Genomic DNA, 72,089 nt, shown 5'->3' on the forward strand with positions numbered 1-72,089 from the left:
ATTGGAAAGAGCAGTGCTTAAGCTTATGATTAACTGATCTTATGATGCCCAATCCAGGATTTGTATGAAGCCAAATAATTTGCAGTTTAACACAGATTCTGTGGCACAGGTCTCAGCTTAGGGACCATTTTGTAAATCAAGGGCATTTCAAGTGCAAAATATATGAAGTGTCGAAATTAACAGCTATAGAAGTGAAAAATATCAGTGAAATGCACTTTGTTTATTGAGAAACTATTCATTATGTGTGGAATTTGTGGTTAATGATTAAATATACTTAAGACATAACTGAAACACATGTGATTAGCCAGCTGTATTCCTTAACAGAGCGTAATATATTGCTAGTTAATACCACTGAGCAATATGTTTTATCCATTTAATTTCATTTAGTATTTTATAAAGTGTTGTTCCTTCAACAACGTCTCTATTTTCTCAACCATTCGACGGTAATAATGCAGTCTGTCAAGCTACTGAGAAACCAGAAAACACGAAGACCTCAAATCCTGTTATACAAAATTCCGACGAATCAGAATAAAGAATTCAGGAGCACTGTGATATATAATTTTATTTAATTTTATTGATGCGCTGTTTATCTTTTTTAACCTTTGTGTGGTCGTTTGGATCGAATCGACTCGTTTTTATATTGTTACTAAAAGTCTTCTGCATTTGTTGTAAATCATCCACATTTGCAGATGAGAGCTGTGTTTCAGAGCCAGTGACTGCAATAAGCTTTTGTTTCTCGTGCTTCTATTGTTGTTCCTCACCTGTATGTGATAAATCAGTTCAAAATAATGAACATTAATTAAAACCGTGTTACTTTTTAGTTTTTTCTAGACTTATGCCACCAAGGTCTTTAATATAGTATATTTACACAAATTATCATTTTATCATGAAAACAGAGACACTTTCAATAATAAATGTGATCCAGTAATTGCAAACATTCATCACAAATCTTAGCTATATTGTTTGGAATGGAGATAAAGACATAGCATAGTATTTTATGTAGGATTTTTATGTATTTTTTTTTTATTTCTGTATCACTTGTTTTACTGCCTTTAAAACACTAATAATGACCTGAGTCAGTTTGACCTGAACAGTACCAAAGGGTCCAACGAGCCTTGCATGCGAACCTGTCACTTTATAAAGATTTTATTCTCTAACTAGTATCTTCTTCTTCTTTTTCTTTTGGCTTTTCCCTTCAGGGGTTGCCACAGCGAATCATCTCTCTCCACCTATCCCTATCTTCTGCATCCTCAACACTTACACCCACTAGCTTCATATCCTCATTTATTCCATCCATATACCTCCTCTTTGGCCTTCCTCTTTGCCTCCTTCCTGGCAGCTCCATGTCTAACATTCTCCTACCAATATACTCACTCTCCCTCCTCTGAACATGTCCAAACCATCTTAATCTGGCCTTGCATGTGTGCCATTTACTTAGCTGTTATCGTTAAGAAACAAATTTAATGCAAATAAAAAAATTATTGCGCACGCATATGATCATTTTCTGTTTTCAGAAAAATATCTCTTGAAAAAGTCGCCACAAAATTATCAATATCGTTTAATATTGTGAAATTACCTTTTTAAAGAAAATGAGAAAGATAATAATAAATCTTAATAAATCTTAATAAAGTTGTATAAATATAAATATTAATATATGTTGTTATGAATGTGTATAGTGGTCAGTTACCAGGCTGTTGCCATGGTAACCAGTTTAAGAGCTGAGAAGCTAATTGACTGACAAAAAGAAATGTAAGAGTAAAGTTTCGAATAGGTTTTTCAGCTTTTTCGGGTTTTTCAGCTACTTCAGTTTGTGTGTTAAAGAAATAACCTAGAATTGGCGACGAGATATGATGGAGAGAGAAGTTTATTTGGTGAAGCTGCCAGACTGCCTACACTATCCGGTTGATGCTAATCTTCTCTGGACTCAAGAAGAAATTACGGTAAAACGGTAAAAAAGAAAAAAATTGGTGATATTTTAATGAAAAGTAAACCATGTGGTTTTAAAGGAAACTCAAAGAGAAATGGCTAATTTATAAAACAGGAGTGTTTGGAGAGTTTGAAGAAACAGTGGAGCCGGAGCTGTCGCTGAGACGTAGTGAGCTATTATTCATCTGCCTCTTATCACAAAGATGCTAAATGCTGAAAGTAGGAAAACGTTAAAAGACCCTGTACACGTAAGGAAGTAAACGCAAAACAAACTTGACACGACTGATTACACAGAAGTAAAAATCTGCATTCTGTAAACAAAGACTTATCACAAGAGACACTGAGTCTGAAGAGGAGCTCCCAGTTGGTTAAAATGAGAAGCCCATGACGATGGAGGTAGATACTGGAGCAGCTGTCACTGATGTCAGAAGAAATGTCTAGATCATCTCTCATTGCTAACATAATGCTGAAAAAAAACATGCACTGCCCATACTCTGCAAAATGGATATACAAGCAGAACTAAATGGTGTAGCTAAGGGCAGTTTTCCATCACCGATGGGGTGGCCATGGCTAGAAAACTTGGACTAGACAAAGTTGCACTCCATTTCAGTGGAAGGACCAGGGTTAGCTGTTATTCTTTAAAAAAGCATTCTGCTGGCTTTGATGAAACATTAGGAAGCATGAAGGGAATCATTGTGCAGCTCAAGATGAAACATAGGAACACCACCCAAATTCATGAAAGTGAAAATGCACTGAAACCTATGTTTGATGCCGACATTAAAAGGCTGGTCAAGATGGGTGTACTTTATCCAGTACCTCACAGTGTGTGGGCAACTCCAGTGATGCCGGACATGAAGCACGATGGCTCTGTACGACTATGTGGCAATTTCAAAGCACCAAGACCACGTCATTCAGCAAACTAAGAATAGAAAGTTGTCTCTGTCCTCTCTGTGTCCTGTGTCTTACAAGGTTTCAACTCACCACAAACAGATATGGCTCCAGCATCTTGATCAGTTACTCCATAGAGAGACTCCTGCCAGGGCTCATGATAGCCACAAGGGGGTGTCCGAATTTATTCGTCCAGGAGACGTCAGCATTGACCTACCTGGGGTAATGACTTCAGATCACGCTTCTCCATTGTGCAACAGGAAACCACCTGGACATTTTAGTTTGCAGAACTAACCCCTAAGGACAGCGAGGCAGAATAATCCCCCAGGGTTAGTGGGAAGATGAGGCAGTCTACTGTAGAGTCTTTTTCTAGAGTAGGATGATTTAAGTTTTGTTTAATTCTTGCCTAATAAAGTGTTTGTATATGTTATGTATTTGTGTATTTATATAGTTTCTTGTTACTCTGAGGCCACCATATTCAGGCTTAACCAGGCTGTTGCCGAGGTAACCAGTTGAGAAGGTTGACGAGTGACGTAATGGCCAAATGTACTTGTGTACTGTGATTGCACTTGCATATCTTATATATACCTGTGTGTGTGTGTGTGTGTGTGTAGGTGTGTCTATAATTATATACATCCATCAGGCATAACATTATGACCACTTGCCTAAAATTGTGTTGGTCACCCTTTTGCTGCCAAAACAGCCCTGACCCATATGTATTCTGACACCTTTCTATCAGAACCAGCATAAACTTCTTCAGAAAACTGAGCAACAGTAGCTCGTCTGTTGGATCGGATCACACGGGCCAGCCTTTGCTCCTCACGTGCATCAGTGAGCCTTGGCCGTCCATGACCCTGTCTCCGGTTCACCACTGTTCCTTCCTTGGACCACTTTTGATAGATACTGACCACTGCAGACCGGGAACAGCCCGCAAGAGCTGCAGTTCTGGAGATGCTCTGATCCAGTGGTCTAGCCATCGCAATTTGGCCCTTCGTCAAACTCGCTCAAATCCTTACTCTTACCCATTTTTCCTGCTTCTAACACATCAACTTTGAGGACAGAATGTTGACTTGCTGCCTAATATATCCCACCCACTAACATGTTGCCATGATGAGGAGATCATCAGTGTTATTCACTTCACCTCTCAAATCCTTACTCTTAAGGAGTAACACATCAACTTCGAGGACAGAATGTTCACTTGCTGCCTAATACACCCCACCCACCAACAGGTGCCATGATGAAGTAATAATCAGTGTTATTCAGTCAGTGGTCATAATGTTATGCCTGATCGGTGTATATAGAAAGTTTTGTTTTGTTTATTTATTTTTCGCAATACTCCCTAAAGGTCTCCATATTCACAATGAAATACAAGAATTATTATTGCCGTAGTGTAAGACGTTTAGAAATGACGTCAATGCTCCCAAACTCGCCGTGCTTCTGGCCCGTTTGGCCTTCCATACTGATGTCTGCGTCCTCACGCGGGGAGGAAAGGAGGGGGGGTGAACGCAGAGTGACGCGCGCTACGACAGCAAGCCCACTTAAAGCTGCGAGCGCCTGCGGACACGGCCAGAGACAGCCAGAGAGACAGCGAGGAGAGGCAGCACCGCCCATAGACTTACACACCGCACCGTTACACCTGTTATTTCTGTAGTCGCGGAGGATCACAGAAAGGGACGATGGTGTAGGCGAAGGCAGATTTCTGTCCGCGTGAATTGGTGAATGTAATTCCTTTACATTGGCCGGTTGGTGAGCGCGCGAGCGGCGCCCGGTTTTTTCCGTCCCCGACAGCCGCCTCCTCTTCGAGAGATACGTGCCGATGCGATTCTTCAGACTCACCTTCAAGTGTTTCGTGGATTGTTTTTGAAGGTGCCCTTTCAATTCGGTGATAATTTTTTTGTTTCCTTTTTACGCGCGATCCTCTTCCACATCTTATTCACGGTTATTTCTGCGGACGAAATTTTTTTATTTATTTATTTATTTTTATCTGACAAACACCTCCCCAAGAAGCCTGACTGAGAAATTATAAACGATTGAAAAAAAGAAAAGAAAAGAAAAAATATGCCCATATTTTAAATAAAAACAATCCTTTTTTAAAAAGAAGCCTTTATTAAAAGAACAGACAGAGAGGACCAGATCCTGTTAACCCTTTAACAGGTTTGAACAGAGAAGAAGAACAGAAGGACATTTTTTTGGTGTCAATAAAGGAAATTGGCACGAGCCGAACAGATACAGAGAAAAAAAAGGAACAAAGAGATTTGGGATTATTTCCAATCCCAGAGGCATTGACTGATTTTTTTTTTTTAATTTTTTGGGGGTTTTTTTTCCTTTATTTTATTAGGGCTCTGTGGGTGTCTGAGTGAGTGTGTGAACGTGTTGTGTTTAGGATGGAGAAGAGCGAGAAGAGCGCACTCGGCACGGACTGCAGCGTGGTGGACATGGGGACGGAATGCTGCGTGCTGGCCATGTCGGAGGAGAAGAAAGGCCACCTCATTCCCAACGGGAACCACCAGGCCGCGAACGGCTCTCTGATCAGCGCAAACGGCAAGAAGAAGCGCGTCCAGCCGGAGAGAGAGACATGGACCCGGCAGATGGACTTCATCATGTCCTGCGTGGGCTTCGCCGTCGGTCTGGGGAACGTGTGGCGCTTCCCGTACCTCTGCTACAAAAATGGTGGAGGTGAGTTAAAAAAAAAACGAAAGAGAGAGAGAGAAATCAATACATTTCCCTGAAGCGTAATGTCCAAGCAGTGATCCCAGTCTACGTCACATCCTGTCAGGGGAATCCTCTTACATGAGGTTCATTCATGCCTGAAGACAGTTTAGGACATGTGGGTCCTGCTCCTTCAGTCCGTCTGTGTATGTCCAGTTTTAACCTCATGAAGGGCTGATGACTTGGGTCAGGTGTGTCAGAGCAGGGGAATATCCAGCTGCCCTTTTAACTTCCACTTCATTTTCCAGCTGTCACTGAATCTGCTGTTGGAGAACAGGTGTAGAGCTAACGCTTATGCAGGAAACGCAGTTGTCCAAAATGAAGATGCTGGTAGCAGTGTGTAGAGCAAGCGGTCATTTATTCACATTCATGTTCGTTGAAGTCAAACCACACACTCAGAGATTCCCAAAGACACATCCAGAGATGCCAAGAGAAAGCCGGGAGAATCAGTGTGGGTCTTCAAGACTTGTTTTATTTTGAAGTATCATTTACAGCCCATGATCTTAAGCCTAGTCCTGGACAACACACTGTGCTTCTCATTTTATAAATTTTCCTTTCTGATCCAAATTAGAAAAGGATGTTAATTAGCTTATAAGTTGATGTAGATCCAGTGATCGGGGTAGAGATTGTATAACCATTCACACTTGCAGAAAATGTACCATTACTAGTGTATATATTACTTCGAAAGGTGTCTATAGATTCAGTCTAAAAGTTATTTACAGTCCAATTAAGTACCTTCGGTCACTTTTAACACAGGTGCCAGGAAGAACCAAAAATGGGTTTTTGCAGTGATGCCATAGAAGAGCCATTATTGGTTCCCTGATGAACATTTCTTGTAAAGAACCCTGGTTTTTCTTAGTGCTGTAAACAGTATTTTTATAGTCTAAAGTATGCTTTTCCACTACGGAGAACCTTTTGTTCAGTAGAAATGCTCTATTGACGTTAAAGTCTCCTTATAGAACCACACACCCTGACAAACCGTTTAAGAAACTTTATATTTTATAGTGAAAGGTAAGGCATGTACCTGTTTCCAGGTGAATGATAATTATATCAAAGCTATAAAAGATAACAGTTCCATAGCAGCATCAAGGAAAGGAAAGGTTACCCTCAATTTAGTACTTTTTTTGACATAGCCGTGTTCAGGTTTTGGTATGGTGCTTTCTTTAAAGGTATTGTTAAAGCTAGTGAAAATAGTAAAAGTTAGTGAAAGGATCTTAGCTCCTTAAACTGGCTCTACACTTTGATAGGGAGCCACTTTTCTATGGTATGAGTTTACATAGAGTAGACTTAAAAAGATAAATCATTAAAGGTACCGGATTTATTTATGTATGTGGACATGATGCAACACAAACCATTAGTTTAAAACAAACCTCGTTAAAAAGTGAAACGTTGTCAATTGCGCGACATTTCTAAGATGACGTCTCACTTTTCAATGCAGATCACATCCCGCTGATGAGTTCAAGGCGTTAATGGCTAATCGGTAATTACATCAACAACACAAAAAAAGCCTAATCAGTTACTACATCAAGGCTGCTGACATGTTTAACCCTCCTGTTATCTTCGGGTCAGTTTGACCTGGTGTAAAAGTACAAGCTGACTAAAAAGGTGAAACAAAAAAAAAAAATGCTGATCATACATACCTCATTTTTTATAAGCGGTCAAAACAGACACGGTCAATTTGGCACGCGGAGAGAATAAGTGTATAATAAATGGGAGGTAAATACAAGGGTTAAGGAGTTAACAACTGACCAGTAATGCTACACATTTTGTATGAAACGTTATAAAAAGCCATATTTGCTTTTAATCTGTTGGGAATCAACAGCACTAATCCTGTTTTTTATGTAAGTGTGTTAGCTTGTAGTTAGATAAGCAGTATCAACATCAGCCTCTTAGGGGTTACGATGAAGGACGTTACAGAAGCTAAAGGTCGGTTTGGAAATTTTTTCGCACAAAGCAGGGGTTTTAAAACCACATCGAAAGATAATTTACAGTTTTAGACTCATCTGAACTGAATATATAAAAGTTTCAAACGTGTCAGATGGATATTTGTTAGAATTTGATCTTATTGATCTGATTGATTTTATTTTCCTCCTTCATAAAAAACAGCAACCATATCATGTTCCTCGTATTCCGGTTTACTTTTACTTCATCAGTGGAGTTCTGCTATGTTGTGTTCCTCCTACAGGAGAGACGCACATGTGTAACGACAGGTTTATATTAATGCGCTTGTTATGTGTTACTCTTTCTAAAGTAACTCATTCACACTGACTTGTATGGCAGACCCTCAAACATTATCTATAGCTAATAAAAAATGGTTGAAAAAAGGCATGTTGTTATTTAAGAAATGACAACATACTGTATAACTGTTCATACAGTGAAACGTTTTGTAAGCTTGAGTGATTTATGGAAGGAGTGTCCAATATCTGTGTTTCATAACAATAAGATTGCACCCACGGGAAAATCTTCAGGTTGTGTGAGTTTATACTTTTGCGGCTTCTCATTAACTTGAAAAGCTGTACTTCTGTTCACTCTTAAGAAAAAGGAAAAAGCCCAGCGGCTGTTTATAACTGTAATAACAATTGATGAAATGAAATAACTTTTCATAGTTACATAAGTATAAATGTGCATCATTAATTTATTTGGCTCTGAATTAGATGTTGGATCCTTTTCCTTTAACAGCATGCCCTGTCATGTTTCACCAGCGCAACCCAAATCCTTATCTATGAGTCAGTGTCATGTGAAAAAGGCTGAATCAAAAGGCAACATTTGGTACATTGATATCATGGTTACACACATCCATCACAAATAACTTGTGCAACCAGGTTATGAGAATGATGCAAAAACACCCTAATCAAACGAACCTACATAAACCAACCCCTCATAGCTTATATACGAGATCTAATGCCTAGGCGATAAAAAATTTAGCTGCGCTAAAAGGATTTCATTTTATATGTCTATATGAGGTAATGAGGTACATGGTGCACTGCTAATGTGGAATTGTTCAGTCCTGATTAGCAGAGATTTATTCAGCGGTAGAAAGGACAGGTGGTAATGTTTTCTGGCTGTAAAAAGCCATTTATGAAAGCCATTTTCTAAAGATAGCATCAGATATACAGTCCCCTCCAAAAGTATTGGAACAGCAAGGCGCATCAGTCCTCACTGCATCACCAAACTGTTGCATTCTTCTTTTTTGATGCTTTTCCGAGCTCTTTGCCACAGATTCTTACAGTGGTTTGTTTTGAAAGATGAAACTGTGATCGATCGTCTCATGTTGGTCTTTTGATCTCGAACCCAACTGACCTCAGTGTATAGCAAAAACAAAAGAATTGGCTTTGCCGTTCCAATACTTTCAGATGGGGCTCTACATTAGACCATGTGGTTTAAACTTAAACAAAAAGCAGATATGTTTCAGTGCACTGTTTAGTGAGTGATTAGAGCTTAGATTTTTACCTCCTCAGCATGGAATTAGATTATAATCCAGTCCTGGAGCATTACAACATTGAACCGTTTTATTTGATTGAATTTATTAGCTAATTTGCTGTGTTAGGATAGGGAATTTCATGTACCAGAAAAGGGAAATCTCTGGATCTCGGAGTCCCTGTCACTGCAATTTCATCCTTTTAAAGGTAACAAAGGTTCAAACGTGCATTAATGTGTGCCATGGCTTTAATTAATCCTAAAAAACGTATACCACTAGTCTCTCTAAAACATTTTCTCTCTTCTATCACACATTCATACATTTATTCTAATCTCTGGAAACGCTTGTTAAATGGCTATTGAGTTAAATCAGGCGTGTAAACAAGGAAAATATTTAAATGTGCACTACAGGCCAGGATTGGGTGTAGAGCTAGACTAGAAGAAGCCATGTGGTCAGTATGCTGGGCAGTGGCTGATTTCCCTACACCACATCATTAGCCTGGGATATGATTTTCCTACTCACATATGTTTTTTTTTTTTTTTTTAGTTTTTGACTACCAAATTCATCCTTACTGAAAGGAGTTTGAGTCCATTATTAAAAGCTCAGCTCCAGTAACATGAGTGACAATAGTCCAAATATTGTTTTCCTGTATTAAATTTGTAACCTTTAGTCTAACTGCTTGTTGTTTTGCTCCATGATTTGATTATACAGTACTACTTTACATAGACCTTGAAAAATGATATCTTGACCCCATAGACATTTTTGTACCAAATGTCACAGGATCCTGCGCTGGCTTACTTATTAGACCTCTGTATACTCGGTTGGCGCTATCCCGCAGTGACTGAAAGGTCAAGGCACCGAATGTTGTCCTAGTACTCAGGTTTCCATTCCTTTTAGCACGGAATGGGACGATTTGCTTTCGTTGCCTTCGGGCACTTTGGATAGATGGGAAGCGATCTGGCTTGGTTTGCCCCCTACAGCGGGCACAAAGGGCACAGAATGCAAGCTGGTGGGAAAATAGCATGGAGAGCATCAATTCTCCCAAAACAATAAGTGATTCAACAGGGACCTGCCAGATAGAGAAAAGCGAGATGCTTGATAACGTGTACTGAGAATTGTCCGATTTCGCTGAAATGTCTCTCCACAAATACTTGCTTTACCCCCAAGGAGGAGCGCTAAGGTTACCTCAGTGTGTTTGTCCTTTGATGTACTGTACATTCCAGTCAGGCTTTTTAATCCTTCCTGCCATCCCAAATGAAGTCTCCCAGGTAGCCTCTAAGTTTAAATAAGACACTCGTCATGTTCGGCCTGATGAAGCTTGTACAGTTTGCTTTGAGTGTACCTTGTTTGCCAGTAGGATTTAAATGCATTACCAGATCAGCCAACAGTTTTGTTTGTTTTACGTACAATTGTGAACAGTTCTCAAGAGATAGTTTGTTGCTGCTAAATTGTTTACGGATACAAGTAATTTCTATCACTGACTCAATTCCAGTTTGATTAATGGAGCCGGAAGATTAACGGCAGCATTAACTGTTCAGAAGTAATGTCCTTCTCCCTAATTCCTATAACATTCCCAATGGGGGACAGTGTCAGTTGGGCAGCCATTGTGTTTTCAGGAATGTTCAGCTTTCAGCTTTCAGTTATGACCTTTCATAAAATATTTTCCCTACCTAGTGCACTATACATAGTGACTATGGAGTCGGATTTGTTCATTATTACTGTAATGCTAATATTCAGAAGGGTGACATTAAAGGATGCTAGTGAAATTTAGGGTGTTTATTTGTTTATTTTTTGTTAGCATGCTTTAATTCGACCTGGTGTTAGCTGCAATCAATCCTGAATTCTTTTGACTCTGTCAATCACGAAACTTTTCCATCCTGAAGCGACCTGGTCTCTTTCAGGATGATCCTCACCCCTGCCCAGGCTCACTGAATCATCTGATGAGTTTAAAAATGACGTCAATCCTATCCTATGGCCTTCACAGTCAGCAGATCTCACCCCAATTAACACCATAACACCAGCTGAGTGAACATCTTTGGGAAAAACAGTGTCTGACACTCCAGCATAGTTCCTGAGACTTCAGCGAATCAGTGCTGAAGAGGACTGGAGTCGTTCTGGACTGAAAACTTACTTTATGTTAGACTTTGCTTTAATTTGGCACTTATATACATATATGTAGCAACATTCACCAAAAAACATGGATGGTTTAAACCAAGTAAGGACACAATAAGCATGTTGTAAGGAAAAGCAGACAAGGATTTAAGCTTTAGCAGAAAACCCAGACCTGAATTTGCAACTTCTTTCAAATCCTTCATCCTGCTCAGGGTCATGGTGGATCTGGGGTGAATCCCAGTAACACATGCCACAAAGTAGAGAATTCACCCAAGATAGGAGGTAGTAATATTTACAGTTATTGTTCTCTTGAGATAGATCAGTTTTCCAGTCACGATGTTGCTCATTTCTTGGTCCTCATGTGTCTTTCTTTGAGTTTAATTGAATTCTTCGGCTCCTCAGAGATGCACCGTTGCCACCTATAGCCATAAGCAGTTCTCTGTAGCCCTTTAGTGAACTCAGCTGTATTAACTGAGGATATAAAAGGGCTTAATAACAGCTAATTCACCTTAATGAATCCATCGTAGTGTCAACCTGCTGGATGTAAAAACCAGATTTGGCTTTTACATTTCGTCATGTCTCCCTCACGGCACTTCTCTCTCACGCTCGGATGTGTTCCGATTCCATGTCCATGTTCATGTCTAGCTCTTGTGGCTACACCATGTTGGCCAAGTCGATTTGCAAATCTACAGGTGTTTTCACGAATGTCTGCAGCTGTCTTGAGAAGATGAATGAGAATGAGGAGATTTTTATTTACATCGTAAATTTTCAGCAGATTTTTGACGTCTGTATACATCATCTCAGAACTTTCTTGTTAATACTTTATGAAGTATTAAAGAGGTTTAACCTGAGTCAAGTACACACTTTAAAAGGTTGCAGTCTTTAATATTTATAGGGTTGTCCCGCTAAGGAAATGTAGAAAGAGTACCGCTCTGAAATGAAAAAGGGTTCAATCTGGGACCCTAAAAGATTTTTTTCAATTTCTGTTTCTCTGTATACTGCAGCAAACAAGCATCTTAAAGGGATTTGTGCTAAATATATATATATATATATATATATATATATATATATATATATATATATATGTATATATATATATATATATATATATATATATATATATATATATATATATATTGGGTAATAAGGGTTTCCTAGAACCATGACAGGTTTCCAGATTAGACACTAGATCTGAGAGTTATCGTATTAGACAGGGTTCTGAGTTGGACATTAAACTATAAAAGTTCTGAATACTGTAGGTCTCCTTTAGGACAAAAAGAAATATGTGGTTTCTTTGCTTTGTCCATCTGTTTGTAGGATTGAGTTGAACTAATGAATGTAGAAATGAGTTCCCTTTATCAAAGGCAATCCATTTGGAAATGGCAGCTTTTTAGAAAAGCGTACTACAAGTACCAAATAAAACCTCTAAATAGAGCTTAGATCAAACTAGTCTGAGATCCAGGTGGGTGTGGCTTAATATGCTAATGAGCACTCTTGACTGACAGCTCTCTATCCAGGCTGCTTTTCCACTATGAGAAGCAGAAAAAAGGGCTTTTGACTTTTTTTAAAAAAATGATGGGTTTTTTGTTTTTTTAGTAGATATAGTTAGACACAAGATGGGGTCAGCACAGTGTCCTGCCCTCTGCAGGCGGTCAAGCAACCTCAGGTGGTTGTCAGGCCACCCGCTGTAGGCGACGTTGTTCTTTAGTGTGTACTGAAATCTAATATGCACATTTAATTAATAAGAAGTGCATTAGGGTCAGGACGAGGGCCTGTAAATGCTACTTACTTCACCGCAAAGACATTAGAGTGCCTGGTCCAGCCAGCATCCTTATCATTACACTGAAAAGCAGACTTTATACTCGATCGGCTTTAGTCCTAAGTTTTGTTGCGCATCAACCCGTCCCTGTTCTTCACTTATATAACAATCCCATAAATCTCCCAGCCCCACTGTTGAAAGTTCCATCTCACTGCGAGGTCATCTGTGAAATTCAGTCAGCCTCACACTACCCCTTTAGCCTTGAGGAAGACTGTTCGCTCTTCATCCTGCGCATCAGTAAATTTACAGTCCCTGCAGAGAAAACCATCCGAGTGTCCCCAGATTAGACGCATTTTGTTCAATACACACATTCAGAGCTGTGTTTTTTGCAATCCGCAGCCTTACAGTCCACGACACACGACTAACTCCGGGCGGCTCAGAGCTCGTCTCTCTCATTATTACTGCAGATTTCATGATAACAGATTATATTAAGTACTACGTTCCAGTAGGTCGCTGTTACTATAGTAACAGCTCATTCACAGGAACCTGAATGTGATAAGCAGATTAAAAAAAAAAGAAAAAAGGTATATTATGAAATGTACTGTATAGTTGATGTGAAGAGGTTTTTACTGTGAGGACGTGTTTATGTAGCGCACATGAAAGGAGTCAGTGGTAAACATTACGTTTTCTTTCAACGATGGAGGCCTTCTGTTTTCTCCGTAACCAGCTGCATTGTTAACTTGAAGGGAAAAAAGCAAAGGAAGAAAGTTTTATAACTGCTATAACAGGATGTATTTTATTAGTATCTCATTTATGTAAAGCCTGATATCATCCTGCGTGATACAGAGATAAAGAGTATATCTGTAATTATCAGTATGGCCATTAAAATCAACAGGTAAACTTTGGCATTTGCAGACAAAACAGAAAAAAAAACACTACCAATTTTGCGATATTGTTTGTGCTGACCGCTTTTTTTCCCTCATGATCGATGATGAGATATGAAGTGACACGTTATTTGGTGGAAAAAATCTGCTCATGTCAAGATAAGAGATCCCAAACAGCACTCACTTATGATCATGATCAAAAGAGAGTTAATCAATGAATTATTTACATTGCTGGCCTATAAATAACTAATAGTAATATATCTTAATTCTTGATTCTTTAGTGCAAATGGAAACATATTAAATATGTTTTATATTTACATACCTGATTGTAGTGCTATCTTAGTGGTTAAGATCCAAGCAATGGCATCTTAAACAGCGAGTTAAAATATCCAGGAATAGGTTCAATAACCGTCAACATGTTTCACTGTAATCTTATAATCAGAAATAGTAGATATTTTAACATGCTAAGATATTTTTTTTCAGTCCTGATCATAAGGTCATGAGATCAAATCTCACCACCAGCACAACTGCCACCACTGGGCCCTTGAGCAAGGCCCTTAACTGCTCGGTTTACATAAATGAGATGAACGTACATCATTAGCTGTAAATGAGTTACATCTGCTGAATACCTGAAATACACATTACCTCGTCAAACTTGTTCTTGCGATGAATGCAGCACTACATCATGCATGAAGAAAACAAAGCAAAAAAATAATAAATATGGGCTTAAAAGATAACGTATTTACAGTATTTACAACACAGAGAGATGTAAAACATGGCTGCGTCTATCTAGATACACTGCGAAAACACACTCAGATGAACTCTGGCACTTTGCCCTGAATGCCATCCGTTAGAATAGCATCTGTTAATCTTTTAATCTCTTTTCTGAATAGAGTTCGAGTCAGAATGATTTAGAGCTCAGGAAAGGAAGGACTGAACTTCGACTTTTCATTTTTGCGCACGTGCGTCCGATTAATCCCCAGGAATTGTCCACGACTCCTCAGACTCAGTTCTTCATGAGCTGATAGATATCAGTGTCCCTGTAGTCACTGAATAATTTATAGCTATAAGTCTTGCTATGATAATATAATAAAAATGGCTGGAATATTTTTTGAAAGCATGTTTTTTTGTGTAAAATAATTACACAATACATATCTGAGATTTCATTTTTTCCTTAAAGACCAAAATGTAAAATGTAACCATTAATCCAGCTGGTGTTAACATTCCTACTCGCACCTACGGCGATGACACAACAGGGTTCTGTAGCGATAGTGAAAATTCCTGGGTTGAATTCTTGGAAAACTTCTTCCTGATGATGTAACATATCTTGGCGGTAGATTTTGTAAAACGACAATAGTTATGGCGGACATTTCGGTGAGAGGGGAATGAGAGGAGAAGGAGGAAATCTTACCCTACATGTTTTCGAGCAGAATATCCAGAAGAAAAACGCGTAGCACATCAACATAAGCAGCTACATTAATGTTAGCTAGTAATGGTACATGGTTATTTACATTTCTGTTAATGATTTTACTAACCATCTACCAAGCAGTTATATAAGGGCATGAAGATCAGCTGGTTCTTCCACCTCACTTCAGCTCCTTTTGCTCCAGCATGGAGCTTCTGTACTCTGCGTTTTGTGCTAAATACAGACAGAATCGCCGTCATCTTTGGTAACCGAGTACATTTGCTTTTAAATCCATTTCAGGTCAATTAGGCATGTTAGTTAACTAGAACGTTAACCCTGTTAAATTATTAGTTAGCACACTGACCTTACTGAGAGTTTGTTACTTATCTGAGATTAAATGCTGGCTGCCAGGACAGAGCAACTCCATTTTTGTTTCTTGTGGTTTGATAGTATGAACAAAGTGACGTTTTAGAAAAGTAATTCTTGCTTGCATTTAAAATCCAGAGACCATTATCAGTCACTCAGAGGCCATGATCGGTCACTCAGAGGTCATGCCACTCAGACATCTTGATCGGTTAAGCAGAGGATAAGAGTGAATGATTGGTTACTCAAAGGACATGATTGGTCACTAAGATGTCATGCTTAGTTACTCAGATTTCATGATTCGTTACCCAGAGGCAATGACTGGTCACTTAGATGTCATGATTAGTTGCTCAGACATCATTTAATCACTTAGACGCCATGATTGATCACTCAGACGTAGACGCCATGATTGGTCACTCAGACGTCATGATCGGTTACTCAGAGGCCATGATTGGTCACTTAGACATCATGATCGGTTACTTAGATGTCATGATCGGTTACTCAGAGATCCTGATTGGCTACTCAGAAGCCATGATAAGTCACGATTGGTCACTCAGACGTCACTGGTTGATCGCAGGAGATTCCCGGTGCTTGAATTGTGTATTGTATAAGCATATTGCGGTCTGGGTATTGCAGTGAGACAGTTCAGTGCGACAAAATACTGCATACCATGGAGTTTTTAAGATATTTTAAGAAATTTTAGTTTTATGTCAGAATCTCCCTTTTAAATGTGGCGTAAGCTTTAAAATCACAACGAAGTGTGTGTATTGCATTTGTATACTGGAATAATTTTACATACTGTTTAAACTATATATAACTATTTAAATATTGAACTGTTTTTCATAGAAGCTGCTTTTCTTAGTGTTAACTAGTGCTTAGAAAATTGTCTGGTATTTATTTTTATTTTTTTTGCCTGAGCAGTTTACATATACTAGAGCTTTTTAATGTGCTATAAAACTCTTGAGTCATCTAGATAACTACCAACACCTTCAAATTTATTCACTTGCCGATTGTTTACTCTTCCTTCAAAATGATTGAACACAATTTATTGTGAGCATACCTGTGAAGGGCGTACCTGTGATCAATTGTTCGTTTTAAGTGCTGCTGAATATTATTTCACTTCAGTAACCCATGAGTTGCTGACTGTATTTATCTCCACAGACATTAAGTGAAGTGGTTTTCCTTATGGAGCAGATCAGGACACACCTCTTTTTCAGGCTTTGCAACGATCTTTGCCCCGCCAGCTGTAGTCGTTTTTGTAGGTGATACGTGCACAGAAGCACGCCGCATTCAGATGACACACCTTTCTTATTCAAACGCTCTCCAAACCACGTGACTCTCGGGATCTTGTGCCAGCTTCATGTTCGACTATCAGGGTAGAAAGTCTGAAGGCTCTGATCTGATTTAGTCAGTCTGAAATACAGCAGTCTTAACAGCAGGATTTAGATAACATCGACAGCAGATTTACTGATGTTACACAAAGGTCACTTGATGTTATGATGTTTAGATCCGACTGATGGCAAGATTCACCACGGAAATTTGTGCTGGAATAGTTAACTAAAAGCAGTTCCTGCTAAACTGTCTTTGAATAATCCTCTTCAATGATAATCCCACGAGAGTTTTTCTTTTTTTTTACTGATTTGTTCGCTGGCCTCCAAACCGTCCACCAGCTGTTATGATCTGCACCATGTATCCAAGCCAATAGATCACTTTTTTCTTTCTTTTTGCCAAGGGACGAGTAATTACAATTCCCACCAGGACACCCTGGACTGAACGTGTTGATTGAGTGCCAATGTGCATGTGCTATAAGAGCGTGGACGGAGCCGCAGTGGGTATTTATAACCTCTTCTCGTCACCACAGCTCCTGCTGAGATTGGAGTGCGATTGCGTTTTCGCACCTGTTTCGCAGCTTGTTCTCAGTCTTTGTGATTGCTGGACCGGACGTGGTTGATCTGGACTCGACTGTTCTGTATACCAAGCTCTAACATTAATCAATCAAACGATATAGAAAGGCCTAAAAGCTGATGCTTGGTGCTGATGCTATCTGCATCGTTTATATTTCCTGAGTGCCACTCTAATTATAGACCCAGCTTATTGACACTCAAGGAGAGCACCCTCCATGGGAAAGGTCACTCGGACGATGCTAGGTGACATCATGTAAAATTCATGGACTGCTTGTTTCGCTCAGCGAGTCCCTCTCACTGAGGACACGATCATGTTCCTGTATGCACTGCATCACACAAATTAGCTAATTCTTCAAAAATGCAAAGATTATTTACAGATGGCTTCCTGCGAGCGAGTTCATCTCGTCTCCTTCTGTGTCATAAACGCATAAAGGCTTAGCTTTAATGCCTTCGGTAAAATGACTGCGACAGAAGACGCCATTAGAAGCCAGATGGTCAGTGCTGTAGATCACCTTAGCGAGAGAGAGGGGGGGGAGAACAGTTCACAGAGTTCTGTCCTCAATTTAGAATTTAGGCCTGAGAATCTCTAGGGACCCTGTGATTCGATTTCATTTCTATTATTTATGCAACTGGATGCATCTGAGTTATTAAAGTCTTTGAAGGACCTACATTATGATTTGTTCTCCAGGCATTTAGTCATTATTCATTTCCTATCCTTCTTTTTTTTAAAAAAAAAAAAAAAAACATTTAAAAATGATAGCAATTAATTCGATTTCAATTTTATTATTAATTAAGAATTTTAAATGAGCAAATTGTGCATGAATTGAGCTCGTTTCCAACAACAGTGAAATACCTTTGACTATCATATGTTTTAAATAATAATTACAATTTTTTAAAAATGCCTTTTTTTTTTGTTTGTTTTGCTCTATAGTGTTGATGTTCCAGAAGAAATATTTGGCCATGTTGATATTTTTGAATAAAATAAGAAACCCTGGAGCTTATTTAAAAGTGGTGGAGAATTGATGATTTGTCCCTTCGTTTTTGTATCCTGTCATTTTCCGAGCGGTCACGACGCAACCTCCGCAGTATGCAGATGTGTGTGAAAGAGAGAGAGAGAGAGAGTGTTGTATGAGTGTGTCACATTCTAATACATCATCCACCGGCAGTCGTTTCATTGACACGCTCTTTGTTTGCAAATCAGCTTTTCTCTCTCTCTCTCTCTCTCTCTCTCTCTCTCTCTCTCTCTCTCTCTCTCTCTGAGCCCACGTCTGCATATCTCCCAAGCTGCCTTTGCTCAGTGCAGCAGTCCTAACGTCACACACCGGGGTTCCCGACGTCACACTCTGTCATTATTATGACTGCGCAGCACGTTCGCTGCTCTCAGACTCCGTCTCGACTGCTTATCAAAAGGGCTCTGTCCCAAACAAAAGCGCTCACTCTTCTGAAAGGCAAAGCCGCCTGCTCATTCACAACCTTCCCTGTTCTCCGTAGTGTACATTGTATTCCTTCTACGCAGCCTTGGTATTTAGCGAATGTGCCGCTGTAGTGCTCCGATCTGCCTCGGCCATTTTGAAAAAGAAATATGTGTCTTTATGTAATAGGGAGCAATTTGCAGTTCCCATGAGTGCACAGAGCTGTACTGTGTTACACAAGGATGCCACTTTGCGCAGTGCTCTCTCTCTCTCTCTCTCTCTCTCTCTCTCTCAGCAGGACCTTCATTCAGTCCAGCACATCATTTGTTCGTCAGTCTGAATTACAGCTTCTGTCGCTGCACCTGATTGGTCCATGACTTAATCCCACCCCTTTTTTTCTCCTTTTTTTGCCCCTCCTTCCTTCCTTGTATAGATAGATAAATAAATAAATAAATATACAGGCTCAGCTTCAGCTGCCGCTGTCACTCTCAGATCTCTCAACTGGAGGCGGTTTTCGCTGCTGCCTTGTAGCCTGGCTGTGATGCATCACTGCTTTGACCTGAAACCGAAAGCAGTAGAAAATGCACAGCGCTGAAAGGAAAATGGTGTCCTTGAGCATGTGCTGTGAAAAGAAAAAAGCATGTGTGCTTATGTTGCGTCGTTCATAATCCCAAACTGCAATCTACTCCATTGTATAAGAAGGAATCACTGTTATGTAATCGCAGTATGCAGTTATTAAAAGGTGGATTGTATAAACCGTGCTTTTTTGTAGGGATTAAGGTGCATTCTGTTACAGAAAAACCATCCACAGCTGATCCACAGAAAAAGCATCCCACTAATGATCAGAAATGATTTTCTTTGTGAATTAATAACCTGTTTTTGTTACACGTCTTTTCAACATTATGTACCATACAAGTCCCTGTGTAAGCTTTCACTGTATATTAGAACTAGTGCATTAATATTAACCTTGCAGCTGGAGCTGGGGCTATTGTCTGAAGTGTTGTTGTAGAACATTTGTCAACCCCTTCTGACCAATCAGATTCCAGCCACTACACTGCTGTAATTTGTTTTTATTAAGAATTAAGTCTGTCAAATGAAATGATTCTAATATTTCTCTCTATTTTTTCTCTCTCTTTTCCACACAGGAGTCTTTCTCATTCCCTACATTTTGTTTATATTCCTCGGTGGAATTCCTATCTTCTTCCTGGAAATTGCTCTGGGCCAGTTCATGAAGGCTGGAAGCATCGGTGTGTGGAACATCGCTCCACTCTTTAAAGGTTTGTCGTCCATCTTAGCTCGCAGAACTAGGGGTCGTCTCCTGAGATTGGACCTGAATCTCCAGTTATCCGGTTTAAAACAGATACAGTACACTATAGAGGTGTTGTAATATCCTCCTACATGCTTCATTAAGTGCTACAGAGTGTAACATTTGGGGGTTTTAAACTTGCACACATTTTCTGTTAGTTTCACTGTACGCTGAATAATTCATAGTAGTTCATGAATAATGCAGAGATGAGTAAATGAATAATAAACTGGGACTTTAAGTTGTTAAAGCAGCCTGTGATTAAAAACCAGATGATTTAAAGATGTTTGAAGTTATACGTTATACTTAATGTTTACTTTTATATTTACATTTAATACTGACCAGAAATCAGGTTCCCTTGACTCAGAGAAACTCAGTTTCTCTTGGGTTTCTGTCACCTCTGACTTTATTATTATGACTGTGTGATAGTGTCGACATGCTACCAAAATTGTGCAAACAATAAAAAAATTTCACTAGGAATTACAAAACACATTCCATCCCTCCTTCATCACCCCTAAAAACACATTCCATGCCTCTTTCATCATCCCTAAAAACACATTCCATGCCTCTTTCATCATCCCTAAAAACACAGACCATGCCGCCTTCATCATCCCTAAAAACACAGACCATGCCTCCTTCATCATCCCTAAAAACACAGACCATGCCGCCTTCATCATCCCTAAAAACACAGACCATGCCTCCTTCATCATCCCTAAAAACACAGGCCATGCCTCCTTCATCATCCTTAAAAACACAGACCATGCCTCCTTCATCAGCCCTAAAACACAGACCATGCTTCCTTTAGCAGCTATGAAATTATAGGCCACACCTCCTTCAGCAACTCGAAAAAAACACAGGCCACACCTTCTACATCAACTAAGAAAACACAGGCCACGCCTCCTTCATCAGCTCGAAAAACACAGGCCACAACACCTTCATCTTCCCTAAAAACACAGGCCATACCTCCTTCATCAGTTATGAAAAAATCACAGGCCACACCTCCTGCATCAGCTAAGAAAACACAGGCCACACCTCCTGCATCAGCTAAGAAAACACAGGCCACACCTCCTTTATTAACCCGAAACACACAGGGCACGCCTCCTTTATTAGTACTCAAAACATAAGTAACACCGCCTTTATTAGTACTAAAAAGGCCACAGTGCATTCGTTAGGAGAAAGGAGTCACACCACCACTACTCACACAAGCCTGCATTTGCCTGGAATTTCTAGTCCAGCTACATATCAGGATACATGCTGTGTCTTGCAAAATTATCTAGTATCATGATATAATATTGTTTTGATAGCTCACCCAATCCTACTAATACCTGCACCAGTACAAAAATGAGTGTTAGTTCAGTTATGACTGACATTTTGAATCAGTGTGTTCATGTTTTAAATATTGGGACACTTGCAGTCTGACAGTAAAACCTCTCCCTATTGCATTTTTATGCCTTGTGTCTCAGGACTCGGCTATGCTTCCATGGTTATAGTGTTCTTCTGCAACACTTACTACATCATGGTCCTGGCATGGGGTTTCTATTACCTCATCAAATCCTTCACCTCCACACTGCCGTGGTCCACCTGCACAAACTACTGGAACACTAAGGACTGCATCGAGACTTTCCGCCACGACGCCTGCAACAACGGCTCCATCGGCAACTACACCTTCATGAACAAGACCTGCGAGGAGTTAGAGAACGCCACCTCTCCTATCATTGAGTTCTGGGAGTAAGTTTTATTCCGTTTGCTTTGTAGTTTATGTCAGCGTTTGTTTCGGTGGAGACGGTTTTACTGCGTCCTGCGTCATGGCCTTGGGTGTATGGTGCAGACAAAATACACCTTACATAAACTAACTAGACGTTTACTGTGATTCAGTGGAATGGTGTTTGCTAGACCCTCAGAAAATACTCCTACACGTTTACGCAGGAGACAGATAAAGGAAATGTTCCACCTTGACAAACTAGGACTCACCATCTCTAGTTCACTTTCTCTTCTGCTTAATTAGCAATATTAATAAATATCAGCTTTTAAATTTCTATATAGAACCTAGTTTCCCTACAGGGTTCTAAGTATTGAATGTCCCATAGGAGCTACACTTTTAGGAAGCTAATTCCTAAAGGTTACAGTTTTAAAGCATTAAAGGTACCAGATTCCTGTTCTGTATAAAACTATACAACCGAGAACTTTCCTGTCAGAGAGGGTTCCGAGTTGGTTCCTTTTAGGAAGGTACACTTTACAAGAAATGGAAGAAAAAGGAAATAGTTTGATCTATAAAAAGAAATAGGTTTGATCTATAACTCTTATGCATCCGAGTAAAGGTTCTGTGTAAAACTCTACAACAGAGAACGAGAACTTGCCTGTCAGGGTGGGTTCCTGGTAGGTTCAGACAGCTACACTTTCCAAAAAAACCAAAGAGATAAGATCTAGAACTCTGATGAATTATGTGGTTCTCTGAGTGAGGGTTCTACATAGAACTCTACAAACTCTACAACACAGAGTTTTCCTGGCAAAGAGAGTTCTAGGTAGGTTCCTTTTAGGAAGCTAGACATTAAAAGAGGTTAAATCTAGAACCTTGAAGTATTTTTCTTTGGTTTGTTCCTCCTTTAAGAAGAACACTATAATAGAGTTTTAGTTATCAATCACAACTCTGAATGCATTCCAGCTTTGCTTGTTAAATCTAGAACCCTTAAACTCCTATGTAGAACCCTACATCAGTTACCCTGTGAAAAAAGTCAAAGCAGGACCCACATTTCATGACTTTGATGGGAATCAGCGTGTTTCAGACTTAGAGTTAGTGTCTGGATGTGTTAGCACGAAGCAGCCCTTGTTTTTAAAGTGCAAATGTTTGTCTTCTTCAAATAGCAATAGACTGAACCCGAAGTCGAGTTTCTAAAATCAGTCAAGTTTCCTGGCAAATGTGTGAAAATGTTCCTTAAACAGAATAAACAAATAGCAAGAGCCGCAGTTTAATAACACTTCTGGGTCTTCTGGATGGATGCCACCCAAAGAGATGGGTTCAAGAAAACGACTGTCTGCGTTTGTTTATGCCACGATGATAAGTAGAAATTCCACAGCCCACCACAGCTGTATTTAAATCAATTCAATCATATCGAAAGGAAATGTATGTGGAACTCTGGGTTCTAAGACCTGGATGTTTTAAAGAGGTTGATTTTTACTTGATCAAATTTGTGAAGGTTTTGATAGGGTTTGATAATATACCATTAACAGCACTATAGTTTATACATATTAAATCTCTTAAAGTTTTACCTCAGCACTGTCCCCTCTGAGACTTTCATGATCGATCTCACCTCAGGTCAACATCCTGATTTCTGTAAAGCTGCTTCGTGAAAAACTCAGGTGTTTAAAACTCTACAGAAATAAAATTTATATTGAAGTCAAGCTGCTAGAGGTAAATTTGTCTGAGTCTCAAGTACAGTTTTGTATCTTTAGTATGTATCTTACCTAGAAAGGTAGATACAGTAACTTGAAACAGTTAGGGTCCAATTCTGTACCCTTGACCTTTACTTTCCGGGTGTAATTATAGATTATGCATATTAAAGGGATAAAAAATAAAGCTACTACCCCAGGGACAAGAGAACATTCTGTACCCTGTTATGTTATAGAATTTGGAAAAGATAGATTAGAAGTGTTTTAGCTCTTCCAGCTAAAATGGGTAAGTGTCTTGCGTTGTTTCAGACAGGGTAAGTGTGTGAGTCTTGTGTTGTTTCAGACTGTACTCTGTCCCTCGTTCCGCAGGAATAAGGTGCTGCGTATCTCCAGTGGTTTGGACAATCCAGGTCAGATCAACTGGGAGATGACTCTGTGTCTGATGGCTGTCTGGGTGATGGTGTACTTCTGCGTATGGAAGGGAGTAAAGTCTACAGGAAAGGTACAGACCTCTAAAGTCTGTCTCTCACACACACACACACACACACACACACGTGTGCTCGGCTTAGCGAGGCCGCTGATCCCTGCTACAGTTGACTCCAGGTAAAAGCCGAGCGGTCACGTGGAGACAGTGACAAGCTGATTAAAAGCAGTGCTCACTGTGTCCTGCTTCCTTTTTTTCCCTCTCTAGCTCTCTCGCTCCCTTTTTTTTTATTATCTATTTGCGTTGTGCTGCAGGCACAGACCTGCATCTCACGCGATTCTGAATGTATCCTATGAAAATCCTTTCAGGAACAATTAAACAGACCTCACTCCGCTCCACGGTATTATATAAAATAGCACACTGAATAAACGCATTAATAAATCATAATGCCTTTCACACACATCCTGGTTGCGTCACCAAACCAGAGCTCAATGTGACTTTCCTCCTCTAGCCTTGATTTGCATAACCCGTCCCACTGCTGGTTCTCCTCACCAGTGCACGACTGAGGCAGAGAGGTCGTTATGGCAACGTCATCTGCCACCGGGGGAGTAGTTATCAAGGCGTCCTGTCAGAAATCTGCAGCGTGGTTGGTCGGTTAGGGGAAGGTTTTCTGCAGTGGGACGTGACTAGGCTCTCGTGCGCATGGCCATGAGCCAGTATCTCTCTCTCTCTCTCTTTCTCTCTCTTTCTTCTGAACAGAGGAGTGTGGTGGGGGTGAGATCACATGAATCCTCATCGTCAGAATGATTGGAGTTTATTTCTGGTGTCTCATGCAGCCACGCTCCTTCCCCCCATGCATTTTACAACCACTTGCTTATGTTTCACATACCGCTGGTTTAAAATCAGCCTCAACAAAGACAACAGACAGTTAAAAATCTCCAGTTAAGGAATGGAAATTGCTATTTTAAATCCTTCTAAAAGAGGTGACAACCTCCTTTTTTCTCCTATTTGTCATTTTAAAATACTCTAAGCTAACAAAGCTCACTGAGCCTGTATTCCCATGCCATGCCATAAGCGAGTGTCCCAGTGAGCTAATTGGCTTTTTTCAGAATCTGATTAAATAATATGAGAGGCTGAAACAAAGCACCAGATTAGCCTACATCTCACAGATCAGGTGGGACAAAAAAGTAGGGTTTATTTACTGTTTACCAAAGTGCTGAGGAGTATTTTTAGAATAGTATAATAATCATATGTAATATGGCCATAAGTATGTGGACACAGCTACAGCATTTGGTAGAGGCCCTTATCCAGAGCAACTTACATTTTATCTTATTTTATACAATTGAGAGTTACGGGTCTTGCTCAAGGAGCAGTAGTGGCACCTTGATGGTCCTGGGATTTGAACTCACAATCTTCTGATCAGTAGTCTAGCACCTTAACCCCTGAGAAACCACATCCCCTGGCACCTGACCGTCACACCCATATGCAGTTCTTCCCCCAAGCACATAATTGTACAATGTGTCTTTCAACCATTAAAATTTGTCTTCACTGGAACTAAGAGTCCCAAACCTGTTCCAGCACAAAGAGAGCTCCATGAAGACGTGCTGTGCTGAATGAACGAGTTGCTTTATTAAGTGGAATTTGGCATTAACTTTATTGTTACATATCCATTACATGAAATTCTTTCTTTGCATATCCCATTTTCTTTTGGATTTGGGGACAGAGCACGGGATCAGCCATAATACAGCACCCCTGGTTCAGGGGCCCAACAGTGGCAGCTTGAACCTCTGACATTCCAGTAAACAAAACAGAGGTGTAACCCTTAAGCTACCACGCCCCTGCCTGGAACACTGGCTAGATCTCGGCTGGAACACCGGCTAGAACAGTGACTGAACCCCAGACTTCCTCACGCTTACAACATCAGTGTCTGATCTCACTAATGCTCTTGTAGCTGAATGAGCATAAATCCCCACAGCCACGTTCCAACATCTAGTAGAAAGTCTTCCCAGAACAGTGGAGCTCATTATAACAGCAAAATGGGGAAAATAAATTTGGAATGGTCAATGATTGATGGTCAGGACTCTACAAATATTTGGCAATATTGTGTATGTAAGATGCATTATTTAGCTTTTGTGTCTATTTTCAGTAACTCAAACGCCACTGTTCTGGCCTATGGTACTGCAGTGAACAAGAGTTATAATGCAGCAATGATTCCTATAGTCCATTAGGAATCCATTAACACGATGGGACGTGGCCATGCATGAAAGCTTCCCGCTTCCTGTCCAAACCAATTTAGCTGCACTTATGGGTCAGACATAGAGCAACCTAAATGAACCCATGGATGCCAATATTTTTAATCTTAGTCAAAATATGATGAGAGAGAGGAGAAGAAATGATTGAATGTGTGAAAGGGGAGAAAATTGCATTTAAAGATTTCATAACTATTTACTTATATTATATATTTTATATACAGAATGGGAACAAAACTTTTAAGATCGGTAGAAATAGTTTAGTTCCCATCTTTTTAAGAGCCATCTGTTGTCATCGCTATATTAACTCAAGTAAGAATTATATTATCGTCATCTAATATTACACCAGCTTGACAAGCGTGAATTTACAATAAACTAGCTCTTTATTTTCCTGACTTGGTTTTTGCTACTGTAGAATTGAGAGCAGTGACATCCGATGGGTTTTTCCAGACCAACAAATTCAAAGAAGATTAGGATTTGGCCTAAATGTGCATTGAAGCCGCTGTAATAAAAGTGCTTAGCGTGTAAAACCTAGTTAAAGACAGTGGATTTATATGTGGATCTCTGTTTGTGTAAGAAATCAGTATAAAGGAATAACTATGAAAGCAATCCGAAACAGTAAAGCATTCTTCTCCTCGCTTATGAAAGAGATCGTGTTCACCTTCTGATACAAATGCTGTATTTTCTGTTCAGTCTTTATTCAATGTTTTGATCCAGCGAGACTTAGGGAAGACACATAATCACATCTTTGTTGATTCTTTGTTCTACCTCTACACCGAGTGTCAGAATTCATTAGAAGGCAGCACGGCTCAAAGGCCATCTCTGTACTAGGATCACACAAAAAAAGCAGGAACACAGGGACGAGATTACACAGGGACTTATTCACAGAAGGTGAGAGGGGACCTGGTGGGTTCAGTGTGTGAAGCGTCTGTCCTGAATAGCGTCCCTGTCTCCGGGCTACATTGTGCCGTTATAGTTGAGTTCATCATCCCCAAGCGTCACTGAGAACTACACAACCCTGCCCGAGCTTTCCATGTCCAAGGACAGGCACGGGGTGTGTGAATCATTTCACCATGACCATGTGACGCTGCATACCGAGATGTGTATTTGGAGCGAGAGCAGGAGACTGTGAGGGGGCCGTTGCCTGGTGAGCTTATAAACAGAGGCGCCACAGCAGAACCTATTAGAGCAAGGGGGGGAAAAAGGAATTATCATTCAGAACTTTGCCAGAGGCATTGTCTTGACGAAATACAAGGTGCCTCCTGTATACTTTGTCTTAAAAGATATTATGTCCTGGATTTTTGTGTTGCTGACCCGGTCATTGCAGAAAAAGTAGAACAATCATGGATGATTCACAGCGAAAGTGTAACATTTCAACACTGCTGCCAGCCCTTTTCAGGGTAACTACGTGCTCAGAAAGTCTCTCCATGTCACCAGATGACGTCATAGACTAGTTTGCATATCAAAGCATCTAACATGCAGCAGAGAGATTTTTATACTTATATTAAACTAAAAACACTTTCATATAGAATAATATAAATTATAATTTATATATCGTGAATAAAAGAAGACTTCCTTAGTCACAGCACCACTAACTAACAGAATGGAGTCAAGCTAGTTATTTATGTATTTAAGATAGCAGACAAAATGAAGCAGGTGTTGTGAGCCGGTGAGAAACAGACAGGAAGGAAACGGTTATAGATAAGAAAGCACACTTTTATTACATGTAAAAAGAAGAAATCAAGAAGGAGGTTTGAAAAAAGAAAAGAAGTACAGAAACAAACAATGGTGATCAGCGATACCGACACAAGTACTTATTATTTATGAAAGGTACAATTTATCTCTTCAATTAGGGGGAAACATTTTAATGAAAAAAGAAATAAATAGTAAAATAGTTAAAATGTAAAAATAAAAATTAATAATAATAATAATAAATAAACCATAATAAGTAAAACTTTAATAATTATACACAGAAACATTAATCAGTAAAAATATATGCTGAAAAATGAAAAATATATATTATTATTAAATTTTTTATTTTTTTAAATATATTTTTAAAATCAGACCATTATGAATCAGACTAGTCATATACTGAGAAAAATAAAAAAAATTGTGGGAAAAATTGCATGAATTCAATGTCTTTTGTTGTGGTTGGGAATTCGGACTCATGTGATTTAGTGAGTCGGCCAAACCTACTCTCAAAACTCATATAATCAGCACCTGGGATATGAGCTGGCAGTCTCTATTGTGTGCTAAGGAATATTTCGCTTTTTATACAATAAATGGGTCTTAAAGGTCACCACATAAAGCATCAAAGGCACTAATCTGGCCCCGCTGCTTATTAAATTCAATTAGTTCTACAACTAAGCCATTGGAGTAGCACGAGGGTGAACTGGCCCGTGGATCAGAAACTAAAGTTTCTCAAGCACACACACACACACACACACACACACACACAAAGGACTAATATTCACTCAATCCTCTGCTTACAATATCCATAACTGTCCCTTATGTGTGTTTCAGATTGTCTACTTCACTGCCATGTTCCCTTATGTTGTCCTGATCATTCTTCTGGTGAGAGGTGTGACCCTTCCTGGGGCCTACAGTGGCATCATGTACTATCTCAAACCTGACTGGTCAAAGCTTAAACAAGCACAGGTGAGCAATGAAGAAATGGGTCAGTAAAAAAATCTGCTCAGAAAGTCACTAATGTTAGCTTTAACTGAGAAAAGTAAAGTGTTTATAATTGTCTAAAATAACAGGTGTAGCCAGCTCATGCTAGAGCTTGCCTGATAGGACGACTAAGTGTTTATACATGTTCATAATCCTCACTGCTAATTATATTCATGTAAACAGTTTCTAACCTGACAGGATTAATACGAGGATCATTAAGTGTTCATAGATATCCATAATCTTCATTGCTAATGCTAGCCAGATGATGAGCTAACATGACAGGATTATTAAAAGGATCTTTGAGAGTTTATAAATCTTCATTTCCTTGACTAGTAATGCTAGCCTGCTCGATAACATGATCTTACCTGACAGGATTTACTAAAAGGATCTTTAAGTATTTATAAACGTCCCTTGTCTTGAATGGTAACACTAGCCAGCTAAATAATGTGTTTAATCTTGACTGAAGTACTAAGATTTTTAACTGTTTAGAAAACATTAATGTTAGCCACGAATCATTTCGTTAGTAACGAATAATGGAAGGCTGTGGCAATATTTGAAGAGAATAGATGTTTATTTATAATTTTTAATTCAGCATTTGTTTTTGATTTAGCATATATTCTCTATGGTTACAATGATTACCCGCAAACAATAGCACTCCTTAAAATGAACACTGCTTCCAGTGTTGTAAAGCGATGAACTTTCCAAAACCTTCTAAACTGCACCCCAATTAGCTTTCAGGTCACTTGTGATTAGATTGATTTCAGTAAACTGACATCTGGTAGGATTTTTATCAGTGTGGTTATTTATTCTCATTACTCTCTCTCTCTCTCTCTCTCTCTCTCTCTTGTCTCTCTATTTCTATATTTCTTTCCTTACATCATTCAGGTCTGGATCGATGCCGGCACCCAAGTGTTCTTTTCTTATGCCATCGGACTCGGAGCCCTGACCGCTCTTGGCAGTTATAACCGATTCAACAACAACTGCTACAGGTAAATTTCCACTTTTGTTAGGACATTGCATTTTTTTCTTCTCTTACTTTTTTTTGTTGTGTCTGTGTCTCTACTGACTTGCTACTACATGACATTCCATTATCAGAATTTGGGTTTAAACAAGCTATAAACTTTTACATTCTGAAGGACTGTCACGTAATGGTCATGAAGGTTAAATCGAAAAAAAGACACAATTTTGTAAAAGTTTTACAATTGGAAAGTGAACAATTATGTTTGTCATTTTTAACCTTGAAATAATTCTTGTAGATTAATATAGTGTATAATACAAATATATGATGCCAAAGAAGTTACTAAAAATGACCCATCTTGTCCCCTTTGACAGGAAAGTGAAAAGATTATTAAGATATGAAAAGAAAACACCATCTTGACCCATTACCATGTCATAGACTAATATCAGAATATCAGCTAACTTAGCTAGTCAGCTAGTGAACTGCTAGCTAAATTTGCTAGCTAAACTGCTAGCTCAAATTTGCTACACATATTCACAAGTGGGATTTTCTCAAATAGCATTGTCATATTCTCAACTATTTATACATGCCATTATAGCCAGTTTTTAAAATGTCAAGCTTTTACTGAAGTAAGTTATCTAACTCACATTTTTAATGGATAGCAACCTAGTTCACATATTTGTCATATGTCTCAGTGATTTATTTAACAGTAGCCAAAAAACAACAGCATTTTGCTTCATATTTAATTTGCTAAGTCTGCTATCTAGCCAGATTACATGGCTAAGCTTTCGGATACACTGCGATCCTGTGGTGATTTGCAAATGAGACACGATTCCATCCATCCATTTTCTATACCCGCTTTATTCCTAATCAGGGTCACGGGGGTCTGCTGCTATCCCAGCACACATTGGGCGAAAGGCAGGGGTACACCCTGGACAGGTCACCAGTCGCAGTGAGACACGAATGAATTAACTTAATTCAAGTCAAGATGCTTTTAATGCTATTTTAATCAGCTGGTGCAAGAAACAGCACAGAACTTTACACTACACAGTGCTGTGGGTATTGAGTTGTCTAATGGCTTGAGGGAAGATTGTGAGGCCCAAATGCTTCGGTACCTTTTTCTAGACGTCAGGAGGTTGAAGAGTTTGTGTGAGGGGTGTGTGCAGATTCTTATTTATGAAATCACAAGCCATATAATCGCACAGAATTATGATATTTATAATTGCACTATCATCCAGATGAGGATGGGTTCACTGTTAAATCTGGATCCTCTCAAGATTTCCTTATATCGACATCCACATATCGTCTCAGGGAGGTTTTCCTCATCACTGTTGCCACTGGTTTTCTCAGCAATTTTTGTCTTTCTGTAAAGCTGCTTTGCGACAATGTCACTTGTCAAAAGCGCTATATAAATAAAATGGAATCATCAGAAGCATCCATCTAAAAGGAGATAATTAATGAAACATCATGTTTTTGAGTTTAATGTGCTGTCTGTCTCAGACACGGACTGACTTTTGCTCATTCTGTTGTCCCCAGGGATACGTTCGTGTTGTCACTGATAAACAGCGGCACCAGTTTCTTCGCTGGCTTTGTGGTTTTCTCCATTCTGGGCTTCATGGCTGCTGAACAGGGTGTGGACATCTCAAAAGTGGCAGAGTCGGGTAAGAATCCAGCAACTGTTTAGTGTTTTTCAACGCATGTCTTTTGTATAGGCTTTACCCTGCAGTTTATGGCTGCCCTGTACAGTTTAACCTTTATCTGAATTAAAACTGAAACTGTTTAGAAGCCTTTACAGGAATTGAGAACTTTTTGTGTATTGTTTCAGGGAAATGTTTTACGATGTTGTCCCTGCAATGCATATGTGTAAAACTGTGTAAAACGTATTGAGCTGAAAGAAAAATCTGTCACTTAATATCTTAAAAATGTTTTCATTCTTTAGAAATTTAAAGCAAAGTCTTTGTACATTGAAATATTCAACTAATGAACTAAAAGTCCTGAGGTTATATTTGATATATTATATTATATATTTCTTAATTGTTTTCAGGTTTACTGTATTGGAATTTAATGTTAAATGATTAATGATTGACAGAATTATATATTATGAGATATATGTGTGTGTGTGTGTGTGTGTGTGTGTCTTCTGAGTCTGTGCCTAGGTGTGTTAATAAGTCTATCTGAATTTTGGGGAACATTTTTAATCACTTTTTAATTTGTCAATCGTGCATGATTTGGAATTTTACCATTTTGTTTTCGAATGCATTATGTGTGTGTGTGTGTGTGTGTGTGTGTGTGCTGTGTCAAAGGCATAAGTGGATCTTTATGTTTGTCTTTATGCAGTCGAATCAGAGTATTTAGGAAGTCCTACACTCTATACAGAACTCTTTATCCACATAATGTCAGAGAGAAAATAAATTTGAAAAGCCACAGCTGGCAGTGCAGATGCAGAGAGCAGCACTGTCATGGTGTGCAGGTTCGTGTGTATCTGGACTGAAACAAGTCTCATGCGTGGGTGGCTTTTGCTGTCATGGGCAAGAGAGGAAAATTAATCTTTGGTGGAGGTGATCTTAAAATGTTCACACAATAGTGTAGTATAGTTTAATATAGCACAGTGTAGTGTGGTACAGTATAGTGTAGTATAGCACAGTGTAGTGTGGTACAGTATAGTGTAGTATAGCACAGTGTAGTGTGGTACAGTATAGTGTAGTATAGCACAGTGTAGTGTGGTACAGTATAGTGTAGTATAGCACAGTGTAGTGTGGTACAGTATAGTGTAGTATAGCACAGCGTAGTGTGGTACAGTATAGTGTAGTATAGCACAGCGTAGTGTGGTACAGTATAGTGTAGTATAGCACAGTGTAGTGTGGTACAGTATAGTGTAGTATAGCACAGTGTAGTGTGGTACAGTATAGTGTAGTATTGCACAGTGTAGTGTGGTACAGTATAGTGTAGTATAGCACAGTGTAGTGTGGTACAGTATAGTGTAGTATAGCACAGTGTAGTGTGGTACAGTATAGTGTAGTATAGCACAGTGTAGTGTGGTACAGTATAGTGTAGTATAGCACAGTGTAGTGTGGTATAGTGTAGTGTGGTACAGTATAGTGTAGTATAGCACAGTGTAGTGTGGTATAGTGTAGTGTGGTACAGTATAGTGTAGTATAGCACAGTGTAGTGTGGTATAGTGTAGTGTGGTACAGTATAGTGTAGTATAGCACAGTGTAGTGTGGTATAGTGTAGTGTGGTATAGTATAGTGTAGTGTGGTACAGTATAGTGTAGTGTGGTACAGTATAGTGTAGTATAGCACAGTGTAATGTGGTACAGTATAGTGTAGTATAGCACAGTGTAGTGTGGTATAGTATAGTGTAGTGTGGTACAGTATAGTGTAGTGTGGTACAGTGTAATGTGGTACAGTATAGTGTAGTATAGTATAGTGTAGTGTGGTATAGTATAGTGTAGTTTGGTACAGTATAGTGTAGTGTGGTACAGTATAGTGTAGTATAGCACAGTGTAGTGTGGTACAGTATAGTGTAGTGTGGTACAGTATAGTGTAGTATAGCACAGTGTAGTGTGGTATAAAGTAGTGTGGTACAGTATAGTGTAGTATAGCACAGTGTAGTGTGGTACAGTATAGTGTAGTGTGGTACAGTATAGTGTAGTATAGCACAGTGTAGTGTGGTATAATGTAGTGTGGTACAGTATAGTGTAGTATAGCACAGTGTAGTGTAGTACAGTATAGTGTAGTATAGCACAGTATAGTGTAGTATAGCACAGTGTAGTATAGCACAGTGTAGTGTGGTACAGTATAGTGTAGTATAGCACAGTGTAGTGTGGTACAGTATAGTGTAGTATAGCACAGTGTAGTGTAGTACAGTATAGTTAAGTATAGCACAGTGTAGTGTGGTACAGTATAGTGTAGTATAGCACAGTGTAGTGTAGTACAGTATAGTGTAGTATAGCACAGTGTAGTGTGGTACAGTATAGTGTAGTGTGGTACAGTATAGTGTAGTGTGGTACAGTATAGTGTAGTGTGGTACAGTATAGTGTAGTATAGCACAGTGTAGTGTGGTATAGTGTAGTGTGGTACAGTATAGTGTAGTGTGGTACAGTATAGTGTAGTATAGCACAGTGTAGTGTGGTATAGTGTAGTGTGGTACAGTATAGTGTAGTATAGCACAGTGTAGTGTGGTATAGTGTAGTGTGGTACAGTATAGTGTAGTATAGCACAGTGTAGTGTGGTACAGTATAGTGTAGTATAGAACAGTGTATTGTGGTACAGTATAGTGTAGTATAGCACAGTGTAGTGTGGTACAGTATAGTGTAGTATAGCACAGTGTAGTGTGGTACAGTATAGTGTAGTATAGCACAGTGTAGTGTGGTACAGTTAAAGTGTAGTATAGAACAGTGTAGTGTGGTACAGTATAGTGTAGTGTGGTACAGTATAGTGTAGTATAGCACAGTGTAGTGTGGTATAGTGTAGTGTGGTACAGTATAGTGTAGTATAGCACAGTGTAGTGTGGTATAGTGTAGTGTGGTACAGTATAGTGTAGTATAGCACAGTGTAGTGTGGTACAGTATAGTGTAGTATAGAACAGTGTATTGTGGTACAGTATAGTGTAGTATAGCACAGTGTAGTGTGGTACAGTATAGTGTAGTATAGCACAGTGTAGTGTGGTATAGTGTAGTGTGGTACAGTATAGTGTAGTATAGCACAGTGTAGTGTGGTACAGTATAGTGTAGTATAGCACAGTGTATTGTGGTACAGTATAGTGTAGTATAGCACAGTGTAGTGTGGTATAGTGTAGTGTGGTACAGTATAGTGTAGTATAGCACAGTGTAGTGTGGTATAGTGTAGTGTGGTACAGTATAGTGTAGTATAGCACAGTGTAGTGTGGTACAGTATAGTGTAGTATAGAACAGTGTATTGTGGTACAGTATAGTGTAGTATAGCACAGTGTAGTGTGGTACAGTATAGTGTAGTATAGCACAGTGTAGTGTGGTATAGTGTAGTGTGGTACAGTATAGTGTAGTATAGCACAGTGTAGTGTGGTACAGTATAGTGTAGTATAGCACAGTGTATTGTGGTACAGTATAGTGTAGTATAGCACAGTGTAGTGTGGTACAGTATAGTGTAGTATAGCACAGTGTAGTGTGGTATAGTGTAGTGTGGTACAGTATAGTGTAGTATAGCACAGTGTAGTGTGGTACAGTATAGTGTAGTATAGCACAGTGTAGTGTGGTACAGTATAGTGTAGTATAGCACAGTGTAGTGTGGTACAGTATAGTGTAGTATAGCACAGTGTAGTGTGGTATAGTGTAGTGTGGTACAGTATAGTGTAGTATAGCACAGTGTAGTGTGGTACAGTATAGTGTAGTATAGCACAGTGTAGTGTGGTACAGTATAGTGTAGTATAGCACACAGTATAGTATAGTGTGTTACAGTAGAGTATACTACAGTACAGTACAAAATAGTATACTACAGTATAGTACAGTGCAGTACAGTATTATGTAGTATAGTGTAGTGCAGTACAGTATTGTATACTACAGAATTGTGCAGTATAGTATAGTACAGTATAGCGCAGAGCAGTACAGTATAGTACAGTATAGTATAGTATTTAAAACCTTGAATATAATCATCAGGCTGTGTACATGCTAATGCCCTCCTTATATTTTAGATGAAAAATAAAATATCTGAGAAACATTTGAGCAACATTTCATTTGTGAGGAATCTTTTACTCTGCGCTTTCAGTGCATGAAACAATTCAAGTGCTAAAAGAAAATGTCTACAGTTCCAAATTCTCCATCTTTGTCATTGATCATAACAGGATAGCATAGCATTATAACATGTGGGAAACGCAAAAACAACTGTTCACACAAGGATGCCACACGTCCTAACCTTTTAGCCCTACACTGAATAAGGAGATTTAGCTAAAGAGACCCAGTCATATTGAGTTTTTGTAAAAAAGTTATTGATGCATTCAGCTACATAGAAATGCCTCTCATCAGGCTTTTGATCTGAATCATGCAGTGTTAAAACAATATTTTACTAATCAAATCAAATGTGATAAGAGCTTATTGGCCATTCAAATTATCTTTAGCCAAGGGCATTTCCAAGAATGTTGTCAACTGTTAGTACATATTATTTTATTGTCTGTGTGTGTGAGTCTGGACCTAGGTGTGTTAATAAGTGAATAAGGATGAGTCTAAATTTGGGGAATCACTTTTCTATTTGTCAATCATGCATGATTAGGATTTTTGTTTTCAAATGGTGTGTGTGTGAGTGTGTGTGTGTGTGTGTGCATGCTGTCTCACAGGTGTAAGTGAATCTTTATGTTTGTCTTTATGCAGTCAGATCAGAGTATTTAGGAAATCCTACACTCTACACAGAACTCTTTATCCACATAATGTCAGAGAGAAAATAAATTTGAAAAGCCACAGCTGGCAGTGTTTCGATGCAGAGAGCAGCACTGTCATGGTGTACAGGTTCGTGTGTGTCTGGACTGAAACAAGTCTCATACGCAGGCGGATTTTATTCTCATGGGCAGAAGAGGACAATGAATCTTTGGTGGATCTTAAAACGTATACACAGTAGTATAGTATGGTATAGTATGGTATAGTACAGTACAGTATAGTAAAGTATAGTATAGTACAGTGTGGTACATTACAGTACAGTATAGTACAGTGTGGTACATTACAGTACAGTATAGTAGAGTGTGGTACATTACAGTACAGTATAGTAGAGTGTGGTACATTATAGTATAGTATAATATAGTGTGGTACAGTATAGTATAGTGTGGTACTTTACAGTACAGTGTGGTACATTACAGTACAGTATAATACAGTGTGGTACAGTACAGTATAGTATAGTATAGTACAGTGTGGTACATTATAGTATAGTATAATACAGTGTGGTACAGTACAGTATAGTATAGTATAGTACAGTGTGGTACATTATAGTATAGTATAATACAGTGTGGTACAGTACAGTATAGTATAGTGTGGTACTTTACAGTACAGTGTGGTACATTACAGTACAGTATAGTACAGTGTGGTACATTATAGTATAGTATAGTATAATACAGTATAGTACAGTACAGTATAGTATAGTATAATACAGTGTGGTACAGTACAGTATAGTATAGTATAGTATAATACAGTGTGGTACAGTACAGTATAGTATAGTGTGGTACTTTACAGTACAGTGTGGTACATTATAGTACAGTGTGGTACATTATAGTATAGTATAGTATAGTATAATACAGTATAGTACAGTACAGTATAGTGTGGGACTTTACAGTACAGTGTGGTACATTACAGTACAGTATAGTACAGTGTGGTACATTATAGTATAGTATAGTATAATACAGTGTGGTACAGTACAGTATAGTATAGTGTGGTACATTACAGTACAGTATAGTAGAGTGTGGTACATTACAGTACAGTATAGTAGAGTGTGGTACATTATAGTATAGTATAGTATAATATAGTGTGGTATAGTATAGTGTGGTACTTTACAGTACAGTATAGTACAGTGTGGTACATTATAGTATAGTATAATACAGTATAGTACAGTACAGTATAGTATAGTATAATACAGTGTGGTACAGTACAGTATAGTATAGTGTGGTACTTTACAGTACAGTGTGGTACATTACAGTACAGTATAGTGTGGTACTTTACAGTACAGTGTGGTACATTACAGTACAGTATAGTACAGTGTGGTATAGTATAGTATAATACAGTGTGGTACAGTACAGTATAGTATAGTGTGGTACTTTACAGTACAGTGTGGTACATTACAGTACAGTATAGTGTGGTACTTTACAGTACAGTGTGGTACATTACAGTACAGTATAGTACAGTGTGGTACATTACAGTACAGTATAGTGTGGTACTTTACAGTACAGTGTGGTACATTACAGTACAGTATAGTACAGTGTGGTACATTATAGTATAGTATAGTATAGTATAATACAGTGTGGTACAGTACAGTATAGTATAGTGTGGTACATTACAGTACAGTATAGTAGAGTGTGGTACATTACAGTACAGTATAGTAGAGTGTGGTACATTATAGTATAGTATAGTATAATATAGTGTGGTATAGTATAGTGTGGTACTTTACAGTACAGTATAGTACAGTGTGGTACATTATAGTATAGTATAATACAGTATAGTACAGTACAGTATAGTATAGTATAATACAGTGTGGTACAGTACAGTATAGTATAGTGTGGTACTTTACAGTACAGTGTGGTACATTACAGTACAGTATAGTGTGGTACTTTACAGTACAGTGTGGTACATTACAGTACAGTATAGTACAGTGTGGTATAGTATAGTATAATACAGTGTGGTACAGTACAGTATAGTATAGTGTGGTACTTTACAGTACAGTGTGGTACATTACAGTACAGTATAGTGTGGTACTTTACAGTACAGTGTGGTACTTTACAGTACAGTGTGGTACATTACAGTACAGTATAGTGTGGTACTTTACAGTACAGTGTGGTACATTACAGTACAGTATAGTACAGTGTGGTACATTACAGTACAGTATAGTGTGGTACTTTACAGTACAGTGTGGTACATTACAGTACAGTATAGTACAGTGTGGTACATTACAGTACAGTATAGTACAGTGTGGTACATTACAGTACAGTATAGTGTGGTACTTTACAGTACAGTGTGGTACATTACAGTACAGTATAGTACAGTGTGGTACATTACAGTACAGTATAGTACAGTGTGGTACATTACAGTACAGTATAGTGTGGTACTTTACAGTACAGTGTGGTACATTACAGTACAGTATAGTACAGTGTGGTACATTATAGTATAGTATAATACAGTGTGGTACAGTACAGTATAGTATAGTGTGGTACTTTACAGTACAGTGTGGTACATTACAGTACAGTATAGTACAGTGTGGTATAGTATAGTATAGTATAATACAGTGTGGTACAGTACAGTATAGTATAGTGTGGTACTTTACAGTACAGTGTGGTACATTACAGTACAGTATAGTACAGTGTGGTATAGTATAGTATAGTATAGTATAATACAGTATAGTATAGTATAGTATAATACAGTGTGGTACAGTATAGTATAGTGTGGTACTTTACAGTACAGTGTGGTACATTACAGTACAGTGTAGTATAGTGTGGTACATTACAGTACAGTATAGTATAGTGTGGTACTTTACAGTACAGTATAGTATAGTGTGGTACATTACCGTACAGTATAGTACAGTGTGGTACATTATAGTATAGTATAATACAGTGTGGTACAGTACAGTATAGTATAGTATAGTATAATACAGTGTGGTACAGTACAGTATAGTATAGTATAGTACAGTGTGGCACATTACAGTACAGTATAGTAAAGTATAGTATAGTACAGTGTGGTACATTACAGTACAGTATAGTGTGGTACTTTACAGTACAGTGTGGTACATTACAGTACAGTATAGTACAGTGTGGTACATTACAGTACAGTATAGTACAGTGTGGTACATTACAGTACAGTATAGTGTGGTACTTTACAGTACAGTGTGGTACATTACAGTACAGTATAGTACAGTGTGGTACATTACAGTACAGTATAGTACAGTGTGGTACATTACAGTACAGTATAGTGTGGTACTTTACAGTACAGTGTGGTACATTACAGTACAGTATAGTACAGTGTGGTACATTATAGTATAGTATAATACAGTGTGGTACAGTACAGTATAGTATAGTGTGGTACTTTACAGTACAGTGTGGTACATTACAGTACAGTATAGTACAGTGTGGTATAGTATAGTATAGTATAATACAGTATAGTATAGTATAGTATAATAGTGTGGTACAGTACAGTATAGTATAGTGTGGTACTTTACAGTACAGTGTGGTACATTACAGTACAGTATAGTATAGTGTGGTACTTTACAGTACAGTATAGTATAGTGTGGTACATTACCGTACAGTATAGTACAGTGTGGTACATTATAGTATAGTATAATACAGTGTGGTACAGTACAGTATAGTATAGTATAGTATAATAGTGTGGTACAGTACAGTATAGTATAGTATAGTATAATAGTGTGGTACAGTACAGTATAGTATAGTATAGTACAGTGTGGCACATTACAGTACAGTATAGTATAGTGTGGTACATTACAGTACAGTATAGTATAGTGTGGTACTTTACAGTACAGTGTGGTACATTACAGTACAGTATAGTATAGTGTGGTACATTACAGTACAGTATAGTATAGTGTGGTACATTACAGTACAGTATAGTATAGTGTGGTACATTACAGTACAGTATAGTATAGTGTGGTACATTACAGTACAGTATAGTATAGTGTGGTACTTTACAGTACAGTGTGGTACATTACAGTACAGTATAGTATAGTGTGGTACATTACAGTACAGTATAGTATAGTGTGGTACTTTACAGTACAGTATAGTATAGTGTGGTACATTACCGTACAGTATAGTACAGTGTGGTACATTATAGTATAGTATAATACAGTGTGGTACAGTACAGTATAGTATAGTATAGTATAATACAGTGTGGTACAGTACAGTATAGTATAGTATAGTGTGGTACTTTACAGTACAGTGTGGTACATTACAGTACAGTATAGTACAGTGTGGCACATTACAGTACAGTATAGTAAAGTATAGTATAGTACAGTGTGGTACATTACAGTACAGTATAGTATAGTGTGGTACATTACAGTACAGTATAGTATAGTGCGGTACATTACAGTACAGTATAGTACAGTACATTATAGTCTTTGTCATTGATCAGAACAGAATAGCATAGCATTATAACACGTGGGAAACGTAAAACCAACTGTTCACACGAGGATGGCACATGTGCTAACCTTTTAGCCCTACACTGGATAAGGAGCTTTAGTTGAAAAGACCCAGTCATATTGAGTTTTAGTAAAAAAAAGTCACTGATGCATTCGTCTTCATGGAAATGCCTCTCATCAGGCTTTTGATCTCCAAACAAGCAATGTTTTACTAATCAAATCAGATGGGATATGAGCTGATTTTAATTGGCCATTCAAATTAACTTGAGAAATAGATGATACAGAAATATGCAAACGTCAGAGAGCAGCATTTTGTTTTTAATCAAATGGCCATTCAGGGCTTATTGTTAATTATTTGGTAGAAATAATAATAACGATGGGGAAAATGCACAATATTTTTTACAGCCATTTTATTAAAGTTGTTCAATATTACAAATAAAATATATTCACAGATTTCATACAGTGTTGTGATTTATGAACAATAACAGTGATGAAAAATTATGTCTTTGTGTATTTAACAGAAACCCACACAGGTAGTGATTATGCTAATGATACGTTTTCCCATCATTAATGTTTGACAGATATTGAATAAGAACTGAAAGGCCATGTGACAAAAAGGCAAAAATCCCCATCTCCGTCTTTTTCACGGGGCTTGGATTGTCGTGTGCTTCCGCTCAGTCCTTCGATTGTACTCTGCCTCAAGAGTTTTGGATAAAAGACTCAAATGTAAATCCCGTATATTCCGTGTTCGATCCAGAGTAAATGATCGGTGTGTTTTGGCGCTTGCAGTCTGTTCTCCCTGCCTGATGTACCGAGCACTGAGTGTTCCTGATCGAGGTTCAACTCACAGAGTAGTGAACGGTTCATGTGAGTTTGTTGCGTCTAAGGAAAGGACAGCTCGTCCTACATTCGGCGGAGAGAGAGAGACAGAAAGATAGAAAAAGGTTGCCCTAGTGTACGTGTCTGCTTGCACATGCATCTGCGTTATTGGGCATTTCTGTGGCATTGACTTGGATTTCTTCAGGCCCTTTCTGATAAACGCAACACGACGAAGATTCCAGAGCCCACCTTGATGAACGAATAGCGTGTAGAGTGGCAGAGTTGCAACTAGCATTAGAGAATAAGGAGATTAATATGGAAGTATTATTAAAAATAATTGTTGACGATACAAATAACAAGTAAAACCATCCAGACAAATAAATAGCTAGATATATTTAGCTATCGACTCTGCTAGCATGCACAGGTTTGAAGAGGAAATATGGACTCCAGGCAGCTTGATTTAACGTTTTTCTGAGATTAAATAATATTAAAAATAAATAATAATTTAATAAAGCGGCGCCAAACCATGAGGAAGTTTGAGGGATGTGTAATTTGACCCGTCACAATGTCACCTTCATTCTAATATTAGCCTCAGTGGAAAGCTGTGTGCCGCCGCAGTGCATTGTTCTAGCCCGTTTGATTTTAGCACATTTTTATTTATTTATTCTGTGTGTGTGTGTATGTGTGTGTGCGTGAGACAGGGAACGTGTGGTGAGTTTTGTGAAGTATTTTTGGGGTATGTGCGTGAGACCTTGTGTGTCCTTGTGGTGACTAACCTGAGTGTGACTGCGAGTCCTACAGTATATTAACATCCTGTGGAGCTGTTCTGTGTGAATGTGCTGGAGGGAGGAAAAATGTCATCATTGTGTAGATCTAAACGCATCCTACGTAAACGACAGGAGCTTTTTTATTTTTTTTATTTTTTTTTTGTTCCTATTTCAAACAGAATCTTCTTCCAGATCTTTCCATTATACCTTTGATTCTTTAACCAGTTATCCTTGATTGTCTTCAGGCCCATTCTCTTTCTTGTTATTCATATCTATTCATTTTATATTATCTATCATTTTGGCTTTAAGTATTAATTTAAGGATTATTTAACCAGGAGCTTTGCCTCTTGAGATGTGCACATCTCGATTTCAAGAGGGGTCCTGGAGCTGACTGCTGATGCAGGTAAACCTCTGATATCTAATGTCAGCATTTACACCTCTTAATATGTTAGGCTTAGCTACCGCTGTGGGACGCACCTCGGCCTAGCACAGCCGTCCACAGCCTTGGCATTAGCTTTAGCGTTAGAATAGCTTAGCCTAGCCTAGCTAAATGCCAGCAGTAGAGCTGTCCTCTGATATCGGTCATGGCAATTCAAACAAGAACACAAGTAAATCAATGTGTAAGCATGCTAACTACTGTGTACTGGCAAGCTAGTCTAACCTCCCTAAACCCAAACACCATTTAAATAACAACATTTTACTCATGTCTAGGGCTAACCGCCGAGCCAAACCCAGATAGGAGGCATGTTGAGTTTCGGGTGTAAGATTTCTAATATCTTTTAGGCCGTAAGTTCTAACACGGTGCTGTAAATCGTCTCTGTTAAGATTTGTTATCACATGAACCAAGTCGGAACAACTGTAATTAAAAGAAGCACGCAGGTTTTTCTCGTAATCTCTGTTTAATGCATCTGTAGGATATGTGTGATTCGCATGGACAAACCGTTTCAGCGGTGTATCACGCACGTCTAAAGTTTAGCCGTAGCTTTTTCTTTTACGCTACACTAAAGCTTTTCTGCTTTTTCACATAAAGCAGCAGTCAGATCAAAATTTGCCAATTGGAAATCCAAATTCACTGAAGGGTATAGAGATTCAGCTATATCGAGGCGAACTTGTGAATTTGCAAAACTCCGAATTTTGAGAAGCAGCAGAAAGAAAGAGGACGAGGCCGTGGTCTCTGCCTGGGAAAAATCGTAAAGGATTGTAGTAAAATCATGTGCACCAATATATGCACTGGTCTTTTTATACACGTATACAAATCTTAAAGGTTGAGTCCTTACAGGTTTTCTGAGTGCTTTGTTTTTAGTCACTGCACCCTCAGCTGTGTGCATATTTTGTAAGTCACTCTGGATAAGAGCGTCTGATGAAGGACTAAATGAGACAAAGAATGTTTTAGCAAAGCTATTGTTATCTTATCCGAACATTCAAAACACGGGAGCAGAAAAAGTTCGAGTTACATATGCTTATCCTAAGGATTTGTGGTTAGACCCACTATAGAAAGTACTATAGTGGTTGCACCACAAACGGGTTGACAAACAAAAGGTCAAAGAATTAGATTAGAGCCTCAACTCTAATGTGGCTAAAAGTTTGTGGACACCTGACCATCACACCCATATGTGCTTGCTGAACATCCCCATTCCAGATTTATTCCCCTCTCTTTGCTGTTATAATGAGCTCCACTCTCTCTTCTGATAAGGCTTTCCTCTAGGTGTTGGAGCGTGGCTGTGGGGATTAGTGATCATTCAGCTACAAGAGCATTAGTGAGATCAGATACTGATGTTGTAAGAGTGAGGAGACTCCAGCTCCAGTTCATCCCAAAAGAGTTTATTGGGGTTGAGTCAGAGTCAGGGCTCCGTGCAGGGGTTCTTCCAGTCTAACCTTCACCTCCACACCATGTCTTCATGGAGCTCAGGGGCTTTGTGCACAGAGGATTTGTCGTGCTGGAACAGTGTTTGAGCTTCTTAGTTCTTAAAGAGAAAGTGTAAAGCTGCAGCACACAGAAGCGTTCTGTACAATTGTGTGTTTTAAAACACATATGGATGTGATGGTCAGGCTGCCCAAACCTGCTGCCAGATAGTGTACACTGACCACAGAATCTATGAAAGCTATTTCATTGAAAGCCTCAGCAACAACAACTGCCCTTAGACTTCTATTTACAAGCGAGTTTTTCGAGTTCTTTTATCTGTTGAACTATTGTTCATGTTCATCACATATTCACTACAGATGTTGAAGATAGAGATTAGGTTGAAAAAGTAACAAAATCTTTTCTTAGACCTAAAAAAAAACAACACTGAATTTTAGTAGGACTAAATGAAGATCGAGTCTCACGAAAGTGGTGAGCAGGCATCGAAAAACCCATTTGTGTTGTATAAACTGTTTCAATTTGGCTGATTTTTTAAGTCGGCCCTGACAGATTAACCCTTCTTATACCACAGCGCTGTTTGGGTCAGGCGTTGATTCATTTTCAGCTACAGTGTTTAGATTAATGTTGTAATGTAATATTATTGGAATAAATCATTGTTACAGCACTGGGACTTGTATGATGGATGTGTCACGTAGTCCAAAACTAATAATAAATGGATAGACTTCCATAAGAATAAGAAATAGATATACTTCTTTGGCAAGGAGACACTCATTTAACATTTATTCATTAGTCTCCAGTGTCAGTGCTCTGTAAGAGTCTTCAGGACGAATGACTTTCCGGTGCTATGCTACATAATAAGCTTGATTTTTATTTTTTCGTCTAATTAAATTCAAGGGTAGGAACAAAACCAGTGGCTGTGTAGAGCTGCTAGAATGTAGACATTTCATCAAACATATAAAAATATGTTTGATAAACAGATAAAAAAATAAAAGACTGTTCAGTTAATTAGTGAAAAGTTGTCGGTGTTGGCAAATTTGCTGTGGTATAAGAGGAATGAAACACTTTGGGACGTGCAGTTTTTAGAAAATATTCACGACGGTAACAGCGATACCGCTTTGTGTAGCGTGACGTCATCAAATTATTTTCCTCTAACCGCACACTGAAGAGTTTCATTCCTCCCTAAACGAGTTTAATGCTAAATTAAACACTAAATGTAATCCCCCCCCTGTGCTAACGCAAGCGCATGTCAGCACCGTCTCTTCGCCAAAATCTAAACAAAATCTCTAGAAAAAAACTGTGACTAATCTGTCTGAATGTGAATGTGAACACTGCTGTCGCTAGAGAAAGCCAACTCAACTCAACCCAACCCAGAAAATTACACACGAGAGCTATTCTTTCACACACACACACACACGTTCATCCAGATGCACCTTCATCTCTCTTTTCCTCTCAGTCTCTCTCCCTCTTGCTCTCTCTGTCTCTGTGAAGTTGGTGTTTGTGTGTAAGTGTGCTGGTGTGTGTCGTGGCCTGCCCATGGCCCGTTGTGATGAATGCGTCTTATGCTGCTCTTCTGCTTGCAGGGCCGGGCCTGGCGTTCATCGCGTATCCTAAAGCCGTGTCCATGATGCCCGTGGCACCGGTGTGGGCCGCACTCTTCTTCCTCATGCTGCTGATGCTGGGGCTGGACAGTCAGGTCAGTCGTCTATGGTGGAATTTAACACAAAATCTGGCGCTTCATTAGCAACTAGGTGTCCTGTTCACTGACTTGATTTTGACTTCAATCCGCCTTAATTCTGGCTAAATTTTACAGGAATATACAAATTGATCCCTAATGAGCAAAACAAAAATGTTTTATATTACGAAGGAAAGGAACTCGACTCATCCGAATTTAACCCATGAGCGAGATCATTCATTTTAATGCACATGATCCTGGACTTCCCCCTGACACGCACATTTCAATCCACAGGTTCCTATATTTAACCGTACTGTCTCATTTAACACACCTGTACACCTGCTCACACATCCGATCAGCCAATCACGTGGCAGTATCTACTCTGGAATTAGAGGAAGTAAACCGAATGCAGAATTCACTTGAAATAAAGTAAAAATCATTTTCTCATTGAATAATATAGAGAGGAAAGCCTGGTTTATTTGTCACGTATACATTACAGCACAGTCTGATTGATTTGATGTGTTGCTTCTCCCCGTGCAGTTTGTTGGAGTGGAAGGCTTTGTAACTGGCATCCTGGATCTGCTCCCTTCGAAGTTTAACAAAAGAGAACTCACTGTGGCGATCTGCTGCATATTGTGCTTTGTTATAGATCTCTCCATGGTTACACAGGTGAGGATGTGCACCGAAGCGAATAGAAATATTTCAGCCGACTTTCCCAGTTATTCAGTGTAGATCATTTTAGCATGGGTGATATTTATGGAGGTTCAATTCAAGTATTTTTAATTGCATACTTATATTTTTTCATGTGTGTGTGTGTCTAGGGAGGGATGTATGTCTTCCAGCTTTTTGACTATTATTCAGCCAGTGGAATGACCCTGTTGTGGCAGGCATTCTGGGAATGCGTGGTTGTCGCCTGGGTTTATGGTAAGACTCAACAACACCACATAAACTCCACTGTTTAACACTTAGCTTTTAAAACAGCAGCTCTGACAGTAGTTCTGGCTACATGATTTAAATAATTGGACTCGTTCTGAGGTTTTGTCTGTGTGGAGATGTAAAGGGGTCTCTGTAGTGTCCAGTGGTACCTTTTCCACAGTGAAAAAAAGTCTTCAGGACAGAGAACTTTGGGGTTTTATTTTTGGTAACGTGACAAGCTGCATCATTATTATTTATTTTTAATGTGTGTAATGAGGGCTCAACTGTTTATATTTCTGGCAGACCCCCTTATCCAGAACGCCTCATTTTATACAACTGACCAATTGAGGGGTGGGGGTCTTTCTCAGGGGCCCAGATTGGTGGACCTGGGATTCGAACTCACAACCTTCTGAGTAGTAATCCAACACTTTAACCACATCCCACATTATAGCTGTGTTTATAACAGTTAAAATAAAGGAATAAAACTTATCTCTCAGGTATTTAGTATGCATACTGATCATACATAACAGCTAAGGGATAAAATGATAGATCGACTGATTTCTAGCTGTTAGAACTGACAGTACCATGGATACCATAAACAGATAAAAATTACAAGCTTTACTTAATTATAAATCGCAGTCATTGGTAATTGCTGTGGTGTTTAGATTGTATTAGACTTCAGGATGGAAAATAATCAGCTTCATTGAGGTCATTTCTTCATATCAAACAGGCATCACATTGATTATTTTCCCATAACAGCACATCTTGTGTTAGATAATTATTAAGGCTGTAATAGCTGCCATCACACAATGTTAGTGTCAATTTGTGTACTAATGAAAATGTGTTCTAGATGTGTTCATCTGAAGCCTGGGTATTAAACTGTGTCTCCTCTGTGTGTGCAGGTGCTGATAAGTTTATGGATGACATTGCCCGTATGATCGGTTACCGGCCTTTCCCTTGGATGAAGTGGTGCTGGTCGTTTCTTACTCCATGTGTTTGCATGGTGAGAGAATCTCTTTCTTTACCACTACATACTGTACTGTATATGGTACACTGTAAAGTGCATTCAGCAGCATAGGAGTTCTTTCTGACGATGAATTCATTCTATTCCCGTAAAGAATGATTATGAAAAAGTTTTGTTTGTTTATTTGTTTGTGTTTTTAAACACCAACCATACATGAAATTGAGTATTTAGGACAGTCTCATGTATACATCCAGTCCCGAGAGCTTAGCATGTTAGCACACCTGACCCTGCTCTAACAGCTGAACCTGCTCCTCTCAGGCTTGATCATTAGCACAGGAGTTCAGTCAGGTGTGTAAAGGGCAGGAATAACACCTATAATGCTGTGTTCATCAATTATTAAAGCATGCTCACGTACAGAGTGTGTGAGGAGATCACATCTCTCAGTCATTAGTAGGGGACACACACACATACACACACAAAATACAAACACACACACACACAGACACGCACACACAAACACACCCTCACATATACATGTACCTACACATATTAACACACACACACCTAGATATACACACAAACATACAAACACACACACTCTCACCCTCACATGTACCTACACATATTCACACAAACACACCTACATATACACACACACACTCACCCTCACATGTACATGTATCCACACATGCACACACACGGTACAGGCCCATGTGATGGTTGAAACTAACTGGTGCTTGTATTTTTTTCTTTTTTCTGTGTGCGTGTCTCTGTCTCTCTCTCTTTTTTCACGTCTCAGGGAATATTTGTGTTCCAACTGGTGAACTACAAGCCTCTTACCTACAACAATGTGTACGTGTACCCGTGGTGGGGGGAGATGATCGGATGGTTCATGGCTCTCTCCTCCATGCTCTGCATCCCTATCAGCGTCGTCTACAAACTCATCACAGCCAAAGGATCCTTCAGACAGGTCCGACCCACGCAAGAGTTCCGCTCTCTGCGTACACAACATTCTCTTACCGATTACATCCGGACAATCTCTTATTAAACATTCCAGCAGACTCCAGTGATCACTTCACCATTCCCTGAAGTAGTTAAAGGAGCACTTCAGCAGATTTCAGGCTAATCCTACTCTAATATAGCGCATCCGTGTAACGTTTGTCATTCTCGCGGGTGAGAATTTCAGCACTTTTCCCTGTTCTGTGACTCGAAAGGTAATATAATGAAATCTTAATGGCAGCTGCGTTTTAGAGGAAGTGATTATGTAACTTAAATTCTAAACTTTATGCATGCGTTAAAGACTTAAGATAAGACTTCTTATCACATGACCAGTTTCATTTACAAAGAAAAACCCTTTACAAAACAACATATTTTGTGTAAACACACCAACCGCTGCCTTGAGACTTATATAATGCTGTGAGTGTGTTTAGAGTAAACAGGTTTCTTTTCGCAGTACTGGGAAAAGCGTTGAAATGCTTGAGCTTGTGGTTATCTTTCTGCACATGAAGTGAACAGAGATTGGATTTAATCGTCGCTGGAGTTTTCCTTTAACGTGCTGCAGGATGCGTAATGCTATTAGAGCTGCAGGTCACAATACAAAGCACTTTTCTTAGGTGGTGTGTGTTTTCGTTGTTACGTTTGGATGCCTACAAAAAGAAGCAGTGCACAATGGGACATGGTTTCCAGCGAACATGTGAAGCTGTGACTACGATCACATACGGTGTCCATTTGATAAATAGTTTAATTTGTTATGAATAGCATTCGCCATAAACAGCTCATCCCTCAAAGCAGCCTAATGTGTTACCGGTACGTTTTGGTTGCTAGGCAACATAACAGCTAAAAATAGTGGCTCGGGTATAATGGTTTTATCAGCTGGCATCATTAAAGAGAAATCGATTTTATTAAAAAAGAATATCGTTATCTTCAAATTCGGCTCATCGTCTCAGACGCACCACTTTAAGTGAGACGTCCGGATGAGTTTTTATTGGGGTCAGCTGTTTCCTACCGACTCGGTGCCATCAGAAGTAAAGCAGCATGTTTAATTGTAATAAGTGGGCTAATGGCTTTTCATCGATTTGCACTGGAAATAGCACAGAATGACTTTTCAGCTCAGGCACACAGAGCGATGCAGTGGAAAGCATGTCATGTGAACGCGACTGAGCTTCCGAGCGGTGTAAAGTGACTCCTATTTCATGCAGAACAGTGCACACCATTCGCCCGGCTCATGCGGGACATTAAAAAAGATGGAGAAGGGAGGAATCTTTCCTTAGCGCTGATCCTTCCAGATTAGGAATAGGAAAGAATTAGGTTAAGGCCAGGAATCTGAATTGTGGGCTATATAAAATGGAGTACACACCAAACCACACTTATTTGACATCTTAAGTGTAACAAACATCAAAAGAAGACAGCCTTTAATACACTGAGGTCTCTGTCCATTTTATTTATTAGGCATCGCCCAGAGATAAAGTAGAATTTATAGCTGATGAACAGCTTTTTTCGAGGAAAAACATGCACTGGGGAGGATTGTTAGGATCGTTCAGATTCATTTCTCAGAGTCACTAATCTCCAGCCGTCAGCCCTGAGCAACCGCTCCAGTCTCCCTGCTGTTACATTTGAGACTAGACTACAGACTAATTCCACCTGTGCTGCGTCTCAGAGTACGGGAGGAAATGGTTATGGATCTGAGCTAATGTGATTAATTAAAGACGTGCAGTAAACTGTATGATGGATATGATGTACAGAACAAAAGGTCAGGTCTTTTTTTTTTACTTTCACACAGCAGTGGTCAGATATGAAGCTTGTGGCACAAGGATCTTTATTAACATGAAGGTGTGACTTAAAGTGAGATATGTGTTTACACTAGGAACTGGTTTAATTCAGCTACTGGTTTGTTTATATGTTAGGAAATATGGTGTACATGTGTGTGTCAGAGACGGAATTGACTCACCATAGTGCTGTCCAGAAGCCACGCCCACTTCTGATTTAAATCTGAATATGGCAATAATTGCAGCATAAAGGAGTTAGAATCTAAGTTGTGTTATTTTCTTGATCCCTAGCGCTGGGAGACTCTGATCAAACCGGTGTGGGGGGCACATCATCTGGAGTACATGCCACCCGACGCGGACGTGAGAAGCCTGTCGTCACTGTCCCCGGGCACCGAAGACAACAAGGTCATCATCTTCGAGAGCGGCATGTAGCCGCAAAGATGGGAGGATCCGCCCTGGAGCCGAAGACAAGCCAATAATGAAGCTGCCTTGATTCCAATTCTGAATAAATCGTCCTACTGTAAGCTGATGACTCCTTCACGTCATCGGGGCAAGAACTTCCGGGGTTGAAATTGCTGCTCTTTCTAATTCACTCCTGCAGCTCCGTAGGATTTTCGCAGCACACTATTAGCTTGTCGTCGACTTTAAGGGAGACGCGCAGCAGGAGAGGGAGTCTAGCTTGGTGTAGCTCTTTCTTACCATCACCTCCTCAGGGCAGAATTCCCACAATCCTCCTCGTTCAGCCTGGCACAGATAAACCTTACAGATATGTGTGCTTGATATGAGGAGGATACCTACTGATGTCCATTTCAACCTTCGCTCATTAACGCCCGGTTAAACATAGACACAGTAATTGGGTCCATTGTATTTAAAACTAAGGGCCAAAATAGGTGATCTCTGATTACATTCTCCCTCTGTCATTATATAGTATTACGTAGAATCCGATGTATTTGTGTATATCTAGGTCAGACCAATAACGTGTCACTAAAATACGAGACAAAAGTGTTAGGGTTAAACGTTAAAATAGAAAAGAAACACATGCTCTTTTGTCTTTTTTTTTTTTTTTTTTTAATTTTTTTATTGACTGACCAGTGAGGTACGAAGTAATCAGATCGTACGTCGAACAATTCCTTTTATTGCACAGTCTATAGAGGTTTTTTTTATTTAATGTGTATTCATTTTAATTAATTAAATTAATTAATTTTTTTTTTTTTTTTTTTTTTTTGTAAAAAGAAAACTCACTTTGCGTGCCAAACAGTAAACTTCCTTCGTCTCTCTCAGAGACAGGAAGCTCTCATTGCCATAAAAAGATCCAGATCTCACCTGCCGAGTTGAGTTTTTTTAGGTTAAGGATTTGTACTTTTTTTTTTGTGTGTGTGCTTTTAAGTAAATGATTATAAATCTGATGGAGCATATGTGGTGACGACAAACTAAAAAGCATCACTTCTGCATTTTGCACATTTTTTTGGACACTAATTTCAAAATTGGCTTCATTTTCAAGCAGAGACGATGAGAGTGGATGTAACATGAAGTGATGAGTGAACGCTACGGGGATAAGCGATAACGGTGAGGATGAGGATTTAAAGGAGTACTTCAGCCTTTTCTTAACCTTTTTCGAACATATCGATTGTGCATGTGCAGTTACCATGGAGACGAATTTCAACTTATTTCCTTATGGCGAGGGGAAAAAGAAAGAAAGAGAGAAAATGGCAGGTGTTTGGGCAGTCGATGTTGTGGGTTGCTCCCACTTTGGGGTCGCCACAGCAGATCATTTGGTCCACATGTTTCAATTTGGCTCCTTACACCAGATGCCCTTCCTGACGCAACCCTCCCATTTAACCCAGGCTTGGGACCGGGACTGGGAGTTAACTCTTCAGTGGCTGGGAATCGAACCCGGGCCTCGGCAATGACAGCACGGGATACTGCCACTGGACCACCGGGATAAATGTTTAAAATGTACACATAATTATACACTAAAAATGACTGTAAGGACACTCCAACAAGGATGAGACGAACATGACCTCTTAGTTTTGTCAAATTGGTGCAAAAAAAGAAGTAATTCTATACACAACTTTATACACAAATATTCTACTAAAACACTAAAATGTTTCGTGAAATGGTTTATTGACACGCTTTAACTTCTGGCCTTAGACTTAAATTAAAAAATAAAAAATCTTTTTCCTGGTAATGACGCACAGCACATATATGTTGTGCTGAAGTACTCATTAAACAATCGGAATCATGACGAATCTCCTCACTGATTGGTCGCTACGCAGACATTTGCGTATCTTATATCTTGCTTAGCTTTTAATTTAAAGGCGAGTAGAAAACCACAGCGAATGAAGGGATGTAGCGCGTAGCTCCCGGGGTGTTATAACACTCTTGTCATATGATAGTAGGGAATAACGGATTGTCGTCGTGAAACCCGTGCAGAAGCGATGCACAGTCGGTGTCGTCGGGATAACTGTTGCCAAACTTTGCCTTTAATTGTTTGTTTTTCAGCGTAAGAGCCCATTAATGTCTAACTGCACTGTGGGAATTCTGCCCTCCTTTCCTTTCCTTACTCTAAGCCTTTCTAACACCATTGAACTCTAGAAACTTTTAGAATGTAAAAAAAAAAAAAAAAAAAACCAAGTAGATGTTCAATTTTAACGTTAACTTTTCGTTTGTTTTACATGACGTGAAAGAGATCAGAGATTTATTTTGTGAAGGCTTTTATTTTGCTGATATACATCTGTCTATATATGTAAGTATAAATATACATATTGAATATCTGTGAGGTATATTTTAAAAGTTTGCTGCAGGATGAATTTTTTGATAAAGATACAACTGTGGAAAGGGAGTTCATAACGATACGATTCAGAGAGAAATATTAAGACGGCACATCGCGTTGTCTGTTAGAAGTATCAAGCTCGTGCGTGGGTGTGTGTGTGTGTGTGTGAGTGTGTGTTATGTGTTAGATTTCAGTATTTTTCAGCTGACCACCCAGGGACCAAACACAACAGATCTGATTTCTACGACGATCTCCTGTACGTTTTAATCACTAAAAATACCTGATCTCAGTAGATACGGCTGAGTGCAAAAGTTTAAACCCCCTCAGATAAGATAGTGTAGTGTGTTAAACATTATAGGTGCTCCTTTATTATAAGAGTAATAAAAAATAAAAATGTGTTAAGGTATAAATAAGGGCCAAACCCCCCCCAAAACTGTCCATTTATTTTTCTAAATCTCATATTCCTTGGTGAATCGTAGAACTGCCTCGAACCTCCTTTTTGTCTAATAGAGCCGTTTTATTTTTTCACTCAGGGGGATGTAAACTTTTGCACCCAACTGTACCACAAATAATCCGATCTAAGAGACTCGGCTTCTGAGCTCATTTGTTTTTTACGAGACCTTTTCATCCAACTGTAACCAGCGAAGCAGAACACACTCGTTACGACACTTTCGTCGCCAAGCGCTTGTCCGTATTCATGTCACCGTATGCGATCATAACGTATCGTAACGTATTAGACACAAGCGACCTTGGATCAAAAGCAGACATCATTCCAAAGCACCTTCGATGCAGTATTTTCCCGAAGTATCCTAGCGAGCTTAGTGAAGCTGCTTGTAATGATCACAGCTCTGAAGTGTTCTGGGTCACATGTCTAAGGTATTAACCAGGCTGAAACGTTTTTTATTTATTTATTTAATATACACATAAATAATCTATGGCCAGTTTATTAGGAAACAAAGGTCAAAGTCATACCTCAGAACTTTCACGCCTGGTATGCAGGCATTCCTAATGAAGTGGTGTTCCGTAACATCCGGTAGCTCCGAGTTTGAGGATCTGGTTCTCTCCATCGACGAACAGCACCCCCTGGGATGGTCAGCTGATCGTAGTCATTGTATGTAGAAAAGAAAAAAAAAATTAAAAACAACAACATGAACATCACCAAAAAAAAAAAAAGAAAAAAAAAATGTTGTTCTTGACAGTAGCTTTGTCCCAAAGACTTGCTCACTGCAAATGAACTGTGGTTTGTTCTAGATAACGTAGTAATGTTAACGAAATAATGCTAAGATTTTAGAGCGTATAGATAAGATTTCTTTAATCGGCAAATTTTTACCTTACTTAATGAACTGATTAGTAAAGGAATTGATTAAAAAGAAACATTTCATCGAATTCATCTATATTTCTAAACAAACTTAAAGAACTAACTTTTACTCTTCTATCAATTGAAAGCTGTTCAATGTAATCAAAATCTATCAGCTGAACATATGATCTGTATGTTTTACAAGTTAAATTAACCAGCAGTAACCTTTTCTTTTTTCTTTTTAAATAATAAAAAAAAAGCATTCTATTGGAAAAGCAATGATTTTTTAAAAGAAATAAAAAAATATATATATATATATGGCGAACTCTTTTCATAGTTCAGCTCGTCGTTCAGACTAGTTTCGTAGTTCAACACTTTGGGCTGAAAATGTTTCGAATCTAACTCGAGAAAAAGAAGTTCATTTCTTGACGTAGATAGAGCACATCGTAGACCGAAACGCTAAAGCTTTGGGTCAGGTTACTGTCTGGAAGATTCTCTTATGAACATAGTTAACTTAAGTGTTTAACTCTTACATCGTTGTGCTTTGTGACATGCTGTGAGACGTAACCACAGTCTTCCATTCGTAAGCTGAAGTAGTAATAACATAACGACTCGTGCTGTAAAAGTCATTTGCTCGTGCAGGATCATTCATGATGTTGATGTATGAAGGGCTTCATGCTTTATACCACTGTGACTGTGTGCTGAAGATCCACTCACCCATATCAGAGCAACAACCGGCAATAAACGAACTAACTCCATGGCAACAAGCTCGCCTCCTGTCTTTCCTCGTGTGTGTGTGTTAGTGAAGTACGGAGGGAATGCGGTTAAGGTGTTGGACTAACTGCTTGGAAGGTTGTGAGTTTGGTCCACCAAGCTGCCACTGCTGGGCCCTAACCTCTCAGTTGTATAAAATGTAAGTAAGGGCGTCTGTCAAATATCCAGCTCCTAGAGCTAGAGCTAGAGCTATGATACACAGCGCTCTTATTCAATAATATTCAACAGAACATGTCACTACAGATAGATTTTATGAATCAGAATACAGAATCAATCAGAATGCATTATTGATCCCTTCAGGAAAACTGTTTAGTTCCAGTACAATCTAAAGTAAAATAAACTTTAAGAATTATAAGGTATAAGGCCTTTACTTGCTTGCTATTGGAGACACTGTGAAATCTTTCATGGAGAGGAATGTGAAGCTGAAAGAGAGAGGGCCTTCCACAAGGCATATGTGATGTGATTTTGCCAAATAATTTGATGGTATTTGGTTACATCACCAATGTGGCAGCTGTACAGAGGGTTGAGTCTCCAGTATGGGAAGTGGTACAGAACAGTTAGAAGCTCCTAACTGAGTGTTGGGCATTGAAAAAAAAGGTTGTTCTTGACTTCTGGATCCATCAATGGAAGGGGAAACAATGTTATAACGTCCCAAATAGAGCTTTCCTCTATAGCAGGGATCCCCAAACTAAATCTCTCAACCAGATATGGGGTCACTTGTTTGTTTAACTAACAGCTTTGTGGTGAAAGTGAAAACATCCAGTCATTTTCTGTAGCACTGTAGATTCCATCTTGGAGTCATTCCCAGGAGACTTCAGGCACAAGCTGGAGTGTGACCCCCTGGATGTGTTGCCATTCCATCACAGGGCACAATCACACATCCATTCACACAATTTAGACGTCAATCAGCCTACAACAGGTCTTTGGACTGAGGGAGGAAACCGGAGAACCCGGAGGAAACCCCTGGAGCACACGAAGGATGAGAATCAGACTTTTTTGACCCTCTCAGGGAAATGATTAAGTTGCAGTTGCTCACAGTACAATCTTAAGTAAAATATATAGGAATTAAAAATAAAATACAGAATAGTAAGTTAAAACAGTTTGCTCTGGGAAACCTGCATGCTTCTCGATTAGACAGATGATGAGGAAGGAAAAAAATTCACCCTCCAGCACAAAAATAATCCGAAAGTATGTCACAAATCCAGTTCAACAAACTTCAGAAGAAAAAGATTTCTGGAATGGCTCAGATCTAAACCTTAAACCAGTCTGGATATCAGAACAAGATGATCAATCAGAGTTCAGATCAAATCCTATCAAAAACCTGTGGAAAGACTTGGAAAGGGCTGAGCACAAAAGATTTGATAGATCTGGAGAATTTGGGCAAGGAAGAAGGGAATAAAATTGACAAATTGGTATAAGTTGGTGGACTCTTACCCAAAAAGCCTGAGCGGTTTATTACAAGCAAACTGTGCTATAATAAAAGTATTAGTTAAGGAGTATGCATACTTTATTGGCTGCCATTTCACTTTAAAGGTGTTAGGAGCTCCTGTAGGCTCAATTGCTTGTGCATATAAATTGTTGTAGAAAGGACGTTATTTACATTTACATTATTTACTGTCCAGTGTCACCCAAATGAGGATGAGGTTCCCTTCTGAGCCTGGTTGCTCTCAAGGTTTCTTCCTCATATAATCTCAGGGAGTTTTTTTCTTTGCCATAGTCGCCTCAGGCTTGTTCATTAGGGATAAATGTTAGAGATAAGATAAAATAGAACTTTATTAATCCTGAAGGAAATCTTTTGCCAGATTATTACAAGAGAAATAAATCTAAATGAAAAATAAATGAAATAATCTATATACACTGATCAGGCATAATATTCTAAGCAGGGACAGGTGAAGTGAATAAGACTGAAGGTCTCCTCATCAAGGCACCTGTTAGTGGGTGGGATATATTAGGCAGCAAGTCGACAATTTTTCCTCAAAGTTGATGTGTTAGAAGCAGGAAAAATGGACAAGCGTAAGGATTTGAGCGAGTTTGACACAGGGCCAAATTGTGATGGCTAGACCACTGGATCAGAGCATCTCCAAAACTGCAGCTCTTGTGGGGTGTTCCCGGTCTGCAGTGGTCAGTATCCATCAAAAAGAAGGAACAGTGGTGAACCAGCAACAGGGTCATGGGTGGCCAAGGCTCATTGATGCACGTGGGGAGTGAAGGCTGGCCCGTGTGATCCGATCCAACAGACGAGCCACTGTTGCTCAAATTGCTGAAGAAGTTAATGCTGGTTCTGATAGAAAGGTGTCCGAATACACAGTGCAGGACGGGTCAGGGCTGTTTTGGCAGCAAAAGGGGGACCAACACAATATCAGGCAGGTGGTCATAATGTTATTCACAAATGTATTCAACAATACAAAATGTATACAAAAATATAAACGGAAAAATATTTAAATCAAAACAGTAAAGCTGCTTTGAGACAATGTCCATGGTTAAAAGGGCTAAACAAATAAATTGAATTTAAAGATGGAAAAAGATCTGATATGATATTATCTAGGTTTCACAATAAACCTGCTCTTTTTCCGGGGTGTGCGTAGAGATTCCTTGTTCGACTGGAGAAGTGAGAAGCACCCTAGTACATGCAACCATGACAAATGCATATAAAAACATGAATATTGAATTACTTTCCTTCATTGCACAGATGTGCCTGGTGGCTGTGTGTTATACTCAGCCTGATGCAGTTTAAACTGGTTTTCCTGATAAAGGCTGTTTGTAAGAGGAAGGCAGCTGCCATATTAAGCTCGGGCAGTGGCCCACTGTCACACAGTCTGTAAAGGCTATGTTTAACTTTCTCACTCTGCTCTATTTCAGGAGCACAGTGGATCTCTGGACAAACAGCTGAAACCCTGAGCTGATGCCGACCGCACCATCTCCGTCACTGGTACGACACACCAGACTGTGTGGTGTGGCGTGTGCACATGTTTACCAGCCATCTCTAAGATCTCTCTGAATGCCAGATAGAGATAGAGAGAGAGAGCGCAGGCTTCCATGCCAAATATGGCTGAGCTTCAAGCACATAATAGCATGTTGGGGCGTTGATAAATTAGTGCACCATGAAAGAAAATATTTGTGTGTGCAAAGTCAGAGTCAGGGTTGAAAATGTATGGCGTTTTAATTTTCAAACATCCATTGCGGAGTTTCGGCAGCGCACGGATCTGGCCGAGTTGTTCTCCAGCATTCCACAGCGATGTGTAAGCAAGATGAAGCGGTTAGGTATGGGCCTTTACTTATTTGCTATCAGAGACACTCTGGGAAATCAATCATGGAGAGGAATGCGAGCTGAAAGAGAGAGAGCTTTTGCGATGTGATTTTGCCAAATCGTTTGATGATATTTGGTTTCATCACCAATGTGGCAGCTGTACAGAGGGTTGAGTCTCCAGTATGGGAAGTGGTGGAAAACAGTTAGAAGCTCATAACTGAGTGGTGGGCTTTGAAGAAAAGGTTGTTCACGGGGTCTTAGATCCATCAATGGAAGGGAAACAATGTTCTAAAGTCCCAAATTGATCTTTCCTCTATAGCAGGGATCACCAAACTAAAGCTCTCAACCAGATCTGGGGTCGATTGTTTAACTAATAGCTTAGTGGTTAAGGTGGTGTGCTACTGTTAGGAAGGTTCGAATCCCAGGTCCACCAAGCTGCCACTGCTTGGCCCCTGAGGAAGGCCCTTAACCCTCAATTCATAAGAGAAACTCACAATCTCCTCTTTCATTGTATTTCACAAATTATTATTGCTATTCTACTTCCATAAAGACTTGATCTGATGTGCCATTTCTTTGGAACAGTTATTAAATAGCGTGATATTCTGCTTATCGTTCCCACCATCAGTACACAAGATCTACAAATTTTTTTTCTTAAAAATCAGCCTCTGACGGTTCCTCCACAGCATAATGTGACTCAGGGGAATAAAAGAAGGCAAGAAAACAAACAGGAAAATATGTTGAAACAGTTGCTGAATATGGATTTACAAGCATGGCATCAGTCTCTCCAGGATTTCCTGGAGTTTCTTTCAAGACTGCTGAGGCCATGAAATGAATTTGCTGCTGCTTTTCATAAAACATGGAGTGTGTTTTTGGTGGTACATTACTTGAATCGGTGAAACTGAAAGCACTTCTCTGCCAGAGAAAACACATACTGTATGTAGTGGCTTTTTATGAGAGCTGTACTCGAGTTCAACTCACGTGAATTGAAGAGAGCTTTGGCTGAATGCCCATGGTGATTGGGGTGATGTAACAGGAGGCATTTTGGCCCGATTCCGAATAAAATATGTGATCGTTGCTCTGAATATCGTAAAATCACAAAATCCTGACAGATCTGCATGACAGTAAATAAGAAAGAGAATCCTAAATGTCTAGACTCGTGTATTACAGAAAATATATTCAGCCAAAATGCTTTAGTAAGCCCCTGCATTAAAGGTACTAAGCAGCTATTTTTAGGGTTCTAGATTTGACCTTGTTCTAGCTCAAAAGGTTTTTGAACCTAATTCTTTGGCTGTGTCCAGTCCAGAGAACGCTGGTAGGAGAGTAAATGTCAGAGGGCAATCTTTAAAGCCTCTCTAAAAATACTCATAGAACCTTCATGCTCTCTGTATTGTACCGATGAAAACCAAGCACACGCTAGAACCCTTGAGAGTTTGTTAGTCTCGTTCTCGTCTGGGAAATTTTAATGGTTTGATTTGTAAACTACAGCAAGGAGTTTGAGTCTTAATCATCCACCAGAAAAAACTCTCAAAGGATCATGGTTAGGATTTCATGATAATTCTTCACCAACAAAGTGGTTTGGAAAAGCTGAGTCAAGCAATCCTGCATGGATTTCCAATTACTGTGTGGCGTGGGTATCAGTGTGGCTGAATAAGACCAAAGAAAACGATGTCTCCTGGAGGAAAAAATGTCAGGGATAAGGAGTCAGCTGAACAGTCAGTCTGCTTTATGATGTCTGATTTCCTCACACAGTGAACGCCAGTCTTTGATCAAGCTTTGATCGCACTACAGAGGACGAAACACAATGGCTACTCTACCTCTATCTTTACACAGCACTACATGAACAACAGGAAGTCATTCAGGATTCCTCCTGCGGCTTGGCTCAGATCGTTTCCCTGAAATTTAGCTAATTAGTCATAAAAGTTTTCATAAAATACAAACTACCTTTCACGGTCTATGAGCCAGAGTGCTGCCTTTAACTAGTCTGTGCCAATTAAGAGCTCATATTTAACTGATCTGTTATTACATCCATGCAGCTAGTCTACAGTATCTCTCCTGTATCATCTTTTTTCTCTTTACACCTTATCCAGGATGGCTATTTTTACTGTCCGGTTGTCATGCAGCGCTCTACAAACTGGCGCTTTCGTATTTTGAGCAGAAGGCCTGTCTGACCTCGATAACAGTCTCTGAGCTCGAACGATCAAAATAAGCTTCTAGAACCGTCTTCTAGAGTTTTATTGCTCAGTGAACAAGGTGAAGTGAAGTGCATCTAAAAGGCCAACAAATAAATACACTGCGGTGCGTTCAACTGTTGAATTCTGACTCAGGATTGGACCTTTAAATCATTCTGTAGGGTGAAATTAATTTTCTAGTAGAGAACGTGTGAAGACGGTTGAGGAACGGACTGCACTCTGGGTTGGCTTCTCCTTTCCTTCTTTGGTGGATTACATTTATGGCATTTGGTTATTCAGAGCGACTTACAGAAGCGCTTTTGAAATATCCATCAATCACAATCAGGATTACTGCCAAGTACTGTGGGTTTTACATGTAAAAGAAATTTGCCTTGGTGTATTGGTGCATAGTAAAAGAAAAAAAAAATAAGAATTGTAAGCAAAAGTAAACATGAACAGTGCAGTATAATAGTGTATAAAAGTGAACCAGTGCAAACGCTAAAATTATACACCGACCTTTATGACCACCAACATTATGACCTCCTGCCTAATATTGTGTTGGTCCCACTTTTGCTGCCAGAAGAGCCCTGACCCGTCCTGCACTGTGTATTCTGACACCTTTCTATCAGAACCAGCATTAACAGTATCTCATCTGTTGGATCAGATCACACGGGCCAGCCTTCGCTCCCCACGTGCACCAATGAGCCAATGTTCCTTCCTTGGACCACTTTTGATAGATACTGACCACTGCAGACCGGGAACACCCCACAAGAGCTGCAGTTCTGGAGATGCTCTGATCCAGTGGTCTAGACATCACAATTTGGCCCTTCGTCAAACTCGCTCAAATCCTTACACTTGCCCATCTTTCCTGCTTCTAACACATCAACTTTGAGGACAAAATGTCCTCAGGTGCCAGTGCTCATAATGTTATGGCTGATCGGTGTAAATGCAACATTCGGTGAAGACGGAAACACTAGATAAATAAATGCATACTAGTTTATTAGGTCAAAGATTAAGGACACCAGCAGTTGGGAGGAGATTAAGCAAGAAAAGCGCGCACACAAGTATTTTTTGTCATTTTTAAGTGCTAGTTTAAGTACTTCAGGAAAAGGTAGGTCTTTAGATCTTTAGGTCTGAAGACAGCAAGTGACTCATAGTTCAGATATCCAGGGGAAGTTCATTCCACCACCCAGGTGCCAGAACTGAGCAGAGCCTTGATGTGTAGCTCCCTTGTGCCTGAATATCGGACAGCACTCTAAGGTAAGCGGGTACTGGTCTGCATTTTGCTTTGTAGGAAAGTAAATTCAAGCGGAAGCCAGTGGAGGAAGTGTAGCAGTAACACACACACACACAATGAAACTCAAAATGAGATAAACTGCATCATTGTCATTTGCGTAGATTCGGATGTAATCAAGCCTCGCACGGTATTGAGAACGGAACAAAAAGAACAATTCTTGATCAAGACTTTATTAGATGCATTTTATCAACTTTGCTGGAAGCACTGTGCCAAATGTGAACTGGGGATACAGACAAAACGCGGCATGCTGGGAAATCGGAACATCACAATCTAACCATGTGCTGCTAAATCAGCCAGATAATTTGAGATGCACGACTTCACGTCACAAAAAGTCTAAAACATAACTAGTGCTACATTTCATAAAATGCAGAAACAAAACAAAGCACTGGAATTAGACTGGTTTGGATGACTATTTACTCCTTAGCTAATTTACAGACTTGACGTGTAACTCCCTTGTGCCTGAATATCGGACAGCACTCTAAGGTAAGCGGGTACTGGTCTGCATTTTGCTTTGTAGGAAAGTAAATTCAAGCGGAAGCCAGTGGAGGAAGTGTAGCAGTGGGGTGGTGTGGGAGAACGTAAGAAGGTTGAAAACAAGTCACGCAGCTGCATCCTGGATCCGCTGCAAAGGTCGAATGACGGGGGACTTAACAGGCACCTAAAATCTGATAAGGAAATAAATTCTGTTAAGCCTTTTATTTCATTTGCTCAACTGGCTGATGCCTTCATGCAAAGCGACATCCAACTGAGGATGTCAGGATGTGAGGGTTCAGCTAGGTGATGCTGAGGTTTCAACTTATGACCTTACAATCTGGAGTCCAGTGACTTAATCACTAAGCCATTGCTCATCTACAATAAAACAGGAACCTATTCCAAGTGGCTCTCTGGTTCAGGAAGTGGCCTTTCTTCCCCAATCTCTATTTATTTTGGTAGTCATTCACTGATATATTTCCTCAGTGAAGGTTCTCCTCCATAATCTGCTCATAAAATGCGTGCATTAAAGGAAGAAAGTAAGACAATGCGCAGACTGAGTTTAAGGCTTAAGATTAAATATTGCTTAAAATTTCATGTGTGCAAGCTGCATTAAACACCAGCAATAAACAAACTGCTTCTTCACATTAGACAAGAGATAGATGGCAACAATATTATCTCAAGGTTATTAACCAGCCCAAATATGGTTGTAAAAACTTTCCGCACAGCACAGCAAGCACCAGGTATTCATTCTTCATCATAAAATCAGCAGAACAAACTTCTAATTGAGAGCAGCAAAGCAAGCCGTGTTTTCGGTGCCGAGTGCAATCAGAATCTGGCTGGTTGTGTCAAGCGGATCGTTTCTTGGCTTCACCCGACGGTCTATTACAAGCGGGGCAACACTAGCAGCACTGTCACTGTTACTTCCACTCTGTTTGGATAAAGCGCGTTTTCATTCGAGTCCTTCGTCATTGCTTTTGGTGTTCCTGAGTTGGCAGCAGTGTCTCCCTGCTTACAGCCATGAACTATGAGGTCATCTTTCAGCTAATGGAGCCCGGAGCTCACACCCGAGAACAGGGAGATCAATAGAAGATCAGATTTTGTGAAACATTCGCTTCAATCCAGGAACAACCTCTGTTCAGATGAAGGCCGGCCACCATCTTAAGAGCTATTTAAATCGTTCATAAGCTCAAAAAGTCAATAAGACTAGACCTGAAAGGCTAGAATACTTTGACCTGTTGAAAATATTACGTTTATTAAGAATATTAGTATTTCTTTCCTTTGTGTGGGTGTGACTGTGGAAGACAGAGACATAAGTGACTTACAATACATCTCATTTTATACAAGTGAGGGTTAAGGGCCTTGCTCACCCAGCAGATAGCTCATAATTATTAGTTTGACAAGCTTAGCTTTATGTTTAAAGATTAAAAAAAATAAAAAATAAAACCAACACATATATAATGATAACTAGAGAAATTCACAAACGGTTACATATGATGGCATAACTGTACTTTTATCTGCTTATAGTTCTGTTTAAAGTTGTGGAACATCCATGAGATAACATTAATCCTGTTATCACTTATGTTATAGCAGCTATAAACATTCAATCTCTCACCAGGCCCTTTCTTCCTGCCGTGTAACTGAGAATCCACTATCCTGAAAGTCAGGGCTTTACCTTTGGCGGTAACAAAACACTGACACTGGAGACTCATTCCATAAAACATCCCTGACATTTCACACGAAATGTACCTGATGAGCCAGAACATAGGTACACAGACCGCACCGTGCTAAATGTGTTTGGTTTCTTCGGACCATAAATTGTTCGGGTTTCTATTTCGATAATCATAAATACCTGGATTCCTAAGAGACTATCCCATGTAGTGCAGATGCCACAAGCAGCCCAAGACGGTTTGATTGACGCTTCACAGCTATAGGCTTTCCTGACATTTTAACATCACGGTACTAGTACATGTCTCAACTCATCTTAACTTCGTTTCTGGGGAAGAGATGAATCATGTAAATTCATTTTTAGCCAAACAATCAGGTTAAAAAACACTATTTGGAGAAAATCTGTAACAGACAGGCAGTTCCAGTCCATTATACAAGTTATTTGCTTTGACCTCACTCCCCTGATTCAAATTAGGAGCTTGATGATTCGCAGAGTTTTAGTTAGCCACACACACACACACACACACGATGAAACTCAAAATGAGATAAACTGCATCATTGTCATTTGCGTAGATTCGGATGTAATCAAGCCTCGCACGGTATTGAGAACGGAACAAAAAGAACAATTCTTGATCAAGACTTTATTAGATGCATTTTATCAACTTTGGTGGAAGCACTGTGCCAAATGTGAACTGGGGATACAGACAAAACGTGGCATGCTGGGAAATCGGAACATCACAATCTAACCATGTGCTGCTAAATCAGCCAGATAATTTGAGATGCACGACTTCACGTCACAAAAAGTCTAAAACATCCTAGTGCTACATTTCATAAAATGCAGAAACAAAACAAAACAAAGCACTGGAATTAAACTGGTGTGGATGACTATTTACTCCTTAGCTAATTTACAGACATCAGCGAGAAGTCATTCATCAAATGAACACAAACAATTAAAATCCAAAATGTCACCATAGAAACCTAGAAGCCAGAGAGTGACAAGTGACAATAACCAGCCTCAAATATAGCATGGACATTAAGTGCCTGGCACAGTGAGGTTAATGTTTCACCCGCAGCCATTCTTAGAAGAAACTGAACTGTGATCTGTGGTCATGGAGGAGATTCAATTCCTTGTATGCTTAACGGAGTTCATGAGACACAGCTATGAACTCTTTAACCTTTACATATCCCACAAAACATATTCCCATAATCCTTTGTGATCCTGTCAGATGTACATCAAGAGTAGTGTCAAGATGTTGGAGCCAATGCAAAGGATTCTTAACCCAGGAAAAGAGAGGCATATTTTGGGTGAGAGAGTCTTCCATTACTAAACCTCGACCCCACGCTCTGAATGAAAGCTGTGGCGATGCAGTGGCATGCTGAACTTTTTATTTTTTATTTTTCCATCTAGCCAGACAACGGTTATTGAGCTGCGTCTGTAAATTGTAAGAAGTCAGCAGGGAAAGTGAAGCAGGGAGGCTATAAGAGGATGACGCTAAACGTTCTGTTTCTCTAGCAGTTTATGCTGTTTGAGAAACCTCGACAGACGCGGCGATGTTTGGAAATGCGATCCGAGTCGCCTCTGTCGCTGCTCTGAGTGCTTCACAAACAGCGGCAACTGAATCCAGCGTGGACTGGAATAAACTAGTCCACTGTTTGCTCCTGTCTATTCAGTGAAGGCTTGAGGAGGATGAAGGAGAAACGAAAGAGAAGGGGGAGAGAAGGAAAGAAAAAAAAAAAAAAAAAAAGAATATGACGGTGGAACAAGTGAAAGTAAACTGAGAGAAAGTCTTTTAGTTGCTTAGTGAAAGCGTATAGTGTAAACGCCGCCTAAACCAAACACCGAAACCCGCATACTCGCCGCCGTTTAGTTACAACACTGGGACTCGTTCAACTTTCTCCTTTTAAGGCAAAAATAACTACGAGAGAAAACCTTAAAACAATTTCACATAACTGGAAAATATTTCTCGCCAAACAATCAAATAATTACATAATTTTACCATCTAAACAGGATTATCCACATAATAATCCACAAGAATTTCTTATTCCATCTAGTAAAATATTAAACATTATGAGAAACAGTTCAACCTCCCCAACCCCTTCCCCACACACACTCACTCAAAAATATGAAGATTTAGAAAGGGGAAAAAAAACAAAACAAACATTCACATTCAGGAGAGAAAAGCATCTGTAACTGTTTTACATACAAAGAAAAATATTGGAGAACAAAGACAGAAGAGACAACGGGATACGTGACACACGGAACGCAGCGTAATCAGATGTAAAGCATACAGGACGGGATCTCCCACATCCTGTACGATACAATCCAGCAACAGGAAGTGATGCGTGGACCGAGCTTTAGGGAGGAAGAGGTGAGGCAGACAGGTACATGGGGTAAACTCCATCAGTCCGACTTCTTATCATGCTGGGAGTCGAACAGTGCCTGGAAGTAACACACACACCACACACACACAGAGAAACACACAAAACAGTATGAGGCAACAAAGTTCTAATTTAAGTCAGAAAAATAAACAATAACTGTCATTATTAACAATCCCCATGAGGCAAATTCACCTGAAGAGCTCCTGAATTATGTAACACCCTTTCTAAAACGAGAGCTTTATTAGATTACAGAAGGACAAACACCCAGTGGACTCGTTTAGGAAATCCACTCTCAGAAACACACTGATAATGTCTGTTTTGTCTATTCCTGTAAATCTTTATTGACATTCCGAGTGTGAAAAAAACACCCAACTCGTTATTCCCTACGGTGTGTAGTGTAAGGGAGTAATAGATCATAGACTTCGGAGGTTCAGTTTTCAAAAATCCAGCCGGTTTTCCTCGCCGTTTTCCTTCAATCTCGGTTTTAAAAACAACAAAAAAACCAAACAGAAAATGAAGGTCACATCTGCTGACTTAACACGTCCAGCGACACGACTGACTGCACAACTACATAACAGCAGAATGCAGATGAAGGGGGGGGAAAGCACAGAGATTTAGACAGACATGCCCTCTTGAGAGCAATAATGTTTAATTAGCCATGTTTACTTTTGTTTTTCACTCCAACACACCGTTTTAGTTTCATTATGTGCTGTTCATGATGCAATCAGCTGAAGTCAGAAGCAGGAAAGCAGAAGTTCACATGCGCAAGCTACAAAGTAAGGGGGACAAAAGTGACATGCTAACTGAAGAGAAATAAATATTTACATCCTCGAAAGAGCTAAACTGTACGCGGATTTAAACAACAGTATTAGGGCTGCAGCTATCGATTATTTTAGATCGAATATTCTACCGATTATTCCATCGATTAATCGAGTCATTTTTCTTTATTAAAGAGGAATACTAAATATGTAAGAGAAAATAAGACAGGTCACTTAAAAACGATGTTTCCTATTTTCAAAAATTAAAGTAAAATCTAAACCCATTTAGTGCTTTTAATTGACATGCAAATGCAAATATAGAAATAAAAAAAAAATAAAAAAACTTAATTACATAAAAAAAAAAAGGTAAACATAGTACAACCTAAAACATAATAGTAGTAATAATAATAATAATAATAATAATAATAATAACAACTAAACATTGCGTTTATATTGTGCAACTTAACTTTCAGGTTTCTGTCTAACTACAGCTCAAGCAGGACATAAGCCTTTACTGCCTTCCTGGAAGACTTTGTGGCTTTTGTAAGAGGCAAAAATTAGTGGACAGGAAGGGAACTTGGAGTCCATACACAAAACTGCTTAACACATTTTTTCTGTAACATGAAATTAGAGTTATTTGGAGAATAAACCCTCTAAAATGTCTCTCTACATACTGGTGTGTGTGTGAGACAGAGGCTATCAAAATGAATGACGCTCAGGCTTTCACAAAATTAGCTAAATTAGGGACATCATAACTAGCCACCATACTGATTTATGGTCTCTACATGTAGACACAATCTACATACATTTATACCGGCCTTAATTTAAACTAGTAATCATATTGATTTAAGTCAAGTGCGAACGTTCATATCGTTTTAAGTCAAGTGCGAACGTTCATATCGTTTTAAGGTAAGTACGAAGCTTGTGTCGACTCCGTGGACTTAAAGCGCAGACTATGTTTTCAAATGAGATATTCAAGTATGGAACTTGTCCTGTTTGTGGTACATCGGTTCAATCTTACAGTAAGAGTTTTCTGTCTGTTTTAGTTTGAAGTGATCCCAAACTTTGAAAACTTTCTGCCGTTGTCTTTGGCCTGAATCTTCTCGCTCTGTTAACGCTGTTATACAGGCTGTACACTCACTACTTTAGAGTGTCATTTCTTCAGTGTTGTCACATGAAAAGATATAATAAAATATTTACAAAAACGTGAGGGGTGTACTCACTTTTGTGAGATACTGTATATATTGATTTGTCTTTTGCCCAATTCAGGGTTGAGGAGAGCAAACTGGAATTCCGAGTTTTCCTTGTTTTTGTTTTTTCCCCCCTCTCTCATAGGAGATCAGACACTCCTAGATAGGAGCTTTAACGGAAACATTTCTCGAATGCTTTCATCAAACCTAAGGGACATATTGATGCAATGCACGTTTTTTTTTTTTTTTAAAAACATATATTACACCCCTAACAAAACACTCAAGCCGCAGTGGTCAGTTTGTCGGTCACAGACTCTGAGGTCTGCTTTTCGTGCATGTCTAAGCAGCACACAACACTGACACTCCTTATGTTCCAGGGTAGTAAGTATAGAGCCAAATCTGTGTGTGGCTTCTTCAACAAGCATGAACACAGACACTTTCTTGGCCTGAAAATCACAACATCTCAATCCCATAGAAAGCTTTGGAGGAGCAGGTGAAACACTGAAACAAACCCCATGAACTTGAGCTGAAAAGCAACCAAGTCAGCGTGAGAGTGACTAAAACTTGACGGGAAACTTCCACCAGACACTGGTGAAATCTTTGCCAGACAGGACTGGAGCTGAGGCGGAACTGAGTATTAGGAAAGAAATGACAAACGCATATTTTTTTTTTTTTTGTTTTTGAATCATGTTTCCACGAGATGTTCCTCTGTGAATATGTGGAAAACTTTCATGATCTGCAAAAAGCAAATGCACATAGTGTTAACTCATGACAAGAATTGGTTAAGGGCAAAGTTTTGTGTATGGCATCATGCAGGTTAAACAGTACCATGAGACCATTAGGAACTGGAATTTTCTCCCACTTAACCATTCTAACGACAAATTATTTGTCCGTGTAAACCAGACACTCAGCAACTATAATGCTCCATTTAAAGTCACAACCATTAAGATTAAGATTTTATAATGCCATAGGATTTTATAATGCCAGAATGTACAAGAGAATACAGCACCCCAGCTTCACAAACACACTTTCATTGCTTTTATTTACACACATGCTCTAGAGGAAAGTAATGTGTACCCAAAAGTCAGTGATTAGCATGTGGGCAGGTGGACCGAGTTCAAGGAAAAGCCAAGTAATAAAAGGAAAGTTTACAGCAAGCTCTTGTGCACGTGTGTTTGATATATGAAGCGCTAGTCATTACTGGCTGGAACTTCAGTCAGGGATCAAGGCCATTTTGTGCAACAATAGTGGCCTTCATAGAACAGCTCCAAAGCAATGGCAGTGACTAAAGCGCAAACAGGAGAATAAATATTTTTTCACAGAAAACTTGCATGTTTGTTCAGCGCTGTTAAAGAAATAATGAATTGAAAAGTCTAATTTAGAAAAGATTCCACCTACTGCAAAGGTACACAATTAGGTTTGGATCCGATGTTTGCTTCTATAATTTTAGCAGTGGTGCGAGGAGACAAATTTAGCCAGAGAAGAAGTCCGTCTCACCCAAAATGTTTTCCTACAACACATCCAGCTCTTCAGTGATGCGATTTAGGACACGGTGTGACTTTGCTATAATTTAGCATGTTAGAATAATGGAACTTTATACTGGTGCAGCCGTGTTCAATGACCAGACTCCCCCCCCCCCTCCTATATGTTGCAATCTGGTTCTAGTTACATAGTGGACCTGTATAAAAGGTTGCTTTACAAGAGATAACAGTTTTGCTCTAAATGCATGCTTATTTATTTATTTAACTTTAAAATGACACGTTACGCAACATGTTGCGTAAAGCAAGGACATTTGAGGAAGTTTTTAGTGACACTGAAAATTTGACTCAAATCACAGGTCAATATCAGGTCTTGGCTGATGTAACTTTGTTGTGGACAAATTGTGTAATTTAAACCTCCTTTTTTTTCCCTCGCTAAACCATTATTGTAATGCGGTCATTTTCAGATAATCTTTTTCGTCTTCAGCCCATCTGCTTGAAGCACAAACTGATCAAACGATGCTTGTGCTTTAATTCTCTGTGTAATTTAGAATAATCATCTCTCATCCAAGAACATCCAGCATACGTCAGGTCTTGATTATTCATCTGTGAAACTCCAGTTCAGCAGCTCGGCTCTTTTATGCAGTACTCGTGGCACCGTGCCTAAGAGGAGTAACAAGTTCATATCTGGAAGTCTGAATGAACTGATGCGTGAAAAATAATTGATGTGTGGTTTAACCTTCAAGAAATACGGTCACGTATTAACAAGTAATATTACATGCCATACCAGCCCAGTTGCCTCAGACAAGCTTTTCTTCTCTTTCAGCTCAACACAATCAACAGGCTGGCGATTAGGATGGCATTTAGTGAGGGCTACATGGAGAACAATGCTAACACCTGGACAGACCAGGATATTGCTGTGCTCTTTCTGTAGGCCATCTGTAATGACTCATGCCTACAAAGCCAAAAATGCAATACCTGAAGACAGTAATCGAGGGCTCTTCTCTGTCCTGGCACTCAGGTGAACAACTTTGTGTCCGTTTGAACAGCTAAACCGCTAGCCTGAACGACTCACATGTGAACATTCATAATAAATGTGAGTTTTCTGACATTTATCCTGGGTTCAATTTGTTTTTGTCAGTTTTCGGTTAAACCTTCACATTTTTGGTCAATTTCGATTCGATTAATGTTTCACCCAAAGCACTGTCTCACTACATGCTCATGGGGTGAGGGCTTTAGCCCTCGTTTCATCTCTGTTCAAAGAGATCAACGTCACTACAACAACGTCAAGCTTGTCATCTCGAGCAGAGGCTTTGCTGTAACTAAGAGCAACTGTGTCGCAGACCTGCAGTGTGTTCTGGGTCCGTGAGTCCAGCATTTGCGTCACCGTCATCACTAATTCTACGCTGGGGTTCTCATTAAAGGACACTGAACATTTTTCAGGGTGAGGTTTTCCTGCAAGTGATTCAGATGAACATTTTAACTCGTACTATATTCTTGACTCACGCAGTTCTAACTCCTCTCTAACAGGGTTAAGCTTTATAGTTTTGCTAAATCATTGGCTAATACAAGGATGCTTGTTGATGGACATTTGAGAGAAAATGTATAAAAGGAAGTTCACAGGCTTCCACTGGTGAGATTTAACTTATGTTTATAAAAGTAGTGTGTGATCACGACAAACATTGAGTGACGTGAATGTTCACGTGTTACTTTACTTCTTTACATCACTAGGACTGGTGACCGGACCCACTGAATTTTCCATCTGCTCACAGTGCAGCCGAATTTACTCAGAGCTGCAACTCATGACTTTCATGAAACTCGAAAGGTGTTTACAGGACGAGATTCAGAAAACGGCCGCAAATGCAACAAATACTGGAGTGTACTCAGCGTGGCGGTGGAGTTACGCTCAAATAGCTGTTTGTCAGGATTTTTGAGTCCAGTTGAGCTCAAATGTGGTGTACCGTATCATTGTGCTAATCTGTAAGTGATTTTTTTGTTCTCTGTGACTTGCCAAGATCTGGCCACTGGCAATATTTGAAAAGAGGGCTTGCAGTTACACATGATATTCATTTTTGTTCTAAAAAAAATACATTCCTCTAAGAACGTGTTCTCTTAATAATAGTTTTATTTTTTAATTTTTTTATGAGGCCCTGGCAATAACTAACTGCATAGCGTCATGCAAATACAGCTTACTGAAATGACATGACTGTGTTTATATGAGCAAGAGAGAGAGACAGAGTGTGTGTG

The 72,089-nt window shown here is 39.3% G+C and overlaps 2 protein-coding genes across 4 annotated transcripts in view; one reads left to right on the forward strand and one right to left on the reverse strand.

Moving 5' to 3' along the window:
* Window positions 1-4,362: 4,362 nt before the first annotated feature.
* On the forward strand, window positions 4,363-55,179 carry slc6a8 (solute carrier family 6 member 8). Of its 2 annotated transcripts, XM_058390718.1 has the most exons (13): window positions 4,366-5,490; window positions 19,926-20,057; window positions 21,547-21,811; window positions 23,840-23,972; window positions 28,667-28,801; window positions 29,702-29,805; window positions 31,311-31,435; window positions 45,607-45,719; window positions 46,239-46,367; window positions 46,520-46,622; window positions 47,516-47,616; window positions 48,377-48,547; window positions 50,634-55,179. In XM_058390718.1, the coding sequence occupies exons 1-13, from the start codon at window positions 5,199-5,201 to the stop codon at window positions 50,772-50,774; spliced, it is 1,944 nt and encodes a 647-aa protein (XP_058246701.1). In that variant the 5' UTR covers window positions 4,366-5,198; the 3' UTR covers window positions 50,775-55,179. The 2 variants fall into 2 exon arrangements, with proteins under 2 accessions (XP_058246702.1, XP_058246701.1); XM_058390719.1 differs by lacking the exons at window positions 47,516-47,616; window positions 48,377-48,547; window positions 50,634-55,179 and adding an exon at window positions 46,917-47,497 and having other exon boundaries at window positions 4,363-5,490.
* Window positions 55,180-64,663: 9,484 nt separating this feature from the next.
* The window catches only part of bcap31 (B cell receptor associated protein 31), a 23,273-nt gene continuing 15,847 nt past the window's right edge, over window positions 64,664-72,089 (reverse strand). For both annotated transcript variants that reach the window (XM_058389430.1, XM_058389429.1), the window contains exon 8: window positions 64,664-66,477. In XM_058389430.1, the coding sequence (XP_058245413.1) occupies window positions 66,439-66,477 (39 nt within the window). In that variant the 3' untranslated portion in view covers window positions 64,664-66,438. The remainder of the gene's footprint in view (window positions 66,478-72,089) is intronic.

This window comes from Hemibagrus wyckioides, linkage group LG05, assembly GCF_019097595.1.
Source record: "Hemibagrus wyckioides isolate EC202008001 linkage group LG05, SWU_Hwy_1.0, whole genome shotgun sequence".
Taxonomy (NCBI): domain Eukaryota; kingdom Metazoa; phylum Chordata; class Actinopteri; order Siluriformes; family Bagridae; genus Hemibagrus; species Hemibagrus wyckioides.

What these genes read in the sequence shown, in the direction of transcription:
- slc6a8 (XM_058390718.1), top strand. Translation starts at nt 5,199, where the DNA reads ATGGAGAAGAGCGAGAAGAGCGCACTCGGCACGGACTGCAGCGTGGTG. An exon ending in CTCAAAAGTGGCAGAGTCGG is followed by an intron (nt 31,436 to 45,606) that starts GTAAGAATCCAG and finishes TTCTGCTTGCAG; the next exon opens with GGCCGGGCCTGGCGTTCATC. An exon ending in ATCTCTCCATGGTTACACAG is followed by an intron (nt 46,368 to 46,519) that starts GTGAGGATGTGC and finishes GTGTGTGTCTAG; the next exon opens with GGAGGGATGTATGTCTTCCA.